Genomic DNA, 72,089 nt, shown 5'->3' with positions numbered 1-72,089 from the left:
AAATAGTGATGAAAATATCTTGCCGCATATCCTAAGGTTGGCCCAAGGGGTGTTTAAACTCTGGCCATGAACCAGGCCTACTGAAATCTAAGGGCCCAAAATTTTCTTAACATTTATATTAGCCTAGGTTTATTTTTTACCCTGAATAGTATTAGGTTATGTATCAGCGAAGGCAAGAAAAGACACAAGCAAGAATCATGAGCGTGAATTTGAACGTTTTTGGGGGGGAAATGTTGCTTAGGTTCCTTCAATATCGACATATCACATATAGTGATTACAATGTAGGCATGGGAACAAATTAATTATGCCAGCGAAATAGCAAATCATCATCAATCTCCTTGGTAACGGTCTTATTCTTTCATTATTTGCTTAAAAGCAGTAAAATTATTCATATGAAACCCTTCGAACTTCGAAAAACATTACAAAGATTTCAAATGCATCGAGTTCTTATTTATTTCTTCTTGTTTCTTCATAAATCTTCAATAATTTTCATAAATCTTCGAAATTAGATTGAAATCAAAAGTCTTCAATCGTCGATAAAAGGTGTTGAAAATCAGAATTCGTGTATTAAGGAGTATTGACGAAAATCTAAAGGTGTTATACACTTTTTTAATCTATATTAGACATATATTTTATTGTTTAGATGTTGTATGGTAATAATTTATGTTTCTTTTATTCTTGAATTTAAATTTTTTGTAAAAAGAAATCATGATTTGAAAACCTAAAGGTATTACCGTAAGTCTCACCTCAAAATTTGTAGTAAATTTTGTTTTTCCCTTTCATTCATTCATTATGATTCCTATTTTTCTTGATATTAAAAGAAAAATCTATCAATCCAGCTTCTAGGTTTCAAAGTTTCTGATTCTTGAATTGTTTGGAGTTTCAAAAATTAGAAGCAAACGAGACTTTCTCCTAGTGATAATGTAATATAAGATTCTGGTTTCTAATTTTTTTTCTCTTTATGATTTGCATATGATTTTTTATTGGGTTTTAGTGGACACATGTATTATAACTTTACTATTTGAGTTTCAGAATCGAAGAATCTTTTGAATAAAGATATTTATAAAGATGAAATTGAAAAGATTATTTCAACAAATATTATAAAGATGACTATGTTAGTACCTATATTTTTACTAAATTGGACGAGCCTCCGAAATCTCTCGGTCGCCGGTGGCCAATGCATTATATGATCATCATTGATACTCAACTTATTGTATTGTAGGATCAACAAAATAATCAGTTTTAACCGAGTTTGGTTGTTTCCCATTGTGATAACATATAAATTGTTAAGAATTAGTTTTATAGATGTTATTTCTGCAATGTATTAATGGTTTAATTTGTTCAATAATTAATTCTAATACGTATTATTTTTCAAAAAAGTAAAAAATAGATAAGAAAAATACATGAGTTGTTTTTTCTTTAAAAAAAATTAAGAATTAAAATTAAAATAAAGGGAGCTGATTTGTACACAACAATTTTTTTTCCATACACAACAATTGGTGCTTTAAAATGTTCTATTGTACAACTCAATAATACATAAATTTTTATATACGTCAAAAAACTATTGTATACAGATCACTTTCCTTAAAATAAAAAGGAAATAAAAAAAGTTGAGTTAGAGGTGAGTTCTCGTTCTTATAAAAAGTTAAAACAATTAAAATAACTAAAACCTATAAAAAAAAAAGTTAGGAAATATTGTTTTATAATACAGGTCTCTGTTTAGCAGATAAAAAAATTAAATAAAGTTAAGAAAAAATAATTATCTTAAACCAAACAAATAAATCTTTAAATTTCTATCGATCATATATTGCTGTGACAAAAAAAATAAAAAGATTTTGAAGGAAGAAATACTAATCATTTTCTTTCAATTAATTTTTTTTCAAAAAAAAAATAAATAAAAAGTCAAACTGCTCCGACGATGGAAGTTGTTGCGATCAATACAATGGTTGGAAATGAGGACATAACAATGGCGGATTCCACTATGAAGAAGAAGAAAGAAGAAGAATTCAATAATTTCTAATCTTGTCATCTTACTCTTAGTTTATCTTCCTCTACGCCGTTTAACTCCCTCCAGAAACCACCACATCTCTAATTATCCGACTGTTTATCTATTTCTCCGACTTCAATTCCATCTCCACCATGGCTTCACAATCTGATTCAATGCTACAAAACCACCAGGTAACCATTGTTATTTCTTCACTATTACTCTTCCAACTTAATATTCTTATCAAGAATCGATTCATTTAGTGCATATCTTAGTTAACCAAGTGTTTATGAACAGGAAAAATACATTCGGGGACGTGAGAACCCAGTTTTTGATGGATTAAGAGGGAATACATCTATGAATCACAGGACATCTATATTCGACTTTTTAGGAAGCAATGGTAAGCAGAAAATGTCACGTTCCAACTCTGTTATCGGACATGCGGGATGTAAAGGTGGAATTCAAGAACATGCATCATCATACAGTTCATCAAAAGGTTCACAATTCGACATTAGAGAAGAGCCTTTTGGGTTGTCTTTTTCTCGAAGTCTTGATTTAGGTTCATCTCAGATATCAGGTTTTGAGTCAAAATCTAGTGTTGACATGAGTGTTGCAAAAGATTTTGAAGCAAATAGTGTTCATGGTGATCGAGAAGAAGCCTTGATTGAAAAATCATTTAGTGTTAGTAAGATGAAACAAGTTGTCCATGGAGTTTCACTTCCTCCATCTGCAGCATCATTCTATTATCGTGGTTTACCAAGTATGGATGTTGTGGAGTCTTGTGAAGGTATTCAAAGGCTTAATTTGTATCTGAAAGCATGCAAAGATGCTGTAAATGCTGGTGTTCCAGGACAGTTTTTGCGTGCGGTACTTGGACACGTCTCAGGTACGCACTGACAGAACATGTTGTACTGATATATTTATTGGACTGAGACTGATGACAATATGACAGATACTGCAACTTTTTTTCTACAAGAACGTGTGAATTTCTTATAATCATAAAAAATAACCCTACAAAGTTTGTTAAGTATTTTGCATAAAATGTTGTTTTACGTAATTTGTTTTGCGTTTTAAGCATATTTGTTCTTAAATAAATATTAAAAATGGCAGTTTCAACTTAATTTGTGAAAATGGGGCTATTTGGTATATGTTTTTATTGTTAAGGGGTGAAATATGTAAAAAAAAATTAATGGGTCGCTCTATTTAGATCTCCACTCGAAGAATGTTGTAACAGTAATGTTAAAAATGTCAATGCATAATTATTGGAGAATTTTATGGAGCACCCAATGCACTTTTTAAATGGTTAAATTGTGGCTCAAACTATAGGTCAAGTTGAAGTAATCCCCTCAACTTTCAGTTAGTACTAAACAACCCCTTATGTGTTAACTAAATAACAAATTAGTCTCTTAGATGTTCAGAAAATGAAAACCCAGTCTCTCAACATTTAGAGGGTTACAATCAACCCTATGTTTTTTAAAATTACTAATAATCCCCTGAACTTACAAGAAATGACAAGTTGGTCCCTTTGTTTTCCAAACAAAAATTAAGAAAAGATGGTAGTAGATAAGAAGGGAAGATAAATGAGATACGTTTCATAGTACTTCTTTCTCTTTCTTTTTATAGATTCTCATTTAAACAATCACACAAATCATGTAAAAAAATTGTTGCCATAATATGCAGATGCTGGATCTTTTATTTCAACAATCATGTATTCATTCTACTTGAATGAAAAAGACAAGAACTCTCAGTTTTGCACTGTGCCTATTATTAACATTAAAAGGGCAGACCTTAAAGCTCATGCTGAGCTGGAATGGTTACTTACTTCATGTAATATTGATCAACCATCAATTATATTCATTAATGAGGTAAAGTTTATAACCTTTGTATATTTATAAAGGGCAAAACTCTAAAATGACCAAAAATGGTAGAGTCCATTTAACAAATCGATCACCTCTAAACCATATAAGAAAGGGCTTTTGACATAAAAGTCCTGAAGTTTGTTAGGTTTTATTGGTTTTGTCCCTGTGATAATTTTTTGTTTGTTAATGTCCAAAATTTGTCAAGTTTTTTTCATTTTTGCCTTTGTTACCTATAATAATAGGTGTTCAAGGACAAAACCGACAAAATTTAACAAACTTAAAGACTTTAAAGTCAAATTTTGAAAAACATAGTTAGGATAAAAACATATAAAATTTGTAAACTAAAGGGTTTCTTTGCAAATTTGAAAAACATACTTGGGGTAAAAGCATAAAAAGTTTGTAAAAAGGACACACACACAAAAAAAAAAAAAAAAAAAAAAAAAAAAAAAAAAAAAACAAAAAAAGAAACTTAGATTTTGGATATTAACAAATAAAAAATCATCACAGAGACATAACCAATAAAATCTGACAAACTTAAGGACTTTTATGTAAAAAGCCCTATAAAAAACAACCACTTATTTTGCAATATGGATTTTGTGAACAGTGAAGTTGCTTTAGAAATGATCCCCCAACAAGAAACCTTAAAAAAATTGCGAAATCGCATTGCAAAATATGATATCTTTTCCAAAAGAAAAATATATTTAAATTCTTTTAAGAATTTATGAGGTGGGACCATTTTTAAAGTGATTTTGTGTTTTCACAAAATCCATATTGTGAAATGGGTGGTCATTGTTGGTATAATGGTGAATAGGTGGTAAATTTGTTAATTGGGACCTACCATTTTGTTCAGTTTTGTGATTATCCCATTTTTAGTATCTTTAGGGTTCACACTTTCACAGTATCTTATTTTATAATAAACTAATAATATATTTTATTTTACATTTTGCTTTCTAAATGAAGGTTTAATTATTTCCCTTCAGTTCTTGATTATCAAGTTTTGTGTTTATTATATGAGCAGATTGACCTTTCATATTATAACTTATTTGGAAGTCTTAAAGTTGTTTTACTGAATGCTGATAAGCTCCCAGAGAAACAAGAGGTAAAATATATTTCAATTTCTATTATTAGTTATGAAACAGTAAATTTTTAGGAATACCTACTTTGGCCTTCTTTGAACAGGCATTAAAGGAATCTTTAGTTGAAATATTCAAGGGCAGAAAGGTCAGACTCTTTTTTTATTACACAGTCTTGTATGCTTTTTAAACATCTTTCATGAATTTTGATTTGTTTTACAGGGTGGTTTTGCTGATCTTTCAGATGACACTATTGAAGAACAGGTGACCATAATTTTGGAACTACATAAATTTTTAAGATTTTTTTACATTTACTATCATAATGTAATGTGTAGCATGCACATATGTTTTGAAGGGATTGAAAGATCCATTTTTATTGCTTATTTGGCATGCAATCAATGCTGATTTGGAAATAAAAATACGAAATTTCATTTTTTTTTAATGTAAGTATGTTCATCTTCATAGGTGCAAATTAAAAAGGGAATTGAAATGTATGAAAAAGCAAATATGTTGCTATTTTTTTTTACAAATTTTCCTTTCTAAGCTAGAAAATTGTAAATACGTTGCTATTATGGGTAATATTAAAGGTACATTGCCCTTATTGGTTAAAAAAAAGTACATTACTATTTCTTATTATTTTCACTTTCTAAAAGTATGGGATATATAATATGATCTTTTTTGCACCACAGGAGTGTTCATGTTGTGCCCTAATTGCTGAAAAGTTTGCATCAAAATCACCTGAGATATTGGTAGGGAAAGGTTTTTCTCGCCTTCTGGTATGTATTTTTTCTACAATCTATAAATTCTAGAGTAAATTACACGAATGGTCCCTATGGTTTGGAGTAATTTGAACATTTGGTTCCTAAATTATTTTTTTAACTCGGAAGGTCCCTACAGTTTGTTTTTGTTGCGCGTTTGGTCCCTGTCTTACCGAAAAAGACTATTTTGTCATTGATTTTTTAATTTATTTAAATAAAGTAGGGTAGGTAAGGTGAGGTGGAAGTGGGGTTGAGGTGTTTTTATTTAAATAAATTAAAAAATCAATGGTAAAATAGTCTTTTTCGGTAAGACAGTGACCAAGTGCCTAACAAAAACAAACTGGAGGGACCTTCCAAGTTAAAAAAATAAGTTAAGGACCAAACATGCAAATTACCCCGAACTGTATATCTGTTTCTTGGAAATATAAAAAAGTGTACCTTTCTACTTGTTGCAGCTTTCAGGTATCCTTTTGGATACTGAAAATTTGACAAGTCCCAGGTGTACTTCAGTCGATAAGTACATGTCAACATTATTACTTAATGGAGCTGGTCGATTTGGATGCAATGGTCTTTACAAAATATGTAAGCTTAAAATATTCTTATATTTATAAGGGGGTGTTTGGGATTGCGTTTGAAAAGTGTTTATTTGCTTATTGACTTTTTGAAAAGCTAATAAGCCAAAAAAAAGTGTTTGGCAAACTCAAAAGCACTTTTCAAAATAGCTTTTTCATAAGGATTGTGATTAGTGAAAGTCAAGTTTTTCTGATGTTATTGCTTATTGTTGTTAGTGAGTGACAAAATGCACAATGTATCATACCTTAGTGTTGGACAAATCTTGCAGAAAGACTTCAGAAAGTGGACAAAACCAGGTTTGGAATATATTCTTATCTTTTTAGTAAATAATATTTATTTTTTTCATTGGTTAAATGCAAGAATCAGCTATTTAATTTCATCTATTTGTGTAGCATCTTATTTTTGTTTTAGTCTACTGCAAGTCTACAACATTATACTTGCAAATATTTTTTCTTGTGAAGGCATTTACTTTGGAAAATCAACCCAATTGTAGTAGTGAAATTTGTTATGTATTTGGATAAATTGCTATAATTGGGAAGATTTTTTCAAAGTACAATTCTATTTAAGGTATTTCTTTCTCATCATGTGGTTTTTGGTGATGTCAACTTATTAAAGTAGGTAAAGCTGAGAGTGTAGGGATGAGTGCAGTTGGGATGTCTATTTCTCAGCTTCTTTCACATGATGAGACTTCAATTCAAGAAATTATCCTCTTTCAGCGTGAGTATTATTTCATAATGTGTTATTAGCATTAACTTTTTGTAACTTTTTATTTAGTTTTTGATATTCCGCATGAAAACTTAAAAATTGCTTTATTTGTTTCTTGCATTCTTGTCTATACTTCATGATATCTCTTGTTTGTGCTTTACTACTTTACCTCCATTAGATATAGCAAATTGGAGCAAATCCATATTGTAATTTGCTTTGTTTGTAACGAAATATTTTGTTTCTTTTTTTTTTTTTTTTTGTGTGCAGAAATGAATAAACTAAGCTTGCTCATAATTGTCTCGGGTTATCACAATCTTCATAAGAGCTTCAAGGTTAGGGGAGAAATCCTTCTTTCTCTGATTTTGTCTATTAAGTTGTTCTTTATGCATTGAGTCAAAAAGAAACAATCATATATGGTGTTGTTCTTTTAGCTTTTAAAAAATAATTGAATTAAAGAAAAAACTTTCTTGAGCAGTATGAGCTTAAAACTTTTAATTTAAACAAAAAACTCTTAATATGAAAGCTAAGCTACCTCAAGTAGCTTATAAAAGATTTTAGGAGCTTTTAGCTAGTTTTTATGTTTTATATCATTTTGACACCTTTCAAAAAAGCTTACAACTATTTTTTAGGAGCTTTTAGCTAGTTTTTATGTTTTATATCATTTTGACACCTTTCAAAAAAGCTTACAACTATTTTTTAGGAGCTTTTAGCTAGTTTTTATGTTTTATATCATTTTGACACCTTTCAAAAAAGCTTACAACTATTTTTTAGGAGCTTTTAGCTAGTTTTTATGTTTTATATCATTTTGACACCTTTCAAAAAAGCTTACAACTATTTTTTAGGAGTTTTTAGCTGATTTTTATGTTTTATATCATTTTGACACCTTTCAAAAAAGCTTACAACTACTTTTTAGGAGTTTTTAGCAAGTTTTTATGTTTTATATCATTTTGACACCTTTCAAAAAAGCTTACAACTATTTTTTAGGAGCTTTTAGCTAGTTTTTATGTTTTATATCATTTTGACACCTTTCAAAAAAGCTTACAACTACACAAATAAAATCTATTATTTCAACATCCAGCTAACAACTAGTTTTGCCAAATATACCCATATAGCCTAAGGATTAAATATTTCCCCTATCAAATGGGACTGAACTATATGAGCTATATTTTATGAGTATAATAATATTTGTTTTCCACTTTTATAATAAATGTAAGGAAATGTTTATATCTGCGGAATCTAAGGAACTCATGGAAGACCTGCTTCATTTCCTTAACAATCATCCTTCACGTCTATTGCTTCATGTATTGTATCAATCAGGTCCGATTACTTCTTATTTTTATTTAATTGTCATGTTATGTTTTCTGCTTTAAAAATAGAGCAATGAGGAAAAAAAAAAAGGAGAATAAAATCATATTCAGATGAATGAAATTGACCATTCTTGAAGACATTTTATTCCTTTTAGCTAGGGATGTTTTTTTTTTTTTTCATTTAATGATGGAATAGAATGGAAAACTTCAATAAATCCATTTGTATTTATGTAATATCTCATGAGTCGTGACATATCTTTTTTTTAATTTCATAGTAGTTTCAAATACTTTTAATTAAATTTTAAAAAAAAATCTATAAATAACTAGAAATATTTTTTCATTAAGTTAGTTGTGGGTATGATTGAATCAGGAAATGAATGGAATCGATCATTCAATCAGAATGAAAAAAAATTCTGATTGTTTTGTTCGATGAATAAAACAGATCATTCTTAAGAAATGTAATTTCTTCGGTTTTGTTACTTTTCATACCTAAGCTTAATGTGTTTTCTTCTTCCATCATGAAAATTTTCAATATAACCCAATTTTAAGCATGTGACTTTTAATAACATGTCATTTTTTTTGAATGCCGTAGTTCAAACAAAATTGTAATTTTGTTTCATATAAATAACTAGAATTAATTTGTGATGCAGGTCTATGTGATGAGATGAGAGCATTTTCGATGGATAGTATAACATCATTGACAATCATGGAGCAGTTGCTAGAAGATTTTTGTAGAGAAGGGAAGTTTTTTAATTATCAACCTATTAAAAGTTTTGCTGTTACAAGATAAACAAAATTCTGAAATTATGGTATTGGCTAAGATTGTATGTATATTTTGTGACATGGGGGGCATGATTGAAAAGTGTTGCCTTTTTTTTCTTCATTTTTCATAGTTGGAATATATAAAAATTGTGAGAATTCTTTATAAATGTAAAAAGAAGATTGTGATTGTTCACCATATTATTGATGTTTAATTGATTTAATTTAGAAATGACCAGGTTTGGAAAGCAGTCTTCTTGCATGCTAGCTGATTCAAGATATCAAGAGTATGCTATAAAAACCTAAGGTTGAGTTGATTTGCAGAATGGAATTTAAAAGAAATGGAATTTGAAATAATTGCAATTACCTTGTCTTTGGTCTGCATTTGAGGGAATTGGAATGGAATATAATGATAAAATAGTATTTAGGTCATTTTGCGTGTTGCGCCAAAGAACTTGTTTGTAATTAATAAAAACAAAAACTATAAGAAATAAATTACATAAGGGACCAAAAACTTAATTAACTTTAATGCGCTGGTAACTCCTTTGCAATTCCTATATAGAATATGATTTATATCTATATATGACATGGTGACGATTATATCATATCACACATATTATAAATGTAATAAAATAAAGTTTGATCCAAACAACGTAAAAGTATATAACGTTTAAACAAAAAACAATATTAATAAGAACGAAAATTATAAAAAATTATATTAGGGACTAAAAACATAACTTAAAATAAGGTAAGAGAAAAAACCATAATTTGTAAAATACCGATAATTTAACGTTAAAATTATAAAAAGAAAATTGTTAGATCAAAAATTTTGAAGGAAAAAAATATTTCTAGAGAGACTTTTATTTTTATATTTTGTATTGTATGTTTGAAAATATGTAAGTTGATCTGATTTTAGTGGTCTTTAGTTTGGAAATAGAAATGGCAAATGAACAATAGATTACGTGAGTGGCATCGACTTTCCAAGATAATATGTACATAATATTGAAAAATTTTAACATTTTTCTTATAGTTGAAAGTTTGGTTTTACTTATTTCATTGTACATATCAATGAAGAATGTATTTTGGTCATTTAATAAAGATAAAATAATAAATAAATATAAAAAAAATTTGGAATTGGATATTTCCATATAGGAAAATACATCCAACATGGAATTTAGGAATTTGACACTAATTATGTCTATTTAACAACTTAACAAGTCATGTAATCTAATTCCACACAATCTGATTGAATTTCGTTGTACCAATAAAACAATATGTCTTAATTAATAGAAGTGTGATATTATAAGAGGGTGTTTGGCAAAAAGTTTATTGCTTATTAAATTATATGCTAATAAGTTAGAATAAAATAACTTATAAAAAATGTCTTATTAACGGTTTTCACCGCTATAAGTTGTTTTTATATAAACATTGTTTTAGTTATAGCGGCGTGAAACTGCTAATAAGCTAATAAGTTCCTTTGCCAAACACTCTAAATAATACATTTCCTTCTAGCATAGATGTATAATATCATTAAGTTATTATCATACTTTATAAATTTTCATTTAATTATCTAAATCTTTGTGTATATATTTGGCCACTAAACTTTGAATATGTGTTTGATTTAATTATCCAAATCTTTATATATATATATATATATATATATATATATATATATATATATATATATATATATATATATATATATATATATATATTTTGCCACTAAACTTTGAATATGTGTTTGACTTTTGTAAAATTTTGATAATCTTTTGGAAGCATTAAAACAAAACGATGATAAAAGTAAACTACAAAATTCATCACCATGGTCATGTTCAAACTTGTGGGTTCATTACAAATTTTCATATATATTTTGTAAGAATTGATTATGTCTAGTGTTAATTTTGACGTTATCCGAGGAGCTCAGTAAGATCCACAATACTTTTCATGTCTCCCATCTAAGGAAGTGCATTGCTAATGCGACTTTAGTTGTATCATTTGACGATATTCATATAGACGAGCGCCTGAATTATGTGGAAAGGAGAATCATAATTTTGAATAAGAAGATGAAGACCTTGTGTACCAAGGTGGTTGGATTAGTAAACGTGCATTGGTAGCACCATAATGGTTCAAAGTGGACGTCGGAGCTAGAAGATGAAATGTGAGGTCATTACCCTGGGATTTTTGTATTTGCAGATTTCACATGTTCAAAAAAAGGTAATATTGTCTATAACCACCGGTAATATTACCTTTTTTTGAACTGGTAAAACAAATTCAATGATCAAATATGTACAAAAAACATAGTTGCCTAAATTTGAATATGAATCAAAGCTATGTTACCCTTTTAAGTCATTAATCATATAAAAATCATAAAATAAGTGAATTATTATTGTAGTTGAAAGTATATTATTTGTTAATTGCTGCTACGAAGTAAAAGAAAAAATCTAATATAATTAAATATTTAGTAATAGTTATTAATAAAGATGAAAAAAACATGTTTAAAATCAATAAGTCAACTTATTTAAAATAAAAATAAAAAATTAGACTATGTTATAATCATATTTTTCATTTTCTCCATTAGAATTAAACTGAGATCATAAAATGAGTGCAAATTGAATGAGCCAAGTTACAAATTCAACCAAATTTGGATTTTAAGTGAACTGTTTTTTAGGAAGTAAAGTGTTTGGGTCATGTTAGGTGATTTGCTGATATTTTTTAGACATTTGTTGATAAAGAGAAAGAAAGATGTGAAAATGATATATGTATTAGATAAAGAGAAAATATATACTATGATTATTATATCCCTAAAACATGCCATGGATAAGAGAGACTATGACCGACTAACATTAAGATTATGTTTTGCGTACTAGCTAAAAAAGTAGTTGTTAGCTAAAAAACTAGCTGCTAAATAAAAACTAGCTGACAATTGAAAAACTAGTTGATAAAAAATGATATTTGGTAAAACTAACTGAAAAATATAAAATTACATAAAAAAACATTTAATAAAATGTGTTTCTATAATCAATTAAGGATATATTTGTAAAAAAAAATTTTAAAAAAAACTAATCTAAATAGTTTTTTAAAAAAGTAGCTTATAAGTTAGCTTATAAGATATTTTTTTGACCTGCCAAAGATGACAACATAAAAAACTCAAAAAATAAACTAGTCATGCCACGACAAACAAAACCTAAGTTAATAACATAATTCTATCTTGTATATTATATATGAAAAAATAGAAAACTACAATGACTACTCTATACTAATCCAAATAAACACATGTTTATTTTTGGTATATAGTAAATCAAAGTACATATATATCAATAATGTTTAGTGTTAGTATCATTTTAAAGGTATTGATACATACTTTGTTATATATTTCTATTAAGTAAAGTAATATTACAATTTTAAATATAAGTGGTCTCATATTATGTTATTTTCTTTAATGCTTTACACCACAAAAAGAGAAACACCAACGATAACATAAAAAAATTAAATAGAAAAAGAAAAGGATTAATGATTAACATATTTTGTTCCATCTTCATATTTAGCTACCAATTCTTTTTTAGATATTCGACCATGAACTTGTTTCACATGTTAAAAAAAATGTATTATTACCTATAATGATCGACTATTTTATATATTTTTAACATGCAAAACAAGTTCAATAACCCTTTTTATATATCTAATCTTTGAAACCTATTATTTTCGAAAATGCTATTTGCAAAAAATAAAACAAACCATTTACAAGAATTTCACCAAAGCAACCACATTGGTTTTAATGATGTTGGATGGTCTATCAATTTTATAGATGTCGATCGCAATAATTTGACTAAAATATTAGTCATTTTCTAGAACATGATTTTATTGATATTCAAATATATTTGTTTTTTTTTTCCCTCTTATTATTATTATGATCATATATATTTAAATAGATTCATTGTAAAAGACAAGAAGGTTACAAACATATTTCCAAAAAAAAAAAAATCGGTTTTGACAAGAACATATTTGACTTCATTATCGTTGTTGCGTCTCATGTATGAAAGCATTAAATAACACATCCATTTACACCGCCCCCTTCGTGACCCAACTGGTCACGGAGCACGTTCTCCTCACATCCCTCTTACCTTCCATTCCAACGCAAACGTTAACAGACACGCTCAATTCACAATACCCATCAGGTAAAAGTTCAAACCTTTGGATCCTTCATCGCGATTTCTGCTCCATTTCGTTGACATCAATTTGATTATACTTCGTCAAAATCCTAATTAACTTTCGCCTATATCCGTGATTGCAACTCTAAACTCTTCGAGTTTGAAGGATTCAAGTTTTGTTCATTTTCAACTACAAAGTAGTTCGATCGAGTTGGATTTGGAGAAAAAAGGCGCGACTTTGAGAATCCGTTGTGGATTGATTAAATCTGATATTGCTTTTGAAGTTTTTTTGGATTTCGGTGTGGTGTAGAGCTGCATAGTTAGAGAATTGAAAGTTCTGTTTGGTGATTGACTGATTGTGGTCTGTAGGCAAAAGGATGAGTCACCATTCGTCTGCACTTGGGAAAACACCTTCTGGTATGATTCGTATACTCGATTGAGCTTTTTGATTTTATACGCCCTGTTATCAATTGAATTGCCCAAAAATTGTAGTATAAAATGATTAACTAAGGAATTCCAATTCCCCCAAAAATTGGAAGAAAACCATAAACCATTTCTAGATTTCGCTCCTTTTGTAGATTGCTCTTTTAGTACGGAATTCTCTGTTAATGTCCTTACTTGCTATGTGCTATTATATATAAGATGCAATAAAGTTTATATCGACTACTAACTTTTGGGGAAAACTGGAATCCTACACCAAAAAAGTGCAATTGTTATACCTAGAAGGTGTTATGAATGTAAAATAAAAGGGTATTCAAGTAAATACTTTGCAACTTTTGTCCCATTGACTTAAGAGTTTGAATCCTATTCATGTATATTTAGCTTCTTGAATTGTTAACAGTTGTTTTAATGGCTGATTTATTAGATTATATAACTCTTTATGATAATGTAGGTAACAGAAGATTAAAAGATCTATTGCAGCAACGTGATAATCGAACATGTGCTGATTGTGGTGCACCTGATCCTAAGTGGGCGTGAGTTTTTTTTTTTTTTTTTTTTTTTTTTTTTTTTTTTTTTTAATTTGAATTAAAAGAACTTTAATTTTCAAATATTTACTCAAGAACACTAAAAACTGTCTGCTTTTCTTCTCTTTCTTTCCAACTCTAGAACATGAATAAAATAATTAGTTTCCTCTCTTTTCCTTTTTTCCTTTATTTCTTTTCTTCCAAAAGAAAATTAGAGAGCACAATGTTATTATTACTTTGTTAATGATTACATGTCATCTACTTTATGCACATAAAATTATATATCACTCTTTCTCATCTAATATCTGTTCATCTATTTTAATGTCCCTAAAATACTCAAATTTGATTCTATATGTAGCATGTTTATATGCTTGACATATTTTCTAACTTTAAAAGTACTGCTATATACATATGATTGTGTTTTATTTATTATATAATGCCAAATAACTCTAATACATTTTCTCATTTCTTGCACAAAACTCAAGGACCTCATTATATTTTCAAATTCACAAACACTTGAACAATATTGGAAATGGTTGGATTATAATTTATGAAGAAAAAAAAAATTTGTTTCATGGAATTGTATCAAATAAATGAAGATATTTTGTCTAAATTTTCAGTTCAGCTAATATTGGAGTGTTCATATGCTTAAAATGTTGTGGTGTTCACAGAAGTCTTGGTGTTCATATTTCCAAGGTTACCCCTCTCCAAATAAATAAATAAATACATTCTTGAACTAAATTTTAATGATATTAATAATCTGAATGAATTTGACAGGTTTTATCAGTGACATTAGATTCATGGAGTGATGCTGAAATTGATGCCATGATTGAAGTTGGAGGAAATGCATCTGCAAATTCAATCTATGAAGCGTATATTCCTCAAGGAATTTCTAAACCTAGACCTGATGCTTCTCAAGAACATCGTTCAAATTTTATCAGGTGGACGATTTTGCCCTTGGCATCTAATTCATGCTCTTTTGTTCATCTCTTCACAATTTATTTTTTTAAAAGACCTTGTATTTTTTCATTTTTCCGAGAAAAGCCTTCAACTTTGTATTTTTTTTCCGGAAAAGACCCTCAACCTTCTAAATGTTTCAGAATAAATCCCTAGCTTTTTTAGTTTTTCTTGAAAAAAGACTCACATTTTACAAGTTTTTTTGGAAAAAAATGACTAAAAGGGTCAGATCGGAAAAAATGAAAAAATACAAGGTTTTTTTCAGGCAAAATATAAATTTTTGGTTTAATTCAGAAAAAACACAAAATATAAGGTCTTTTATGAGATTAACCCTTTTTGTTATTATAGGAATTGTACTTTGAATCTTTTTTCTTAAACCCTTTTTATAATTGTCTTCATTAAGATCTTAAATCTCCACCAAACATATAAAGAAATGAAATTAGGATGCTATAAAAAATTCACGATTTAAATTAAATTTCAATACTTCTTCTTCTTTTTTTTTTTTTTTTTTCTAAAAAGGATTTTATGCAGAAAAGTCCTATTATTTTGGGAAAATTTTTGATAAAATCCTAAATTTCTTTTAACAGAAAAGTCCAGAGCATTTAGCATTTTGCCTAAATTAACGAAAAAGTCTTTTTTTTTTTTTTTTGTTAAAAAAAAAACAGGAAATGATAGATTATGTGATTTTCACAAAATAATGGGACTTTTCGAAAAAAACGATTTAGGACTTTATCGAAGACTTTCCCAAAATAATGAGACATTTCTGCATAAAACCCTTCTAAAAATACCTAGAAACTATATCTTTTGTTATAATCTTATGGTGAAATCTACAGAAAAGTCCCAAACTTTTGGTAAAAAAGATTCAATAAAATCCTAAAAAAAATTTTGAACAGAAAGTCCCGATTATTTAACATTTTGCCAAAATTAACGAAAAAGTCTTTTTTTTATATTTGAACAGGAAATGACAGATTATATGATTTTCTCAAAATAACGGGACTTTTCTGTTCAAAAAAAAATTGAGAACTTTTTTGAAACTTTTCATTAAAGTTTGGGACTTTTTTGTACATTTCCCTAATCTTATGTGGGTTATAAACTTTTAACGGGTTTCTATTATGGGTGTTTTGTCTATATTGGTCAACTCAATCTTTGACCATTTTCCATGAAGGTCAAAGTATGAGCTTCAAGATTTCTTGAAACCAAGTTTAAGGATCTCATCAAGTAATTCTAGCTCTCTAAAATCAAGTTTATCAAGAAAGATTATGGACAATGTTCCAAGTAATGTAAGTTTATTAAAAATTATACATGTCATAATTTATTTATGAAAATTTTCCATTGAATTATTATTTTATCTATATTTATGATTATTAAAATATAATGACAGAAAGGCATGGTGGAATTCATTGGAGTCTTGAAAATCACAGTGATAAGAGGAAAAAATCTTGCTGTTCGTGACATGCTTTCTAGTGATCCATATGTTGTCCTTACTTTAGGACAACAGGTTAGTTTCCATTTATACCCCTACCATAAATTAAAAATTAAAAATATAGATTAAAACATTATTCAAAGTACTATTAAAATTTAAAAGATAGGGTTGATCTCATAAATGACCTAATATTTTATGTGTGTGTGTGTGTTTTCTGGATTAAACCATAACTTTATTTTTTTGCCTGAAAATGACCTTGTAGTTTTTCATTTTTTGCAAAAAAGCCCTCAACTTTTTATTTTTTTCTGAAAAAAACCCTCAACCTTCTAACTGCTTCCAAATAAACCCTCAACTTTTTTAGTTTTTCCCAAAGAAAATCTCACATTTTACATTTTTTTTGGAAAAAAATAACTAAAAGGGCTAGATCGGAAAAAATGAAAAAATACGTCTTTTTCAGGTAAAAAATAAATTTGAGGTTTAATCCGGAAAAAAATACAAAATATAAGGTCTTTTATGAGATTAACCCTTATTTGAACATTTTTTAAAACCAGGAAAAATGTTTTTTGAGTGGTCAAAAAATGTATAATGAATTAATCACTACAAAAATTTGTTAAGTGGTCAACTCAATAGAATGCTGAAAAGTGTATATATATATATATATATATATATATATATATATATATATATATATATATATATATATATATATATATATATATATATATATATATATATATATATAAGTTAATCTCATAAAAGACCTTATATTTTGTATTTTTTTCCACATTAAACCTCGACTTTATTTATTTTTTCCTAAAAAAGACCTTACATTTTTTCATTTTCTCGATCTGGCCCTTTTAGTCATTTTTATCCAAAAAAAATTGCCAAATGTGAGGGTTTTTTCAGAAAAAACTAGAGTAAATTACACGTTTGGTCTCTAACTTTTTTTTTTAACTCGGAAGGTCCTACTGTTGTTTTCGTTGCATGTTTGGTCCCTGTCTTACATAAAAATCAAGGGCAAAATAGTCTTTTTAGGTAAGACAGGGACCAAGCATGCAATAAAAACAAACAGTAGGGACCTTCAGAATTAAAAAAATAAGTTAGGCAAACATGCAAATTACACTGAACCATAGGGACCATTCGTGTAATTTACTAAAAAAACTAAAAAAGTTGAGGGTTTTTTTCGAAAAAATGCAAAGTTGAGGGTCTTTTGGAAAAAAATGAAAAACATGTTCTTTTTCAGAAAAAAAAAAATTAAAGTTGAGGTTTAATCTTGAAAAAAACATAAAATATAAGGTTTTTTATGTGATTAACCAATAACAGTTCAGTGGCTAAATCCATAAATTATGAAAGTACCTTGCAAAAATATATTTTTAAAAAAAAAGTAAACAAAACTATAATGTTTCAATCACTACATAAATAGTAGTTAAGTGGCTAAATAGAATATAATTTTTCTTTTCTATTTGATACTTTTCACATAAAGTGGTTTCTTATGTTTCCTTAAACCAAGAGTAAAAATTACACGAGTGGTCCCTATGGTTTAGGGTAATTTGCACGTTTGGTCCCTAACTTATTTTTTAACTCGGAAAGTCCCTACTGTTTGTTTTTGCTACGCACTTGATCCCTGTTGTTTGTTTTTATTACACGCTTGGTCCTTGTCTAACCTAAAAAGATTATTATTTAAATAGGAAAAAATGGTGGGGAAGGTAAGATAATATGAGGCCGGTGGGGTTGGGGGTGTGTTTATTTAAATAAATTATAAAATCAAGGGCAAAATAGTCTTTTTAGGTAAGTTAGGGACCAAGCGCGTAACAAAAACAAACACTAGGGACCTTCCGAGTTACAAAAATAAGTTAGGGACCAAACACGCAAATTACCATAAACCATAGGGACCATTTGTGAAATTTACTCTTAAACCAATAATCATAATGTAATTTAATTTAATTAATTTATTTATTTTGGCTTGGATTAATGGAAATAGAAGGCACAAACAACTGTAAGAAATAGCAACTTGAATCCAGTTTGGAATGAGGAGCTTATGCTTTCTGTTCCTCAGAATTATGGCCCTGTTAAACTGGTAACTAATATAATTTAAATTCTATTTTATTTTTTTATATATATTTTTTTGCTGACGTGGCAAATGATTAAAATGTTTCCTCAATGAATGTAGCAAGTGTTTGATCACGATACATTTTCAGCGGATGATATAATGGGGGAAGCGGAAATTTATATTATGCCATTAATAACATCCGCAATGGCATTTGGGGATGCGGGAATATTAGAAAATATGCAAATTGGAAAATGGCTAAAATCACATGATAATGCACTTTTGGAAGATAGCATTGTCAATATTATCGATGGGAAAGTCATACAAGAGGTTAAATTAAAACTCCAAAATGTTGAATCCGGTGAAATGGATCTTCGAATTGAGTGGACCCCACTTGACCAATAATAATAAATAATTGTCTAAAATATTCAAACGTTTTTATATTTTATATGTTTCTTGCATTTCTAATACTTATCTTGTTGTATTTATCGGTTTTTATATGTTAATTTCACGAGAAGGACTTTTACATTATTATGAAAGTTACGTTTGATTTCTCCCTTTATTTTAAAGGGTTAGATGTGGATAATGATGATTTATTCTAATTATTTTCAAATAGTTTATGGTCCATGTGTATGATGATGATGATTTTTTTTTATCCAAATAAGTTGAAGTGTTTTATAATTAAGTTTATCTATTATAACACATAATATAGTAAAAAAAGATTTTCTATTATACTTAGTTAAAGTTTAGTTTGATTTTTTATATAAATTTTATTATGTAATATGTAGTATAAATTTGAATATATCATTGAGATTGTTTTATTTTATCTATATAACTATATGTATTTGTTTCAATCCAAGATTTATAAATCCAGTTTATCTTATGTTGATAAAATTTCTTTTGGGTAAGTGAAAACAATTTCAAGATTTATAATTAAGTAAACAGGGATGTTGCCAAAAATTTCTTTTGCATTCGATCTAATGATCTGATTTTCAAATGTTGCAAAAAAGCAATTTCAAATTCTTGGTTGTAAGTGAAAGAAAAGATGGAAAATAAAGGGCGTGTAGTGTGAAGATGCCAAAATGTGTGTTCAGAATGTCTCATTCGATTTCTTGTACAATGTCAGTATTTTAATGTATGCAGTTAGATTTTGAAATACCTTTATGTCAAATCTCAACACTCACTAACTCCGGGACAACTCTAACCAATTCGAAATTGCCATTCAGCAGAATGTTGTCATTTTTCAAAAAAACAGAAAATGAGGTTAATTTTTTTTATCAAGTCGTTTATAAATGCTAGTTTAATTAATATCTCTAAAAACTATAGTGGCAAATAAGATATGCCACTAAAACTGTAATATTGTGACACAAAAAATGTCATTAAAAGTGTTGTCACTAAATATCATTATGTTCGTAGTGATGGAAACCCTAAAACTCTAAATAAGATCCACTAAAATCTAAACATATTAATAAATCAAATTAAACAAGTGATATATTAAGAAGAAGTAAACAAGAGGAGGCGTACGAGAGTAGTTATATGAAGAAGTCATGATAAGGAAACACAAAGAATATGACATACACACAGAGTAGTTATATGAAGAAGTCATGATAAGGAAACACAAAGAATATGATATACACAGGTATGGGAAGGGAATCTTTTTTAAAAAAAAAAAACAAGATACAAGCATATTCATTGTGCTCCACCATTTTAGGTCGTTGGATTAAAATTTTAGTAATTAGTAACACTAACATGGCCAAAAGTAAAATTGTTCTTTTTTTATTCATGCCAAACGATATATGAAAAGTCACTATTTAATTTGTTTTTGTCTCACCTTGTTCTATCCAATGCTACGTAACAATTCATGCCATATATGCTATCACACATGGACGTTTTTCTTATTACCGACTTCTGGTGCAGTTAATGATGTTACAAGATTAACAGTCTAAGCATCTGCGAAGTGCTTCTGAACTCACAATCAGATCTGACTCAGTCAACAACTATCAAACAGATCATGAGGTGCCGTGTTGAGGAACTGCTCTTGATAACTAAGGTGAGGAAGTGTTTAGGCAAGGTCTATGGTAAGCTCTACAAACCCTTTGCCTTAGCAAACCTTCTACATCTAACTTTCATCGGCCAAGTCAAAAATGTTTCTTTGAATAACTTTTACATGAATAAAAGGCTAAGTTTAACCAATAACCATTTCTAAAAAATACTATTAAAAAATATATCTTGATCTCCTACTCATAAAACGAGCTAATCAAGAACTTAGTATATGTCATTTACTTCGACACTAGATACTTCCAATTAATTAGTTTTTCTAACATCCGATGGTCCAGAGATTGAGTGTGCAATCATCAGCGAACAATGATTTATATGATTATCTATTATCGTATATTTTATGAGATAGTTTTCTAAGCATTTGGAGCTTTGTGACAAGTTAACGAACATACATATACATAATAGAATAAAATAAAGACAAAAAAAACTGACTTTTTCTATTTTTCATATAATAAGGATTTAAGGTTGTCTAAAATATGTTAGCCCAACTTTGTAGACTCCTCAATGTTGGAAATTACTTACGTAATTGACCAATAAAGCCTTTATATATATATATATATATATATATATATATATATATATATATATATATATATATATATATATATATATATATATATATATATATATATATATGGCCTATAGTAATTCTTAAACATTTCTACTTGAAGAACAAAGACCTATCTGCCATGGCAACTTCCTTAAAGGTGGCTGTAATCGGTGCTGGTGTCTCTGGACTAACGGCTGCTCGTGAGCTTCAAAGAGAATCCCACCAAGTTGTGGTGTTTGAAAAGTCCCAACAACTTGGTGGAAATTGGGTCTATGATCCACGAGTGGAATCGGATCTTTTAGGACTTGATCCAAATAGAGATATTGTTCATGGATCTCTTTACAACTCTTTGTGCACGAATCTTCCTCGTGAGCTCATGAGTTTCACCGATTTCAAATTTAGTGAGAAAATATACCAAGATGCGAGAATGTTTCCATGCCACAACGAAGTTCTAATGTTCTTGGAAGATTTTGCAAATAATTTTGACCTTATCAAGTTGATTCGGTTCAATACGTTGGTAACCCTAGTTGAGGTACTAGACTCAGGGATCACCAAGTTTTTGGTTGAGTCGAAAACAAATGGGGTGAATAAGGTCGAGGAGTTCGATGCAGTTGTTGTCTGTAATGGTCACAACTTTGAACCTCGATTGGCTACAGATATTCCAGGTATATATAAGATATAATAATACTTAGAGCATCTCCAATTAGAATTCGATGTAGAGGTCTAGATATTTAAAATCCACATCAAAACTAGGTTTATAGTATTGGAAACTATGCATATTTTTGTCAAATAATTCAAACATTCAATATAAATTAAATTCTTTTGATATTTAATTCAAAAAACTAACCAATGTATTTTATTCCTAAGTTTATAGTTAAACTTTAAATCTTTTTTTTATTTATTACATTAAATAATATTTCATTTTAATGTTCGATGTTAAATATTAAATTTTTAATTATAATATACGAATATTTTTAGTATTTCTTAAAGTAAGAAACAATTTATTATATTTCGTACCGGAGAAAGTTATGTTTTTAGTTTTGGGTTTTTGTGATACCGTGATTTTTTTAAATACTCATTTAATTTAATTGTTAGTTTCTTTACCGTTATATATTATTTTAATTAAATGTTTTTTTTCGTGTAACATTTCATTACAGAAAAATTAAGTGATGCTTGTGTAAAATATGGAATTTAGATGAGGGAGTGGAGTTTTATAATATAACTTTTCAAAATGTTCAATGATAGTATAAAATTGAAGTTAATTGGTTTTTGTTTGATAAAAAAAATTTATGTATAATACGTAAAACTACGAATGCTTTTATTAATAAGTTCACGACTTTTATTTACTACTACATATAAGATGCAATCGTTTAGTTTACCGACATGCTTGCATATGTTTCATAACTTTATTTAGAAATTTGTTTTATTAAGTGTAGCATTTTGGAACAAGGTTGTTAAGATGGAGATCTTATATATGATTATTTTCTATTTTTGTAACATAGTGATCAAAAGATCAAATTAGATCATAAGATCGCACAAAAAACATTTTGAAATATAAAAAAAGTACATATTCATCCATCAATTAACTATCCAGTTAACAATAAATACTTTAAAACATAAAAAACACATTTTTAATACATTATTTAATGATAAAGAATTTAAAAATGGTATTCTAAGTAGTTAGTCCAAAAAAAGTATTTAATTTTAAAAGGATATGTATATTAACGATCCTACGATCTTACTCCTATGATTTTACGATCTGATCCTACAATACTATCGGGATCCTACCGAAAAATGATCCAAGTAAGATCGAGATCGATTTACGTAGGTGAGATCATTAGATCATACATACGATCATGATGACGATTTTAACAACCATGATTTGGAATAAAGAGAATTTGCCCTTTCATCTATTTTCTACATTTGGCTTACATTGGGTTTTTAGTTTTATTTAATGTAATGTTTAAATTTGTTTGTAACTTTATTACGGAAATAATAGTAATATGATAGAAGCTTAGTGGTTGAAGATTGAAATTCTACACAATATGTGTAGGGTTCAAATCTTTGGTATACCAAAACATTATTTGTGTTCCGCGATTGACCTTCTGTGTCGATCTCTAAGATAGGTTGATATAAATCGTTTAGATAATACAATTTATCAATTTCTTTATTATTTGCAACACCGGTTAGTTAAATAACATGTAAAAAAATTAAAATTTAACTTGTAAAAACGGATTATGAAAAAATATACAAATGAAATAAATTGAAAGTAGTAAAAAAAAAAACATGTAAGGACGGACCTTAAATGTTTAAAAAAAATGTGAAGTGGTTTTAAATAGCCAAAAAGAAAGTAAGAGTAGCTAAAAAAAATTCAACGATCTTAGAATCTCCAGTAGAAGACTTTTTCATTAAAAATCTTAAAATGAAAAAAGTATTTGTATCTTTGACAATACTAGAGATTTTCCCATTTGATTTTATATTATATTTTTTTACTTATTTATTTATTTAATTATTTTTTTGTCGTTGTTGTTTATTTGTTATTGATTAAAAAATCATATGACCCATCAGATTATTTAAAAAGCTCGAAAAGAAAACTTTTTAAGGGGATGTTTGGCTTAGCTTTTCAAAGCCAAAAGTTTTTTTTAAAAAAGAAAAAAAAAAAACAAAAGATGTTTGGTAAACCAGTTTTAAAAAGTTATTTTTGGAGTTTTTATACAAGGAAAATCAACTTGTTGGAAAAGTTAGGTAATTCTGACTTTTTGTAACTTTTTCAAAAATAACTTTTGGACTTTAAGAAGCTAAGCCAAACACCCCCTAATTAATAAGTTTTGAAAAAAAAATTCACTTAATTAGAGAAAAGAAAATAAATTGGTGGAAATTAGAAGAAAGTAAAAAAGAAATTAATGCTCCCAAATTTCATTAAATAAAGGAAATTGAAAGAAATGAAAATACGGTTTCGAAGATTTAGAGAGATCAAAATTTTTAACTTTATTTTTACTTCTCTCCAACTGAAAAAACATAAAAGACAATTTTTGTTTTCTTTCTTTTCTCTTTCTTTTCTCTGTTATTCTTTTTTTTGGAAAAACTCAAGAACTAAGCCTTCGGAAAGCTATTGAAAAGCTCAATGGTATTAGATAATTAAAAAGACGTTGGAAACCTAATTTCTCATGTTAAAAGGGCCAAATTAAATTTAAAAAGCAAGTTGAACGACATTTTAAATATTAAACAAAATTGATGACTAAAAAAAGCATAAATACAATATAATTACAATCGAGCTCAATGCCTAATTTCATTTGTAAAATATGATTATGATTCACCACAATTCGTTTATGATTTGTTAAATTAACATGTATCATTGAGTTCAAATAATTTAGTTTTATTTATTTTAATAAAACACTGTAGATTTTTTATTAAAACGAATGCACGTTGTTTGTTGAAAACAATAATAGTTTGTGAACTATTTTTTACTTCAACAACGAATGTATTTTTTTGTTGGTTAAATGTAGCATTTGTTTGTGTAAAATTGGTGCAGTCTACTTAAAAAAATCTATTATTTGAATTTTAATTTTTTATAGTATTAATGAATCAGTCGTATGTCATAGCCGAAACATATTACTACATTATTGTTAGACAAAACTCTACAAATGGTCTATTTGGTTAGCTGAAAATTATCACTTTGGTACAAAAATGTTTGGATTATCACCAGAGGTCCAAACATTTCATTTTGTTGTGAGTTTGGTCGAGTTTTTCTATAAATTTTTTCATAATGACTATTTTGCCCTTATTATTTTTTTCTTTTTCAATTTTTTTTATTATTCAAATACTTTTTTTGAATACAAGAAAAAAAATTGCATTTTCTATTTTATTTTAATAATTTTTATAACAAAATAAAAAAATAAAAATGAAATCTCTCTCTTTCTCTCCCTCTCTCTCTCTCTATCTCTCTCTCTCTCTAACGTCACAAATCCCTCTTTTCTTCTCATTCATATCCTACCATTCAAATGAGGTGGTTATCCCTAGGGATAAGCATAGGCGGGTACCCGCCTCATTTGGCGAGAACCGGAACCGGAACCGGAACCGACGGTTCCAAGACCGGTTCTAAACATTTAAGAACTGCCTAGAACGGTTCTGGTGAACCAGAACCGTTCTAGGCAGTTCTTAAATGTTTAGAACCGGTCTTGGAACCGACGGTTCCGGTTCCGGGAGCGGATAACCCGGTTGCATTAATTTTGTTAACTTTTTTCGACAAAACCGCAATTTAGTTCGATCCAAATCAAATCAATTTGGACCAAAGACGGACAATATCGGACCAATATATTTTAAACCGGTTTAAGTAACACACATTTATATGAAATTATATATATATATATATATATATATATATATATATATATATATATATATATATATATATATATATATATATAAACCGGTTCTGACGGGTACCCAACGGGTAGCGGTTCCGAAAAAACGAGAACCGGAACCGGAACCGCTTAAGGTGGTTCCATAACTTTAGGAACCGGAACCGGAACCGCTTATGGCGGTTGCAGTTCTGAGGCGGTTCCGATTCCAAAAGCGGGTACCCGGTTCCGATGCTCATCCCTAGTTATCCCTCGTCCTTCTTCTTCATTTTCGAGCAAGAGAACTCCACCGGAGGTGGAGCTGTTTTCCGGCCACCAAGAAACACCCACCATCACCGGTGTTAACTCCCTCTCCCTTCCTCCGCTATTTTTTCTCGTCCGAGAACAACCCACCACTTCACCACCCACCACCACTGTAGCCACCGAAAACCACCACTCCAACCACCCACTTCCTTCTGTTTTGTCAAACAAACACCAACTAAAAGCCCTCGCTACTGCTGCAGTCGGAGTTCTTCCTCAGCCACCGCAAGACACTACCATCTCTAATCTCTCTTTTTTTTCTGTTGAATTGGAGCGAGCTCAAGCTCCAATCATTGCCTCGTTGCCCTCCCTCTCGTCGTGCTCGTCAGAACAACAATAAAAGAAGTAGTAGAAGCCACCGGAGCAACCCCGACCCCACTGACGCCGTCGTTGTGGAACCACCATCGCTGATTGTTGCTGTGGAACGAAGCAGCAAAAGCCGTCAGAGCAACCCCATGTTGTTGGATTTTGAGCATTTTAAAACTCTTGTGGTGTACATGCAACCCTATAAACCTTGGATCTATGTTTTCTCTATTATACATGCAAATATTAAATATTCCAAGGTTTCATCCTAACTAGCATATTATGAAGTACCTATATTACAAAGTTCTAGTTAGATGACACACCTTTTGATGTAGCTTGATGTCTTCAAGCTTTAAGAACTTAGCCCCAATAGTGTGGAAGCCTCAAGTGGAATCACAAATCACCAAAACACCTTGGAAGAACTTGTAACCTAAATGGACCATTCCGGGTCGAGTCAAGTACATACCAAATATAGTTATGGACTTAGACATTAATCCAACAGTCTCCCACTTGGATAAGTCTAAAACTATTATTGAGTATGACTTCAAAACCAATTGGCAATCGTAGCTCTTAAAGCCGTTGTCGAACTCTGACCTTGTCAACGAATTCTGACCTTTGTCAATGACATGTCCATTAGATAAGGGATCATATATTCCTCCATTCTAGATATCATATGGACTGAGACATGGATTATCAATCATTCTCTCTGTCCATTTGTTGTTTCCCGATTTCTGATTTATGACAACTGACTGATTGAACAAATCAAATCAGTCCTGGCTTGGCCAAGCACTCACATGTGTCATCATTAAATCATCGAGGGGCCCACAGATATCACTTTTATCTCGAAGGTAAAAGGAATGGATAAACTTCGACTCATATACCATGTTCTACTACTTGTTGAATCATACACAAATGTATGTTTTATAACATCGAGTTACCGAATGCGTTTTCGTGCAATAATGTACAACCAACTCATAGTAACAGCTCATATCTCTAGGTTTGAAGAATATAAGATATTATCGTCTCATGATCACTCGTGATAAAATCCATGAAGTGATTCAAATGAGCGCGGGTTGAATCCAATACTCAGAACTTATAAGCACTCATGAGTGTTGTAGCACAACATTATCCACCAACTTGGACCTCTACAAGCCAACCCATGATAGTCTTGATTCATATCTATTTCCAACATATGACTGACTGTGGATGGTTTGAATAACTTAGTCATTCCGGAAGAATAACCTAGTTATTATGGAAGTCAAAACATGCAAAGTGAAACATAAGAATAAATGAATCAAATATGGTATCAAACCCTATGAATATAAATAGACCACTTATATTTATCACCATAATGATTACTCATTATTCATTGTTTCGGTTTTATCAACTATATATCTGAATTAAAAACACTAGTTGTCCCATGCTCCAAGCATGTACACTATGTTTTTCTAAACAATAGCTTTGCCATACACCAAGTATGCACTCTATGTTTTTTTAAACTTATATGCATCATTCCTCTTATAATGATTATGCACAAAGCCATAAAGACTTGGAAAGATTCATTACAGAGTATTCCAATGGAGAGCAATTCCATGGAAATGATGTCTCAAATTCAAAGCGCATTGCTTTGAACATGCTTTTTGCATTAAGTTTCTTTAACCTTACACATATTGCTTACACCTATGAAGACAGCTCTATATTCCCATTTTGACTACCACTTCTGAACAAGAGTTGCCTCTTTTCAGACTATGTCAATATGGTCCTTCCAATATTAACAATATACTTCCAACTGTCCTTGAGCAACCAATCTTTGGTAAACCTTAGATTGTCCTCGACAATTGCTTAATCACGTTAGTCATATCCAATTCTAGACATTTTTCCCCTTAATTCCCCCAAGGCATTTGGAAAATTCAGAAAGGATAAATATTATAGCACATGTAATCGATCTTGTGCCCAAAGTAAATGGGACACGATTCATGATGTTTCACATAAAGACATGGTTCTAAACTAGTCTTTTGCCATAATAATTTTTGTTTTCCATATTCTCAAAATTTGACTATGAAAAGGGATGCCGTAATCATAATCAAATTTTGAGAACGCAATATATAGAATTTTCTTATGTTGAACCAATCCAACAAGAAATTCATATATATATATATATATATATATATATATATATATATATATATTCTTGACTAAAGGTGATTAAAATCTCAATCTAAGCTTAAAATCTCACTCTAAGCCTTTTAGAATTGACATGAAGTATAATTTCCTCTCCCTTAATTATAGCAAAACAACTTTTCCAACCCCTGCAACCTCACGAATTGAAACTTTTGTTTTCTATAATTAACATTGCTGACTTGCAATACTTATCATAATTATCATGCTCCCACTAACATGACGATTATTAGCATAACACTTATGCTCCCACTAGCTTTGGCATGTATTCAGAAATTACTGGACTTTTAGAAATCAATACTTTATTGAATTTCTTACCAAAGTTCAGATTTCTGATACTAGATTGCTTTGATAAGACTTTATCAAAATCATACACCTCCCCTTAGATAGCTCACAGGTGTGTCTAAACAATTTCAGAACTATGAAAATGTATGTCTTAATCATAGTCTCAATTGTTTAGACCTTTGCTATTTCTCTTAAGTCCATGTTAGTGTGCCGGTTAACTACGCAGACTTCACTAATGACTTTGAGAATGCAAAGACTGCTATCTACTTAAAATCTACTTAGTGGAAGTGTTTCCTCACCATCATTTTCATGAATCGGAGAGAAACCTTATGACCCTTAGATTTGATGGTGTATGTGTTCTTATCCACGTGAATTTGTCAAAACCATAATCACAAGACTAAGTTAGTGACAAATCCAAACTCATATGGATTGAACTTGTGCAATCTAAACTTCTTGCCACCTGGCAGCACAAGGGCTTGCCATTCCTTCCAAGTAGTTATGCAAACAATTGAGAGCATGTAGAAGTCAAATGTATAACCACCTTTACTGGAATGAGAAAAGAAATGTCATCACAATAGGTTATAAACCTCTAGTTATGTGTTAGTGATGAAATACATGTTTTATTCTTGATTAGTTCTTGAAACTATATCAGGATCTTTTAGACCCCCACTGTCTTCTTGACCTATAAGACTTTCTTGCCAAATATTCAAGAAGTAGTGTGGATTCTTAATCAAGACAAACACTTCACACAATTGGCCTTAGTTGGTCTTTATTTTATCCAAAACATCACAACTTACCAATTCCAAACGTACAAGAGTAGAAAACTTTTACTCTTACGTTTGAGAAGTGTTTTTACACCTTCTTTAAGATATGTCACTCAAGTTACAATCTTGGAGTATGACTCTAAGATTTGTTTTGGAACGAAGTATGACTCATCTTCTTAATTCAACCACTTCAACAATTCATAACTCTTCTTCTTAGCTATCAGAATGCACTTAGAGGATGAATTGTGATAAGGTCTCTTATTCATTAAAATGATTAGAAACATGATACTAAAGTACTCTCCCATCTTTTCAGATTTGATAAACTCTTATCCTTCTGCCTAATTTGATTATTCTTATTCGTTCTGCCATACATTGGAACTTTTCCTATGTCTCAGACTTATACTTAAGCTTGTAAGTATAATCATATTTAGTAAACTTTAGTAAATCATGACGAATAGTCTTATTAGTCTTTTGTGGTGGACTTTAACTAGTACACAAGAATGTGTACTCGATCCCTTAGTCCTTTCACTTGAATCACATATACATTTGAACAAGGAACTAGTCTTAATTTTCCAAATATGAAAATTCTCATTCATCATACTATACAACTTGCATGATTCCAAGTTTCGGTCCAATTGAAACTTGGGTGATGAGAATCTTTTCTTGTTTGGTAAATTTAGATACTACCACAAATGAGAGAATCAAATTCATATTTCCAATATTGCTAGAAACATACAAACATCAATTTTTCATAAATGTCATTGCAAGGAGATATAAAATAAAGTAAAACTTTTATTATAAAAATGCAGAAAAACTTACAATGCAAATTGAAATGAAAACTACGATATTATATATATTTCTTAGCAATCTATCATACCTCCTAAGAAGTAGCTCAAGAATCCGATCTTTAACCAAGCAATAGAAATCCATCTTCGCGATCAGATTCAACATGTTCTTTCTTTAAGTTTTCTTCCCTTTGCTTGATCCTGCTTAATATCAAAATGCAACCGAGTCACATTTTGTATTAAAAATGATCAACTGGGAACTTAACGGAGTTAGATAGTGGACTTACATGAAAAAGAGTCAATATTTTTTATTCTTCTTTCTTTCAGGTAGCTTGGGCAGCTTCGCTTCCAATGAAAACATATGGACTCTTTGGGAATGGTACAAAAGGCTTTTCCAAACTTAAACTTTCTCTTTACCTTCCGGTTAACCGGGTTGACCAAGGCTAATCCCTTTCCATTGGGAAGAGAAAGTTTTTTCTGGACTTCCGATGTTACCATTGTCCATGTCCACGAAAGTTTGAGAAATAGACCTTCCATCCATATTTGCTTGACTATTGCACCAAATCATTTCTGATTCAGCAACAATAAGCAAATAAGAAAGATTCATTAGGGTCATGTCGTGATCTTTCATATAACAGTCTTTCTATATGACTCAGGAAGTGACTGAAAGACCCAGTCAATAGCCAACTTCGTTGGGACAACGACACCCAACATTCTCAACCTGTCACTGTGTGACTTCAGTTCTAAGACATGAGTGCACACAAGACTTCCAATTTTATGTTTTATTGTGAGTAGGGATTGAGTGATCTTGAACTTTTCAAGTCTTTAAACTTGTGGGTCAGGGAGAATAATTGGAGGAGGTAGAGGAAGAGAAGTATGACTTCCATGAGCCAAACTCGGGAAGTCATATTCATTAAGAAAGCTTGATTCGGGAAGATCATTGTTGTCTAAACCAGAAATCAACAATAGGAGAAATTCAAGTAAAGTTGATTTAAGTCCTTAATATAACACCCAATATGAAATATTAAGGCTAGGACCCAACAAACTATTTTATAACTTGGAAGAGGGATGCCGTAATCCAAGTTATAAAATATTTGAAGGTAGTTGATGACTATTCACCAATTTCCACCAAGATAAACGAAATGTATTATTAGGTTTTAATTGGTTTTGAAACTCCTAGATTCTTTTGAGATTCATTGAACTTTTCAATGACATGTTTCAATCTCGAGTGTGCCCTTCAGTTTTTGTGACTGGGATGCCGAGGATCACAAAACAAGGTGTGAAGTAACCATGCAAATATACTTGGTACCCTTAATATTTACCCCTCAATCGATGTGCCGGTTAACCACACACACTCCATTGATACTATGATAAATATTAAGTTACCCTTTGCCTACTTTGTTAAATCCAGGTTAGTATGCCGGTTAACCACACATGCTCTACTAACTACTTAAACAAAGTGCAAAGTATAATTTCATGGATTAGCACCTTATTCAAATTTTCCTAAGTAACTAGGATTGAGAATTTATAAGTGTTTAGTTACTTAGTATTTATCATTAATACTTTTAATGAAGGGAGAATTATAGTCCTTGTCCTACCCATTCGGCTACTGACCCTCCACCCGTCAAGGAAGCGGTGGGTGAGAGTGGACACCCATTAAACTGCCATGTTAGTAACCTTATACTCCCCTTATAGATTGGTTTCGTGAATGAACCGTACTAATGGTAAGACAACTTGCTCTTATACATATAATATATTAAACTTTTAATATTACAATAGTATAAGGGTGTATTTTAGACATTTAAAATGCATCTATTAATTAAACTATACTCTTAATTTAATTAAACTTAAACCATGTCATTATGGTATTATTAATTCTCTTTTAATTAAACACTTTAATTATCTATTAATAAAGTCCATAAGAGTTAATTGAATTATTTAATAAAAACATCATAATTCCAATTATTAAATTCAAAATTAAAACCATTTAATTAATTGTTTAAGTTATGAACTCAAGAGTTTTAGAATTCAATTCTTTTTTTTTTCATAAAAAAACTTTTGCCAAATTCCAAAACTTGAGGGCAAGTTTTGGAACTCTTGAAAACTTTTGGATTCCATAACTTATGGAGTTAAATACTTGTTTTATGATGAAACTTTTCATGTTAGATAACTTAAGAACAAGTTATGGAATTCCTTAAAACATTAACACCAAATTTTGTAACTCCATAAAAACTTTGAATTATTTTTTTTTTTAAAAAAAAAACTTTCATATCCATAACTTATGGAAGTTTCAAAACTCTTAAGGTCACAAATTTAAAAAAAAACTTTTGAGCTCCAAAATTTTATGACAAAATTTGTAACTCCTTAAAACATTTAGATCAAACTTTTAAAACTAATAAGATAATCATATCATTTTATCTTTTACTAAACTTGACCTAATTCAACTCATATATCAAATGATTCAAAATTTACAAATAATTAGTTTTTCACAAAACAAGTAATTATCTTAAAATTTGACAAACTTCATGTTTTTTTTTTCTTTTTTTTCCAACTTTGAAAATCAAACATTTGCATGAATATAACAGAAAACAACCTGGCTCTGATACCACTGTTGGATTTTGAGCATTCTAACACTCCTATGGTGTACATGCAACCCTATAAACCTTGGATCTATGTTTTCTCTATTATACATGCAAATATTAAATATTCCAAGGTTTCATCCTAACTAGCATATTATGAAACACCTATACTACAAAGTTCTAGTTAGATGACATACCTTTTGATGTAGCTTGATGTCTTCAAGCTTTAAGAACTTAGCCCCAATAGTGTAGAAGCCTCAAGTGGAATCACAAATCACCAAAACACCTTGGAAGAACTTGAGAGAATATGTATGCACACTAAAATTGACCCACTCTTATGTCCTCACACATAAGTACCAATTTTGTGAACCAAGGACCCTTTTATATACTATGGAGGATTATGGTTACATCCATGTAAACCCTAATACCCATGACCTTTTATTTACATAGGATCCATGGGTTAAAAGCTCCATGGACTATCCATGAAAGCTTAGCCCAACCTAAATGAACTTGGCCCATTCCATATATATATATATATATATATATATATATATATATATATATATATATATATATATATAAGAGTCCATATTTAATTAGTTCATTTTGATCACTTAATTAATTCTAAATTAATTTTTGATCAATACTAATTAAATAATGTGATTCCATATTAATATATTAGAGCTTATAATATATTAATATTAATCATAAATATACTATTCTCAAAAGATTATCCATATAAATTGTATTGGTGAAGTGCAACCCAAATGGACCATGTCGGGTCGGGTCAAGTACATACCAAATATAGTTATGGACTTAGACATTAATGCAACACATGTGTCTCCCCCTCGATTTCTAGTCATTAAACGCCCCATTAGAAAACCCTAGCCGCCAAGAAACCATAACTTTCAGATCTCGATCTCCTTTCTCTCGTGGAGGTTCAGATGAAGGGCAATAACGATTGAAGCGGGTGTTTGGGGTGGTGCTACCTGACCGGTGGGAGGCGGAGGGGCAACCTAGGCCGGCGACAACCGCCGATTTATTCTTCTTTGGCCGGTAGTAAGCAAGAAACGAGAGAGAGAGAGAGAGAGAGAGAGAGAGAGAGAGAGAGAGAGAGAGAGAGAGAGAAAATTTCAGTTTTGTAATTTCGAACAATCAACATTGTGTGGGTTTGTAAATTCTAATTGGTTGTTTTCAGTTCTGTGACAATAACTCATCTAAAAAACCTGTTGTTTTCAGTTTTAGCAGAGATAAAACAATTTTTTTTGTTCGTGTCCCTTGTTCTACTGTTAGTCCTTAATCGACAACTTCAAGTGCTAAAGAAATCATCCACTTAACTTCATAGTTAACTTAAAAAAACAGAAAGTAACTCAGGAATTTAGAATTGAGGTTTGTAAATTCTAATTCCTAAATCCTAATTCTAATTTCCAAGAGGTGATGAATCCGAACAGGAGAACAATAGCTAAACAGGAGAAGAAACAAGAAAGAACAGGAGAAGAAATCAATAACGAAAAGGATTAATCCATACCTGATTTCTGGTTATCCGGTGATAGCTATTGCGGACTGCGGTGGTGACGATGGGTAAGATACGACGATGGGTAAGATGCGAATGAAGAATGGATTTTGATTTGTCTCCTTGGAGAAAGTAGAGAAATCAGATATTTGGAGTCACTTCTGAAGTCGGGAGGGGCCACAGCCCAATTTTGACACTAAAAGGCCTATAATTAAAAATTATGAAGTTCTATTTCCTATTTCTAGCCCAAATATTGGGGGGGGGGGGGGGGGCACAACCCCTCCTGGCCCTACACATCCTCCGCCCCTGAAAACTAGGGGTGTGCAAAAAACCGCATAAACCGCACAAACCGCCCACACTGCACCAAACCGCACCGCATAATGCAGTTTAGAATTTCGCGGTGCGGCTTGTGGTTCGTAATTTTGTCAAACCGCACTATGCGGTGCGGTTTGCGGTTTATAGTTACCAAACTGCGGTTCAAACCGCACCGCATTGTATATATATATATATATATATATATATATATATATATATATATATATATATATATATATATATATATCAAAGTTTTCAATCATCAAATACTTCATACTGTCCAATAACTTTATTCTATATCACGATGGTTAAATATGATAATTAAAGACTTAAAAGACTATGATATCAAATTTCATAAGTCATAACAACTTAGCAAAAAATTATGTGATTTTTTTGTTTGCAATATCTATGCTTTTTAAATGGTATGCAATATAATTAATAAATTTTGAAAGTGTTTAAATGTAATTATTAACAACCAAAGTTATAAATTGAAACAACTTATCAAACCGCATAAACTGTCCAAACTACCCGCATGAAACTGCAAAACATAATGCGGTTTAGAGCTTTTGTGATGCGGTTTGTGGTTTTCAAAAAACTCAAACCGCATGTGCTGTGCGGTTTGCGGTTTCAACTCTAAACCGCACCAAACCGCACCGCGAACACCTCTACTGAAAACAACGTTTACCTATTATTTAGTTTTTATGTAAAAACATATACTCATTGGTGATACTAAATCATTTCTATATAATTATCGACACATTAATATATTGTCATTAAACCATATTACTCTATTGTTACCAGATGGTGTTAGTACATCATTGTTTTAAAATTTGAAATGTTAAATAAAAAACATTTTTAATAAAAAAAATATCTCCGTAAATACCAATATTTTAGCCATGTTTATGGAAAAGTGTCAAAATAAATTTTATTTACAGAAAAATATACAATAAAGGCTAAAGCTTCGGGAAAACCTTTTTCTGGCAGGTTTTTAGATTTAACCGGTATCCTGTATTTTTCGTAAATTTGGTCAAAATATTAAGACTTTTATGAAAATTACATATTTTAATAAAAAACCAAAATATTAGGACATTTCTAAAAGAAAATACAGTTATGGGTGGACTAAATATCTGCTTATTGCTTGTTGATCACTTCAAGCCATCTACTTTCCTCCCATGCATCGTTTAGATGTCATGGTGAGATGCACTCTATCGTATTCCTCTGATGTTGGTGTTCCTTTAATGTTCTTTAACCTAATTAGGACTCAACCTTCATACCTTACTTAATAATAACCATTGACTAATACATATTCATTGAGAATGAAAAAATGAACAACGAATAAAAATTTAAATTGAAACGAGGTAAGAGTAGTTATGTATTTAAACTATTATTCTATGTTTAATTTCCACTCTCGATTGATGTGTGTTAGTCAATGGTTGTTACCATGTAAAATATATAGGTTGGGTGATAGGTAGATTAAAGAACATAAAATGAACACCCACATAGTTTGAAACAAGAATGCACAAGAGGAAGATAGAAAATTTGAAGTGACAAGCAAACAATAAGGAGTAAGTAGTCCACTTTTACATTTCTAAAAATTAACAACAAATGTATTTTATAATAAAAAGTATATTATATTTATAAATAATTTGTTAATAATAATATACATTAATTGAAGGGTAATTATTAGAAAAGTCATAATATTTTGGTTATTTGTTGAAAATAAATTAATTTTCAGAAAAATCTCAATATTTTGACAAAATTAACAAAAAAATAAAATAAAAAAAAGGATACCGGCTAACTCTACGAAACCGGTCAAAAAGAGTTTATATGTAGTTTTAATTGTTTTTTTTTTGTGTTTTTTTCTATAAATAAAATTTAGTTAGAGATATTTTTATAAATTAGGCTAGAATATTAAGATTTACTAGAGATTTCCTATAAGACAACTACCAAAATTAACTATATTATTTAATTTAGATATAAAAGTGAACAAGAACTGTATCGTTGTTAAATAAAAAATTGCAATATATTAAACAAACAAAAATCACACAACAATGTTAGAAACCTTAATAAAAATAATTTGCAGCGATTTCGTATCCAATTAACTTGAAATATTGTAAACATTGGATCAGGTATTGAGACATGGTCTAAAAAACAAATGCATAGCCACAACTACCGTGTTCCTGAACCATTTCTAAACCAGGTTAGTAGCACAAAACTCCATGTAAATTATCAAAAGCTCTACATATTCATTTTTATTCCTTAATTTTGTGCGATCGCAATGCATTAAACTTTAAACGTTTTTAACAGTGTTTGCCAGCTTATGTTAACTAAATGGGCCTTTTTTTATTATTTTTTTAATTTCAGATGTATCAACTTCATGTTATGTGTATGATATACATTTTCACATCAACAGTCATTTTTTATTTATTATGCATATTTTGTGTCACATATGTTACAATATAAATATATAATATGTGGTCTATAAAAGATTGTAGTTGTAATTGGAAGTGGACCAAGCGCATCTGACATATCAAAAGAAATAGCAATGGTTGCAAAAGAAGTTCATATGTCGTCAAGATCTCCACTTGTTAACATGTCAAAACTGGAGAAGTTCGACAATCTATGGCAACACTCCAAGGTAATATAATTTATATACTTTAGTTTATAAACGTAGTTTTCTTAGTTTGAATTCTAATATATGTTTTCCCTATAAAATATCTGGTCCTAAGGTATAGTTAAAATTTCACTACTAGAAAACAGTGGTATTAGCAACAAAATTTTAGCCATGGAAAATATCCGTTGAAAATAATGACCGACGGATTTATCACAGATTAAAAAAGCCGAATTATCAGGATTTTAGAGATGCTAGAATGTCCGTGGGTAATCCATTACAATACTACCTATGGTTTACCAGTAAATTTATAATCGTTGGAAAATTACGCTATTAAGAAAAACCGTACGTAGTAATCAGTGGCGAATCCAGAACAAAATTTCAAGGATAGCACAACATTTTTAGTGTGCAATATACAATATGATTTTTTCTTTTGGGTTTGAGTTAAACCCTGTTCGGTTTTTTGAGTTCGGGTTAAACGAGTTAAAAATTTCGAGACTTTTGTGTTACTGTCAAAGTACATATTAATGTCAATGGAAACCTAATTTCAAGATATAGGCAATGGAAACCTAATTTCAAGTCTTAAACATGAAGTTTGGAATTTTGATTTTCTTAAAATCAATGCAATGGAAACCTAAGTACATGTTAATTTAAGTGGAAAACTAATAAAACAGTCAAGTACATAAGTGCTTTCTAACTTCAAAGAAAAAAAAATGTAAACTTAATTGTTTCAAGATTTAGATTTTGGAGGTTGGGATCTCTAAACATCCAATGATTTTTTCCATGTGTCATTTGTTCTTCCATCACACGCTTATAGTGATCTTCTAGGGTAGGCAGCAGCGATTTTATATTTGTTTGTTCCTTGATTTGTGTCATGATATATCACTTCTTCCTTCATTTGAGTTTATAAATTAATAATCCCATGTGCCTATAGATTGAATGATTCAACAAAAGGCTTTGCATAGAACTTCAGATTAACTTAGATAAAAAGTACTCATGACTAATTATACCTTATGATGCTAAAAAAGAAAACATCATATTTTTCTTTCCCTTATATATATATATATATATATATATATATATATATATATATATATATATATATATATATATATATATATATATATATATAATGGCTTCATATTTCTTCCGTGGCTATTTATAAATGCAAGAGATAGACTTTTATATATGTTAGCATATAAAATGTGAGACCCGTTTCATACATGAGTTTTTTTTAATAAAAAATTAATATATTCTGTTAAGCATTACATGTTTAATAATTTACAAAATCGAATTTAGAAAGAATATCAATATTAGCTATGAATGAACTAATTTTTGGTTTCTACAAATTATCGTGAATTCAAAAAGGATTGACAGAAAATTATGTTTTTCCAATTATGAAGATTTATTTGAATTTAAATTGAATTTAATACATTAATTGACAAATTACGTGAGAATTTATGGAAACATTTAGGTTTCCTTATTTTATTTATTATATTTGTAGATTAGATTTTTTTTTTTATAATTTAATAACAAAGTCAAAAACACAGAATTTTTCAAATGGATTTAAATAAAACTGAAAACATTAAAAAATGACATGTGTCATATTAAATTAGGTGATGAGATGTGACAAAAAAAACCTTCATTTATTAGATAGGATGTCTTGGTAATTTCGTATTATTTTGGGCTACTTTTGTTTATATTCCTAATTAATGGTAGTTTTCACAATTTCCCTAATTCGCTAGGTATTATTATTGTCATGGTACCATTGTAATCTTATGCTTCTTCCTTACAATCAAAGATTCAATCCAACAACTCGAAAAGTTCCATGAGTATACTAGCGACATTTTTTCATCTTTAGGTAATACATGGGTCTTTGATTTTAGTTGTTGTAATCATATAACATTAAATGGACACTATTCATTACTAAACAGTCACAATTCTTTTCCCTAACTCTGCACCATTGATAGCCTGCACAATTGATGGCACATAATTACCGATAAGAATTAGTGAATATACATCCACTCCTCATTTGTCATTACTAATATTACCAATGTTCATAATCCAACTTTTAGCATTTCATTTATTAGTGAAGTACCTAACTATGGTCTCTAGTTTCCTTTCATCCCTTTTGAGTGTCTTTTGCATGATCGAATGACTAAGAAGACTCTTGAAAAAACTTTTTAGAATTGGCAGGATGTTTTAAGTGTTGGATAATTATGGGACCACTTCATAAATATGTACGATATATCATTAAATCCAATTATTATGGTAATAATATAAATTGTTGATGGACCAATTTATACAATATTTACTTACCATGTGGGTTGAGTTTCCGGTTTGACTCAAGATCCTCAAGATCCCTTCCATCTCTCACATTAGAGTTTATATCCATCTATAAATACATGTGATGAGGAGCAAATCAAGACACACGAAAATACACTAAGAAATTCGTATGGTTCACTGCTGGGGGATTTTAGAGAGAGCTCTTGAGATCAACTGGAAAGCTCTTCCTAGTCTCTAGATCCGAAAATCTCAATGGAACAAGGTATCTAATCATTCTTTCATGTTTAAGTTTTCTTTTAATCAGATTCGAGATTAAAGATTCAAGATTATGCTTCCGCGTTTTATGTTTTAGTTATGAAAATAACCAACAATTGGTATCAGAGCTTACTTGAATCTGTTACAAGAAAATGTTTGTTTAAGATTTCAGGAACATAAACATACATGTTTCCACTCTCTACGTCAAGATTGCATTTTTCTTTGTTTCAATATATGCTATAGTTTATTGACCGACGTAGAGAGAAAGTAAGCAAAATAAATATGTTTTTTGTTCCGTTCTTGAGGTCTGGATTAATTTACACGGTTTTTTTTTACACAAATATAGATGTTTATCCGGTGATAAGGTTGTTAATTGATCTTACCCTTTGGTTGCTTCATTTGTATATATATATATATATATATATATATATATATATATATATATATATATATATATATATATATATATATATATTTAATTCTCCAATTAGTACCAAAGGGTACATGTTTAGGTCGAAGCATTTGTCCACACTGCCTATTAAACTTTTGCATGCGTAGGTTTTGTTGGATAAAAAGAATGTAACTGCTTCTATTCTATTACCCACAAGATTCTGGCATTTTATTAACCTCTATAGAGATGTAATTCTCTTGTCTTATTTATTATTATTATTTTTTAAGACGTGCCACATAACCTTTCATCTGGTATTTTTTTTAAACCATATTATGTAGATAAAGTTGAAGATTCAATTGTTTATGCAATTTCAGCGAAAAAAAATTCATTTAAGTTTTAATAAGGTTAATAAAATTTTCTGGTTGATGAAAGGTGTATCTTTGTGTTTATTATAACCTTATTATATATATGGCGATAATTTTGGGTTTCAAATTGTGGGGATTAAATAATTTTGGTTTGACAATGAAATTGAATTTCATTTTGAGTATAAAATATGATGAACTTCGATTTTTTTTTTATTTTCTTTTATAGTTTAATTTAAGTCTCGCAAACGTTGTATGGAACCGTTTTATTAAATTGGTTATTTTAATATGGTAAACTTGTTTGATAATGTTTTTCATTATATTATCAAATTTTGGTTTCATGAAAACATGCGATAATGTTTATGGAAATTTTTAAACGTATTTTGGGTTATTGATAAATTTTATTTATGACATATTATTTATTTTAAGGGTAAATTAATTGGCACAATATATCGCCAAAGCGGTCTCTTTTGTGAAAATTAATTTACAAAGAACTTAAATTTTATGGTTTTTGTTTATTAATGCGGATATTAATCGACCCAAAAGTAGGTTAATATTTGGTCGGATAAACACATGTTTGATGATAAATATGTGACAATTTTTTTGGTTACATGTCATTAATAAGTCAATCCAAAGAGGGACTTATTAGTTGACATGATATATTGTCAATTCTTATTATCAAAATTTTATAGTTTATGTGTTTATTAATGCGGGTATTAGTCGACCCAAAGGTAGACTAATATTTGGTCGAATAAACACATATGTGGTGATAAACATGTGACGATTTTTTGGTTCCATGTGATTAATAAGTCAATCCAAAGAGGGGCTTGTTAATTGACATGATTTATTGTTAATGTTTATCTCTAAAATAAGGATATCTCTTGCAAGTTAGTATTACTGTCCAAAGACTTGATATTAATGTTGTGTTGATACCTTGTAAAGATGTCATAAATTGAAATTATTGATTACGGTTTATGGATTAATGAGCATAAAAGTAGATTTGCCTATATTCTCAAAACAGAAATTTGAATTATGGTATTATACCTGTTAACATTGATCACATTTATGATTCTTACTCAATGATATTAACTTTAAGGAATGCAATGAGGACATTATGTTAGTTCTCAATTGAATGGATATTGACCATTCATTTTGGATAGAGCAATATTAATTGAGGATGTTGAGTTTGGGGGAGAAACAAGGTTAAAACATTGTCCTTAAGAAGGAATCAATCTTGATTCCTATTATTACTTTCGATAGTATGCAGATTATAAATCAGTGATCGACAATGTTATTATGTCTCCTATTCAGAATACACAAACTCAACAACCTCAAATTTGGATATCCTATGTGTGGTACCACGTTTTCATCAATTTATTATCTCTTTTGGTTTTGAGATAAATACAGTAGATGATTTTGTGTGTCACAGATTAAGTGGGAGTAAATTTATCTTTCTGGTTTTGGGCAGATATCTACGCAACTCAAGTTTGGATCATAAGAAATCAACCAAATGGATTTGAGATATCTATATATAACAAAAGTCTATATGCTCAACTATAGGAAATTCAGATGTTTTGGAGATCATTTTTATTAAGAATCTGATTTTATTAGATGCCAAAATGGTTACTTATCCATATCAGGATACTTTTACATTTTAGCATGATGAGTCACTTCATGGAGTAGACTTCGGTAGCATCTTCCGTAATGGCATCATAATTTATAGCATGGAATATGGTTGCGAAATTTGTCACGAGGCTACACATTATTGGTATTGAAAGACCATTAAAGTTGTGATAATAAATCAGCAATTAATGTTATATTCCAATAACAGAAGTTCTATTAAGTCAAAGCATATTGACATCAAGTTTCCTTCTGTTAACACAATAGTGCAAAATGGAAATATATATAACACATATGAACAAACTCCATGAAAGCGGATCCGCTCATAAAGGGATTACCTCCCTAGGTCTTTCATGAGCATACTACACACGTTGGTGTGATATTTGGTTTTAGTGGGAGTTTTATGGTGCGTTATGTCTTGTTTAAGAATATGTTTTTCTGTACAGAATTAAGAATTCGGTTAACTCCATTATTAGTTGCACTTATTTGAAGTTTGATCTCACTTCAAGTTAAAAAGGAACTCGTTGGAAATCTATTTAGATTTTAAAACCACACTTCATGTTTAATCTATGTCGTTAGTTATATATGTATATGTGAACATTGATAGGTTTAGTTACGTAAATTGTAACGAAGACCGCTTTGATTCTATACTATTATGATTAGCGGACGAGATTGTTTAAGGGTACCAATGTTATAATAACATTAATTAAAGCGCTTATACAGTTATACGTACATTTATATATTCGTGGTCTAGTGGGAGATTGTTGGATAATTATGGGACCACTTCATAAATATGTACGATATATCATTAAATCCAATTATTATGGTAATAATATAAATTGTTGATGGACCGATTTATACAATATTTACTTACCATGTGGGTTGAGTTCCCGGTTTGACTCAAGATCCCTTCCATCTCTCACATTAGGGTTTATATCCATCTATAAATACATGTGATGAGGAGCAAATCAAGACACACGAAAATACACTAAGAAATTCGTATGGTTCATTGCTGGGGGATTTTAGAGAGAGCTCTTGAGATCAACTGGAAAGCTCTTCCTAGTCTCTAGATCTGAAAATCTCAATGGAACAAGGTATCTAATCATTCTTTCATGTTTAAGTTTTCTTTTAATCATATTTGAGATTAAAGATCCAAGATTATGCTTCCGCGTTTTATGTTTTGGTTATGAAAATAACCAACATTAAGTGGTCTATATTTGTCTTATAGAATCTTTAGATTTAGCAACCTTTACATAAATTCCATGTGACACTTAGTTATCATAAGTGAAGATAAATAAACCATATTGGTAACATACAAATTTCATTCATGATAATAAAATTCAACCAAACATAAGAAACAAATTCAATTCATATGGAACAACAATTCAATTCATATGTAACAACTGTAATTTGTACCTCAAATTTTATTTCAATCGATTATATAATATACAACTAGATAATAAACATCTAGATTTAAATATGTTCAAATTAGACAAAAAAAACTTATATTTTTTAATTAATTAAAATGATGTTTTCCCGACAGAATGATTTCATCCTAATTCTACTGAAATACAATTCGATTGAAATAACAACAATATATCACATCCGTATTTGACCAAAAGTGAATAAGATATCCACTCTTAAACTAGGGTATTTATAATAGGAAAATGAAAGGATGAAAAAAGGGGGATCAAGTTGTCAAACATAGGTGGGACTGGGATGACAAACTTTTAGTGGGTATATATGGAAAGTAGTTTCTAACCATCTATTTGAAAAACGTGGAAGTTATAGTGAGAATACAACACATGTATATGTAGCGTATACACACTTTGTGTTTTTAAGATACTCTCAAGATCCCTTAATTTTCTATAAACAAAGTGACCTCTAGGATGCAAGTTGACTACATGATTGATTAATTTCCAAGTTTGTGCTTCCATGTTTGTGTGTCATGGTTAGCTTGGTGATGCTATGTAGCAACTTAGGATGCCTTTAGGACTATCTAGGAAATCAACTATAATAAATAAAGATTCATTTTTCCACATGTCAATTTCTCATTAATTTTGACATTTTTCATTTTATGATATTTTTAAAATAAATAATATCCACATGTCAATTTTTGAGTTTTTTTGATTTTTAAAATTAAAAAGTCACATAATATTTATATCCTTATATATGTAAACTATTAAATATAATAAATATGATAGTAATTGCAATTAATATATTTCTTCATTCCTTATTTTAAAATTTTATTTTAAAAAATACTTATTGTTTATACTTTGATATTTAATATTTTTTTTTAATCAACACGTGTATTACACGGGTTTTACACCTAGTATTATAATATAATGTTAGATTATTTGACAATGTGAGTTTTGTAACATAGGACTTCCTTGGCAACTGGATTAGCCTAATGTTAAGTTTGAAATTTTCGTTATGATCCCAATCTTAGGGTTTGATAACTTTCATTGCCAATTAATGGGTTAATAAGGAGTTATTTTCCAAGTAATTTTTGTTGTTTTAGTTTTAACTCCATACCATATATATATATATATATATATATATATATATATATATATATATATATATATATATATATATATATATATATATATATATATATATATATGATACATTTCTTACACCCTATACTAGAAAAAAAATGAGAAACCACACAACAAATAGAGACTTGACTTTTCATTTCACTTTGGGTGATTTTCAAGACAATGTTGGATAAAATGTCAATAAATACTACTTTAGTTGTTGTAATTGCTAAACAAATACAACAAGACAAATTTAATTGGATAAAGTCTTATGAAAGAATTACATACATGCTTTTTTAGTTACAAGAAACTTACTTTGTGAATTAAATTTGTGTATCAATACAAAGTAATGTTATGTTATAAATAGATTATATGAATAACAATGATTCATGTTTTTATTTTCATATATGCACACTTGACAGATAAGTTATGTAAGCACAAATGGTACATTGACATTTCAAGATGGTTTATCTATTGTTGCGGATGTTATACTTCATTGTACAGGGTAAGTACAACTTTACCTTACTTAAAATGAGAATCTTCATGAATTTCATTGTTTACATGATGATGGAATTCATATGTGAATGATTAAAATATCATCGAATACGAACGACCATTGATCATTTAGCTGCAAATTCCATTCATATGTTAATGGTGAATGACTCTCAATGTTTATTTGGATGTAATCTCCCTCCCTCCCTCCTCCCCCCCCCCCTCTCTCTCTCTCTATATATATATATATATATATATATATATATATATATATATATATATATATATATATATATAGTTAAAAACGTCAAATCATGATTCTAATTGATGATTAATTTCTTAATTAGAAATATATTCCGAATGAATTATAATGTACCAATAAATGAATTTTAACATAAAACTGTAAAAAAACTCCATTTGAAATCTCAAAATTCTATAAAAGCATATGATATTTATTTTTAACTTGATTGAATGTTTTAACACCATGATTTGAACTTTGTGTGAACCAAGTGCTAAACTTAATGTATCACATAAATCATCATTCTTACCATTTGTAATTAAGTTTGTTTCTCAAATTCAAATCTTATCAAAGACAACTAAAAGAAGTGAAGTTTCTGTGTGTTGATGTGCATATATATGTAGATATGAAAATGTGTATATATGTTACAAAAAAAAAATTCACATTTATTTTCCAGCAAATGAAGTGCTTAGTGAGCCACTTAATGTCTAATGTTGTTAAAAAAACATAGATGTATCAAAGTATTTAAAAAAAACAATAAAAAGTTTAGTTTTAACGAATCTTTGAATTCTCAAATGATCCTATATATATATATATATATATATATATATATATATATATATATATATATATATATATATATATATATATTCAGGTAAAAACAACAAAACATGCTTCTGATTGATGATTAATATCTAAATCAGTAATATAAACCTAATTATAATGTACCTGTAAATCAACTTTAACATAAAAATGTTAAAAGCTACATCTGAAAGCTCAAAACTCCATAAAAGCTTATGATATTTATTTTTGACTTGATTAACTGCTTTAACACCATGATCTAAACTTTGTGTGAATGAATGTTAAACTTAATATATTATATCATGTTATTTCGTATAGTTTGTAATCAAGTTTGTCTCTCAAATTCAAATTTTATCTAAAGCTAAACTATTTCACATAATCTTGTTCTTCAATTCAACTCATTCAATTCATTTCAATTAATTTGTCAATACTATAATTTAACCTTTTACACATAATGGTTACTTTGATTTTGTAAGTTCGTCATATACTCTTAAAGAATATTCTTTCTTTTCAGACCCATGGTTGGAAGCTCTTTTCTTATATTTAGCTCAAAAATAAAAGTATTGTCTTTATAATAGTTGTATATCAAGATGAATGTACTCCTCACTTTGAATCTTACATAAATCAACTCCCTCAAATCTTATCTTAGATATAGTTCATCGGCAACTCCGAACACAAATTTGAAAGGTTCCTCACATTAGTTTAAATCAATTATTAGTTGCAACTAACTTCAATAAAGGATGAAATATTCCAAAATTTTAGGAAACATCATTTATTAGGTATACCTTAATAATTAAAGTTCTGTAATCTCTTAAGTATCACAAATATCTAATCTAAAATAAGTGAATGTAGTTCCAAAATACACTACTACATTATGGTCAAAATATAGTTTCTAACTTAATTAAAGGATCCAACAATATGGACAATAAATTCATAGGTATAATGACATATACAAACACTCCTAATCTAATATTCACATTTATACTTTGAATCCCATCAGGAAATAGTCAAATATTAATTCCATTCATAGATTTCTCCACTTACTTCCTTATTATCAGGACCTTAATATTTGACCAAATTATGTTTTCTCTAAGAAATTTTATTTTCTCCCAAGTCAACATAGGTTCTAATCGATCTCCTATAATAGTAATCCACTTTGTTAAATGTAATTCAAATTTATTAAATTTCCATCCTTGCAAGTTAATTGATCCTAATAACTCCATAACTTCTTTAATGATTTCCTTTAATCACTATATCTTATCTTCTTTCTATAAATTCCATTTTAGTTATTACAAAAATATAAGTTATTTAGATGTTAACCATATAATTTAGTATATATCAAAAATCTTTATATCCTTGGTCAAAATAATAGTGTAAAAATATCCATATTTTAGATGTTTAATTTAACAAATAAGGTTACCTTGCCCTTATTCTTGTATGCACATCTTGTAATTACATATGGATTTTAACTTCTCATTTTAAAATATTTGATTATTTATAGTGACCATCTTTAAAGTTACCTTTCATCTATTCCTAAGGACTAGTAATAGTTTTGTGACATAATTCCTTCAACAAAATTTAGTTACTTCATTTATTCACAAAGTTCTTGTATACAGTAAGAGTTAATTTAGATATCATCTACAACTTTAACACCTAGAGCCTAAAATATAAAAGTAAGAAATGATAGGTCTAAGATCTTAAATCCATGATAATCAAATATTAATTTGATCACTAGGTTCATAAAATACTAAGGCTAAGTCTTTCTAACCATAAAAGATGTAGGTAGGAAATGTTAGGATTAAATCCTATGCTCATGATAACTATCTATTCAAATTCAATGCTTGAGCTTTGTGGTTTAAGTTTATACACTACTTTAACTACCTAGTGCACTTAAACCAAAACTCTGATACTTATGAAACACCCCTTACATGAGATATTTTACACAGTCTTTTAATATAAAGAGTTCAAAATGTTTTTTAAAAGAATACATTTATAGAAAACATTTTGTGGATAAAGGTCCCCAACCGATCAAGTCCTTTAATAGTTGTAAATATTTACTATGTCACATCATATTGGGTTACAAAAGTGGCTAGGAGATAAATGTAAAGCAAACGACCTTACATATATCTTAAATCTTAATTACAAAATTTTATATGTAACACCCTATCTTTTATCATCCTGAAGTAGCATAAGTAAATGACATTATTTTCAATGATGTTGTGTCTAATGGAAAAATGGTCCACAAAGTATGATATACATACATGTCTAATATAGGGGTTACAGAAACATCAAAATCCATAAAGAGGCACTATATTACAAAATTTTAACAAATATCAAAGTAGTTTAACTAATGTTTTCCCTTGCCAAACCTTGAGTCCTTTATATTCGTCAAAAGAATCGTATAAAAGGATTAATTTCACCTACTTCAACTCGGCACCTACAACAAATTTCCATATAATAGAATATATAAGAGAATAATAGTTTAAAAGGAATTATATTACAAAATGTTAACTAAGAACTAATGTTTTAACCATTACTTCTCAACTATTTCTATTTCAAGCATTTTCTTTTAAACTATTATGCAAAATCAATAAATATACCATTCATTAAGTATTTGGTACATCAATATAATTTGTATCAATACAAATATATATTTAATGCCAATGTAATGTATGAGTCCAAGTGAATGAAATTTAAGGAACTAATTAACATTTCTTCTCTCTTAACAATCATCCCATAATCTAGTACTTTGCTCCAAATCCCAATATTGGCTCTGCAACGTCCTAAAATGCTAGATAATTTTTTTTAAATCAACCAAAATATTTGTTAATTACTTTCAAAAATAGAGATAGTTTCAAAAGTATTTCTAAAAACATCAGAGTGGTAACAAAAATCATAAGTATGAAATATCTTGTGGATGCAATGCGACCATGTCCGACTCTTCCCCTTGGAACTAGAAGTAACTAAAATATTTAAACCATAAAATTGTAAGAACAAAGTTTAGAGAGTTCCCTAAAATACCACATACCATACATAATGGGTCTATTTTAACCCTAAGAAGGTGTTATGGGACAACTCATAGTCTTACCCCTGCTATGGGTCAAATCATGGTCTTTACTTGTAAAAGTGTCAGGGGCCAAATCTTGGTCTTCCATACAAGTGCCAGAGGCGAAACACTTGTCTTTCGTGAAAACTCCAGGGCCCAAACCTTGGTCTTCCATACGAATTCCAGGGGCCAAACCCTGGTCTTCCATGCAAGTATCACAATGACAACTAGCATCCTACATAGTATAGTGAGAAAACTCAACTCACAACGAAGTCATTAGCTAAAAAGCTCACACAACTGGAAAGCGGGTGCTTCACGCCTCCTACAGAATCATACAAGCTAAACCCTTAGTTTACCTTCCAAAACTATCAATTTGACTAAAAATTAAACTTGGTCAATTATAACCGACTATGAACTTTTAGAATAATAACTTTATTCATGGATTAAACATGTTAATATAGAACACAACATGTATTAATGTGATGACTATATCCCAATATATCATAACATTATCTAATAGTTTTTGTTATAATGTTCCAATATCCAAATAGTAAATCCAAATCAAAAACCCATTTCAAGAATAATAAAGTCTTATAGCTGAAGTGTGACCATTCATACATAGCTCAAAAGAATGACTTTATCAATGGATTTGATTTAATTTGTGTGAATTTTGTGAATACTATCATCTCTATACTTAAATCTACTCTAAGTATAGTTAAATATCTTGTAGAATATGACTGGTGTTCTTTCGTGACATGGAGTCTCTTACCTTGATTAAGTATACTCTCGAAGTCACAAAGATTTATATGTGATCCTCGAATGATAGAAACCAACATAGTTTTTCAATGATCCCATTCATCCAATCATATTTGAATTTAACTTCTAAAGTAGTGTATTCTTATTGTGTAGTAGATTGTATCATTATGTTTTGCTTGGACCTCATTCAAACAAAACTTACCCTTCATTCTATAATGAAGTCAAAATCTAATTATAATTCATAATTTTTTATATATATTTAGAAATTAACATTTTGTGTAGCTCTTTCCATAAAGATCATTTCTAAACTGATTGTCTCATATACATTCTCTTAGTTCTTTTGAAGTACTCTTAGAATGCTCTCTTAGTCATCCAGTGAGTTAACCATGTATTCAATTAGTATCATATGACATGCTTATAGCATGATCAAATACCATGTCTTATGCATAATATGGCGTAAATGCTGAATTCATTTGCCAAGCAAATAGAATATAAATCATTTCATCTAGTTCAAGCCTACGAGCTATGTACTTTTGAGGCTAGCTCAAAATGGTGCCGTATGACAATGCTAAGAATTCACTAAAAGAATCTTGTGTCTTGATCCTTTTTAAGATATTGCCAATATACGTATAAGGACATGAAACTTTTAACGTTCATTTTATCTATCCCTTATAGATTTTACATTCCAAGAATGTATCCTCTTCTTCCTAAGTCTTTCATTTTAGAAACACTTTTTGATTCAATGTGAGAAAGGCCTTGGTTAGTCAGAATGTGATTTCAAATGATTAAATATGTCTCATTCATACAAGATTAGGAATTTCACTATGCTCCTACTAGTTCTTAGTAAACACACATGTTTTATTGATTTTGATATAAAAACACACATTGTGGTTTTACATAAAATGATGATTATAACATTGAGATATTTGATTTATATCCACAAGTGGATCTCAAGCTCTACACATTTTGTTTAGGATAACATGGATTAAGAAAACCTCTAGGCTAATCTATATAGATATCTTCTATTAGACGTCTATTAAGAAAATCGGTCTTTCTTGAAATCTATTTACTATATCTCATATTAAGAATATGAATTTATAGTAAATAATATCCTTGTTGATCTAATCATAGCTACTTGTGAAAAAGGTTTGATCACAGTCAATGTCACAAGTATGATGAGGACCATAGTCAATGACACGAGTTTGAGAAAATCCTTATACTACAAGTCTTGCTTTAAATATGTATGGTTACACATGTAATTTATTCTTTCTAGAAGAATCATTTTCTCCTTCTAGCCTTGTTATAGGGATAAATTTTAATGAAGAGCATACTTGATTCTCATACATGGATTACATCTCATGTTCTTGACTCTAAGTCATTTATCAGATTTAGCGATCTGACATAGCATCTTGGTACTTGATGGATTTTCCAGAAACCATTAATAAAAGCTCATCAATGAGAGATTCCACATTTCTCAAGTCATAGATGATTTCTACCACTAATACGAACAATTTGTGTTTGAGAGTAGCTATTATTCAAGTTTAACAATCCTTGTTAAAACTAGTGCAAACTATTACTACATAAGGTTATGGTTCTTGAGCTGCTTCAAGTTCTATGTACCTGCCACCGACTTTTTCATTAGAAGCTTGATTTCTACTAACTTAGCTTTCACCAAGAATAAAAGAACCTATTCAAATCCATTATACAAATACATATTTAGTAGATTTTGGGTTTAGAAGCTTTAGTCCAACATCAGCTTCAAATCCTTAAAACATTAAGATGGGGATGGAACCTTTCCATACTAAATCTTATAAAGTTTTTAATCTACTCATTAGTTGGTATATGTATTCAAGATACAATTAATAGTGATTGAAGTATTATCCAAAAAAAAAGATTAAAGGAGGTTATTTCTACTGATTAGAAAGTAAATCATACCAAATAAGATTTAATTCATCCTTTATTATCATTAAGGCTCTATATGGTTCTTACCGGATTGTATCTCCACTTTTAAAACCATCAACAAAGATTTCATAATTATGCTTTACCACGTAAAATATAATTAAAACTACTATAGGTTTTAATAAAGTCGATTTGGTATCTTGTGCTTAAACTCAGACATTCATTAGAAAGGAAGTCATACACGAAAGCGTATATTTCCTTAATTATTTTCTCTGCACTTTAGTGAAAATATCATTAGGAATACTTTAAATATAAATAAGGTTCACATATGTCAAATAAACTACATTATTTTCCTTCAAAGATCCCTTTCTTGAAGTTGGAATATGTGAATGCTATTTATATAAAAAAAGTTTAAGTCAAAAGTGTTTGTATATAAAACTTGATTTTATTTATAAAATGTTGATATTTACTTTATAATTCTATTAAGAGATCTAGTCTCATAAATAGAAGTTAATCATTTCAGAATATGAATATTATCGTTATGAAAAACGATTCAGTAAAATATCAAACATTTGAATAGAATAAACGAGATATAAATTTAGACATGCTAAATTAAAATATACATTGTTCCAAAAGAAACATTGTTTTACATTACAAGTAATTTATGTTCTAGGCATAAATGATAATCTGAACTTTGAGAGTGTAGTTCCAACTTGGTTGTGCTTAGCTTGGTTACTCTTTAATAAATATATGCAAGCCATTTACAAATATTAGATTAACATTTAAGTACAATGTACCTAAGTGTTATATGAAAAGTATGAGTTCTATGTAGTAGATACTAGAAGTACTAGTCTTTTTCAGACTTTCTTTCGAAATAAGAGGAGCAAATCCTCTCCCAGTGTCCAGTTTCTCCACAAAAAAAGATCCATTTATGTGGGATTTAGTAGATTTCTTGGGCTTAAAGGTGCTCAGTCCATAAAACATAGGCCTCTTAGATCACACTAGGTGACTCTTTTAGCCTTGCATTATTTCAATGTTTAAACTAACTTTAAATAAAATTTCAATCTATTTATTGGAATATTGCATGACCTGTTATATCATGTTCAGGTTTATTGCTGAAAGCAAATTGTTTTAGACTAGGACCTTTAAGTGTATAAAATTTCATATCTCTCACGAGTTTGTCTCTTAAGGTATCTATTGAATGTTATTATTTCATTAAGCCATTAAAGAAAATAACAATTCATGATAATGATAATGGATTATTTAACTATAAAATTTTAACAAAATTCATTTAGTATTTTCAATATTTAATCTTCAACAATTAATACATTTTTAGTTTCCAAAAACATTAATTATCAAAGTCTAGGATCCAAGTTGAAAACAAATAAATGGTTAGGTATCTGTTATCCCATCCGTTTGAATCCAACCCGGTAGATATTGATTATCAATTATATCTTGCTATATAATTAGTAGATTTATGGGATCTCTAATAACGAATTTAATTAGACATGTTTGATCCCATCGATGCCTCAAATATCTTGCTTAGGTATCCTTTATCACAAAAGATTTCCGATCAAATCATCAAATTTGAAAAACTTGTGTAATCGGCCTATAACTTGGTTATAGGAATCACAAAGACACCCAAACCATCAAAAGATAACATTAAGCGGTTAGATATCGTTTATCTACTAGTGCATACAAGAGATGTGCGAGTGGTTTTCAAAAGGATTGCATAAATTTGAGGTTTGTAAAAAGGGTCTTTATATGTTTTATAATTCTAGTTTTAAAAACATATGATATCATAGTTATTACATGCATATAATAAAACATGGTATCAAATTTCAAAAGAAAATCACCTTTTAAAAGTTTTATATAAAAATCTAGTTTTTATATAATTTGACGCAATTCAGTTTTAATAACCAGTATTAATTTTTAGTGCATTTGAACCTTTTATATCTTTAATAAAACTTCATTTTATTAAATATATATTGGAGTTTGTATAAGTTACAAAAATCATCATTTAAAAACTTATAATGGTATTTAAAAATTTGTCGTTATTACCGATTTTATAAAACCGAGTTTTATTTTTCAAATCATAACTTGATACATCTTATGTCTAATTTTTGAAAAACCGAACTCCATGTGATGTTTATTTTGTCCAAAATTATTTTAACAAGTGAAAACCTAATTTATCAACCACACATAATAATTGCTTACAATAAACAATACAAACATGCATAAAAAGATATGTGTTTGTTGTGAGCCAACACAAAAAAAATGTCAAGTCAATTCTTAAAGGGACATTTAAGGAGACAAAAACTCTTCTTGTAATGTTGTTGTAGAAGCTCCTACTTGAGTAAACATCCATTGCTTGCAAAAGATTTGAAGGGCTTCTTTAAGGAAAAATCTGCTGCATTCATGACACTTTTTAGAAAGTGTCATCTTTCCGTTCAGCACTTGATCAACACATGTATAGCATTCATGACACGTTTCAGAAAGTGTCATTTTTCTGCCCAGCACATGATGAACTCGAAAATTGTCTTTTGTCTTCAAAAAAATGGCTCAAACTTCATTTCTTTTTACATCTTTGTGCAAATAAATTATTTCTAAAAACTAATCTATTACTTTACCATAATAAACAAGAAAAAGTAATTTATTTAATTATTACATACAATATGAATAAATAAATTATTACAATCATTTTTATAATGGAAACAACAAACAACAACACAACAATCATAATGGTCATTGGTTAGTTTATGCACATAATATACATCAACATACACATAAAACAATATTTGTTTTTCTAAAACAACTTTAAACGACAAAAGATGCATGAAACTTTTGTCACATAATATAATAAATATAAAGTTGTCATAGAAAATATGTATGAACTTAGTTTTATACAAAAACAAGTTATCAATATTCTCCAAAAACTAAGATTTCCAAAAATCAAAAAATCTAACCAAACTTGCAAGGTGGCTCTTGATATCAACTGTTGGGTTTTAGTTCAAAAATAGTTTTGTAAACTAGAAAATTATGGCAAACAGAAGACTTTAATTTTGAAATAACATAAACATTTTATACCCACCAAGGATCTTCTTGCAAGTTATAGAAAGATAAAATACCAACCATAGAAATGATGAAGAAATGACAACCTTTATTGTTCTTTGGATCCTCTTGGGAGGTTTGGAAGTTGATGAAGAAGATGGAATATTTGAGACAACAACAATGAATCAACTTGATGTAGATGCTAGTCCATAAACTCTTAAACCCTCAAGCTTTATGTCCTTATCAAAATAAGAACATAAAGAGAGCAAAATATGCAAGTATTCTCTTCATGCAACAACAAAACTAGAGAGAGTGAGAGAGAGTAGATGTTTCGGTAATCAAGCATTAAGAGGAAAAGATGAGTGCAAGCCTCCTCTCTTATATGCATAAAGTGAATTCATGGACAATTAGCCTTAACACTTTAAGCTAACATGTCCCCAAAAGAATACTTGTCTCCCATGCACCTTAATACATGCCATAATTTACTTTGAAATACAGAAAAGCATGTTATAGTTTTAGTATATAAAAGAAATCAAACTTTTATAAAAAAAGTGACAAGCCTTTTATAAGTTATAAAGTTGCCTTTTTGGCTAAAAGACAAAAGTCTTTCTAGTCCAAAATAATCTACATGACTTATAAATCATACCATATTACATATTATGTTACTTGCTAATGAAAATTATTATTTCCATGAAACAAATAATTTCCAATTTAATTATAAGAGTTTTATTGGATATTTATTAAAATCAATTTCTAATACATAATCAATTATATCAAGTTGTTGTTAGTGTGACCCATTAGTATCATATGTTAGTTAGCGCTATCACTTTAATATGATTTTTGAGCATACTAGACCTTTCAATAGTATCAACAAACTAACCAGGGTCACGTAGAGCATAATATAGTGAAACCACATGAACAAATTGTAGATTTGAGGAAGGAGAATTCATCAAGCTTGAAATACATAGAGAAATAGTAGCCTTCTTAATAAAATTATATGTATAGTTTCCCAAGTTTAGGGTTAATCAAAACAGACACATAATATGGAATTGAGGATGGAAGTTATGGGTTTAATTTGGTTGAATTTAGAAAAGAAGTGTTTTTGTGTCAGTTTAACATTTTATAGAATGAAAAGAATTTATTTACTTTGATATACCATAGGAATGTTGAATTAGCCACATGAGGTATTTTTATGGAATATATGGAATTCAATTCCATATAATTGTACAACCATACATGAGAATTTATTATAAGATTTCAATTCCTATCAAATCCCTTGAATTCCTAGATTTGTGTTCGAATTATTGAATTAAACCTCAAATTAAATTTATCCAAAGTGTTAACCATAATATTTAGATACCATTTCTTCCAAAAGATTATATTAAGAAAGAGAATTATCGGATTCCACATGTCATGATTTTATATGAGTAAAAATATAAGTAGGAACAAAAGTTAGAAGGATATTTAATTTTTCATTTAGATTTAAAGATAATCCTAACTTGTTGAAACTTAAATGACAATAAATGGTTGAGTTTTATTACTGTAGGAGTTTCTATTCGAAGATTAAGCTTAAAAACATTAGTAATTTAGCCTCTAATTTCATATTCAAATTTCAAGATTGAATTGTTCACTCTAGCTTCCAATGTTCTACAATGAGTAAATTGAAGGAATTAACTTATCAGCCAACTAATTAATTTACTTTTAATTCAATCTTAAAAATCTTTTAATCTTAATTAAAGTATTTTTATTTAATTCAACTTAAAAATAATTTTTTATTTTCTAAATAATTTTAATTAGATCATAAGTATCTTGCCTCAATTTACGGGTGTTACAACTATCTGTCCCTTGAAATTATTCGGTCCCCAAAATCACAACAAAAGAAGACTACAGATGGTAAATTCTGTAAAACTTAATACAATTTTAAATTCTATAAGTACTAGACTTTAAGATGTCATCTAAACGATCATTGCTTACGAATAGTAAGAAAGTTTATGTCTCAAACCCAAAGATTATCTTAAGGTCTACTATTTCACAAAATCTTTTCCTTATGTTTATATCCTTCAAATCCAAATCTTTACATTTTCATTTTTCACCATAGATAGATTCTTATGATACATATACATAGGTATAATCATATTTTCATTTGAATTTATTCGTCAATCCTATAAGTTCACATTTGATAGATAATGGAACTATAATTTTCTAAGTTCCTCGTCCACACGTAAACAATATTCTTTCTTGTTTGAACATGGTTACACTATCTCTTTTCTTATGGTTACTTTAATAAAAAAAGTAAAGCCAAAATAATATTTATACATCAAGCAGAGGCATTCCTTGACTTTAACCTAAATTAAATCTCTCTTACTTTCTTCATATGTCAGTATTTAATGAGGTTTAACTGACTATATCATATGGTATACATTGATCTTATCTTAGACCTGATTGGCTGATTCATCTTCAAAGTCGGAACTCAAATTATAAAGGGTCCTCACATTATTTTAAATAATTAATAGATTTGTTTACACATTCTAAAAAAATTCATTTGTGTAAAATATGAAGGATATGACCATTCTGTTTAACTTGTTCTAAGTTTTTGTGATTTTGTCTTACAACAATGTTTATGAAAACATGATAATTACTAATACATAGATTTAGGAAGGAACTACATTTTCATTAACTTATGATTTAACATATGTGGTCTTCTAAGAGTGTAATATTAAAAGAATTGCATATTGTAAGTATTTATTAACTAAATAAGAAGAGTCTAAATCAAATATTTTTTGTATGTATTTCCCACTCAAAGCTAGGCTAAACAACTTGTCATACTCCCTTCGTCCCCTATTAATAGTCCATGTTTCCTTTTTGGTTTGTCCCAAAATAATAGTCCACTTCTAAAAATAAATATCCATTTTACCAAAATACCCCTCATTATTAGTTAAACTACCATGCAATTAAATGCAACTACAATGGAATTAAATACAACAAATGAGTAAGACTGTCATTTCATTTAATAAAGTTAGTAGTGATTAATGTTTTCTTAATATGTGTGTTTTTTTGTTTATTGACAATAATTTTGGGACGGATGGAGTATTAGATATTCGAGAGTTAACCATAAACATGTTATGTTTTAGGTACAATTATCATGTTCCATTTCTTAAAGTAAATGGTATTTTAACTATCCAAGAAAAGTGTATTGGGCCTCTATACAAACATGTTTTCCCCCCAAGACTCGCACCAAGACTCTCTTTTGTCGGAATACCTAATAAGGTAACATTTACCTCTATTCAAATTTATTTTATTTGGTTGCATTTATGTAACTAATTATATTTTCAAATTGTAGACTCTTGTATTTCCAATAGCAGAGAGTCAATCAAGGTGGATAGCACACACATTGTCAAGGAAAGTTTTGTTGCCATCAGAAGATGAAATGTTGAACAATGTTGAAGAATATTACCATGAATTGGAAGAAAAAGGGATCCCAAAGCATCATGTTCATACTCTTGGATTTGAGGTATTTTTATGCTATTTTTCTATAGTTGTTGATATATTTTTTGACATAATCATAATTTTTTTATTCAATTGGTAGACGCAATATATAGATTGGATGCTTGCTCAATCTGGAATGGTCATGGAGAAGCAAGTAAAAGAAATGACCAAATATTTAATCCATTGTTTAATGATGGCTGGTCTAAATGGGTATATTGAAGCATTCTTGCAAAAATATGGGATATGATTTGGTGATTGTCCGCAAAACATTTGCATTATAAATGACAGAAACTTTGTGTAACAAAAACAAATTTTCATCACTTTGGGATTTTTAATAGCTAAATCGAGTTAACTAGCAATGAGCTAGATAAAAAGATTACAAATAAGAAAGTGGAACTTGGGGTTTGGAATCAAACACCCAAGTTGATTATAAGTTTTTAGTTTGTATTGAACAACAATAATATGAATGAGAAACAATGAAATCAAATGCCCTTGTGATGGTTTTTGTGCTAAATAACGTGTAAAGTATGAATGCCCATGGTGCCCAAATTGTTGCTGAAACAACCGCGTCTAAACACTTTCTTTGAATTTTTGGAAGAACTAATTTTTTTGCCTAAGATAGAAATTCTAAAATCATAAAAACAAATGAGTAACAGTATCTCATCATATACTAATAAGGAGCAAAATGGAAGTAGCCACTTCACAAATAATGAAGAGATAGTCATTCATCTCTATGTGTTTATCAGATATAAGGAACAAAGTACGAGTCCAAATTATTCCCTCTATAAGCCAAACTGAATTAGGTATGAACACGATCCCATAAAATACACCATCCAGACTGATAATATTAATTGGTGCCTTCACAGTACCTTTGTTAGGGTTAATAAGCATTCCAACAAAGGATCAAGATGATCAACTATGTCCATAGTGAACACGGGAGAGAGAGAAAGAGAGAGAGAAAGAGATTTATTTTTTATGTCGTAGAAGGATTCAATTGTATAGTGGGGTTTCAATAAATGAGACTATTTATAGAGAGGTTGACCTGAAAAGTTATGGGCTGAAACGTCATGGGATTTTTTCGATACTTGCATATCTGGCCTCACTGACTGATATAGTCAAACTTGCTTTCCAAAATATTCTAAGTCAACTCTTGTGCTGCTACTCGAGCACTATGGACCGCTTAAGCACTACTAAGTACTCCTGCTCTAAGAATAAGCAATTGTCGATTGCTCCTGCTCCAAGCATAAGCAGCTGTCGGCTACTCTACAGACTACTCGTATTGCAAGCATAAACAACTATTCCAAGTATAAGAAACTCCTCGAAGAATAAGCAACTGCTCCAAGCATAAGCAGATACTCTAAGCATAAGAAACTTGGACTCAACACTTAACAATCTCATACTCGAAGGCTGAGAACAATCAGTTTTCGTCCAAACTGAAACACTATAACCCCCGTCTCTCTCTAGTATGTGCCTTTGCTTCAAGTATATGGAAGGTCAGTAAACTGCATGTACTACTTCAACTTCTATGTAGTCACCACCTTGGTAAACATGTCTGTTGGATTCTTCGTAGAATATATTTTTTTCCTATTCAATATTCTATCACCTATCCATTCACGAATAAAGTGATACCTCCTCTAAATGTGTTTCTTCTTACTATAAAACACTGGATTCTTAGTTAAGTGAACTGCATTTTGGTTTTCACAATGCATTACACACTCTTCCTACTATATCCCAAGTTTTGATAGGAAGTTCTTCGATTATATAAGCTCCTTGAGTGCTTCTACAATCACCATGTATTCTACTTCTATGGTTGAAAGAGAAATACTCTCCTATAATATGGAATTGTAACTAATTTTGGTACCCTTAATTGTGAAAACATACAACAATGTGCTTTTTCTCGAATCCATAAAACCCCCCAAATCTACATCACAAAAGCCTTCCAAAACTTCCCCTTTTCTTCTAAAACATAAGGCGGCCTCAAAAGTACCCTTTAAGTAATGTAACAACCATTTGACTCTTTCCCAATGCTCTCTCCCTGGATTAGACATAAATTGGTTCACAAATCCTACTGCATGAGTAATATTTAATCTGGTGCACACCATTTCATACATCAAGCTACCAACTATTGATACATCAGGAACTTTAGCTATCTCTTCTTTGTCTTCTTTTTTATTTGGGGACTTTTCCTTTGAGAGTCTCAAGTGACTCCCCAAAGGTGTACGTCTAGGTTTTTCTTCTGCCATGTTGAACTTCTCCAAAACTTTATTGAAGTACTTTGCTCAGAAGAGTTTTAAAGTATTCTTAGCTTTGTCTCTAGTTATGCTTATGCCTAATATCTACTTAGAAACCCCTATGTCCTTTATCTTGAACTCTCTGGATAATTGCTTTTTCAACTTGTTGATCTTCTGCATGTCCGCTCCAACAATTAACATGTTATAAATATACAATAAATTAATAATATATGAGGAGTTGAACTTGTTCACGTAACAATGGTCCATCTTACATCTCTTATACCTATTCTGTTGCATGAAGTTATCAAACTTCAAGTGCAACTATCTTTGAAGCTTTCTTCAATCCATTCAAACTGTTCTTAAACTTGCACACTATATGTTTATTTATGAAGACGTGAAAACCTTATGGTTTTGACATGTAGATGTCTTCTTCTAGGTCATCATGAAGGAATGTTGTTTTCACATGTAGTTTCTCTAGATGGAGATATTCTATTTCGATAATAAATAAGACCGATATAATAATGGTCATCTTCACAACTTGAGAGAATATATCGTTATACTCGACCTCTCTTTTTCTATTGGAACCCTTTAACCATTAGTCTAACATTGTATCTCTTGCTTCCTCGATCTCATATTTTACCCGAAACACCCATTTGTTCTATAATTCTTTCTTCTTTATAGGTAGCTTGACCAACGACCAAGTATGGTTCTTGTCAAGTGCGCTCAACTCTTCTTCCATGATCTTTTTCCGATGTAAGGAGTCTTTTATCCTCAAAGCCTCCATATAACATTCATGTTTAATATTTTCTTTCGTAAAAGGTAGTTTGCTGACGGAGAATATCATATTAGAGGTCTGTTAACTCGATTGGATTTGTGGAGTCCTATAGTTATTGTCAAGGCTGCTGACTAAATAGCTGCAGATTCATTATCTGCATCCTCTTCATCAGCGTCGCTTTCATTGAATCTAAATTATTTATCCTATTATGAGCCCTGATAGATACCATTTATGCATCTTTTAGGGGAGTTTTTATTAAAATTTTACGTCATATTTTATTCTTTTTCATGAGTATTAGATTAAATAATTTTCAACTCATGTTTATCATCAGAATTCCCCTACTACTCATGTTTTTATGTAATTTTCAGATATTTTGAGGGAGCAGTATTATGGGAGCTTTTGGGAGCAGCTTGGATGCATATTTGGAGCTTATTGTAGCGAAAATACATGAGGAAGCTGGAGCTTAGTTTGGATTTGCTGGAACTGAAGAGTTCATGGCTGAAACATGCGTTTTGTGAAAACTGCGATTATGCTTCTCACCAAAATACGATTGCATTTGTGCTTCCAATATTTGCTAGACCAAAAAACTAGTTTGAAGAATTTTTCCAAAAAATGTGATCATGGATTCCCTAAAAATGTGATCGCATTTCTCCTTGGATGTCTTTCAAAGTTTGAAAATAGCAACATACATCATTAAATGGAATTTCTAGGAGTTTTGACAAAAAATGCAAACACATTTTTTCCTAAAATGCGATCGCGTTTTCCATATTTTTTGCTCTGGATATTGCCGCCTTGCATATAAATACAACCTCTCTGATCAGTTTAAAATCCTAGACATTTCCAGACCATAAAATAACTTCTAAATGCGAGTTTTCTGCACTTTTTCATCACCTTATGAAGATATGAAGGTTATGGATCATCTCAATCATTTAGTTTAGTAAGAATTAATGGCTTAACGTCTTTTTTCAATAGTTTTGATCAGATTTAATCCATCACTGGCTAAACCCTCGATTTCAGTTTTGCATAGATTACTACTTTTCATGTTATCAATCATTAGACTTGGTTTTTGATTTGTGATTCTAACTAGATTTTTCACCTTTTCACTTAATGAATGTTTGATTTTTGTTCTTTTTAGCTTGATAATGTAATTTAGGATTAAATCATTCTAGTTAATCAGTTAACGGAATCCATAATTGTTCTAAGCAACTAGTAATAAGTAACAAGTATCAGATTGGTTTCATGTTGGGATTTAATTATGATATAAACTGAAATTTCATATTTTTAAACTTTTAAGCTTGTGAAATTTTACATAGATCATAATATTGCTTTTGTAGTTTGACTAAGAGACTGTTTAATTAAATTAGTAAAAAGTTAGGATTAACTGAAGAGTTTGTTTTGGTTAATTACATAGGTAAAAAATAATATACTAGAGCTTGTTAGTTACTCTTAGTACCAGCTTAGATAGCGCACATTTTGAATAACAAGATCTATTGGTTGCATGATCACGAAAGTCGCAGCAAAACTAAATTTGCTTTTTATTATTGAATTTTCTTTAATTATTTTCACTGCTATTTTAGTTTTAATTAGTATTCAAAATCCCCCTTTTACATTTTATGTTTTATGACTAGTATATGACTTATGCAAAGAGGCATTGATCTTTAGGCTGTGTCCCTATGGATTCGAACCTTCTTCCCTGTGCTATCCTTTATGAATTCTAGCAGTGATATTTTATTTGCTTAAGATGCTCACTACAACATTTTAACAAGCTCCTACTTCTTCCTAAACTTTCACATGTCTCAGGGGTGGTGATAGGTTTATAAAATTGCCTTCTTCGATTTCATCAAACCTAATTTGATTCAATTCTTCTTGTTGTTTTCTTTGTTGCGGATAGCGCTAATCATGTCCTTATATAAGCACTTTCATTGAACACCACATCACGACTTCTAATAATAATTTTCCTCTAGTAATCCTAGAAACAGTAGCCCATTTCATCCAATTTGTAGTCTATAAAATCTTTGCCTTATCTTAGAGTTATCTTTTGTTGGGCCCTTGATTTTGATGTAAGAGACACAACCGAACATTTTTAAGTGTATGGAAAAAATATCACAAGCCTTCCATTCCTCCTCAAATGGCGACTGGGGTGCTTTACTTATTAGTTATGTTGTTGTACTTATTTAAATGTAATCCCATTCTCTTTTCCCTCTCGCTTGTTGTACAATTCTTCCTCTCAACCACACCATTCTGCTAAGGCATTTAAATAATATTTTTCAACATTTTGATTCCATTTTGAACATAACAATCAATTAATTCTTTTCTTATGTATTCACCCCCATTATTTGACTTTAAACATTTAATCTTCAAACTTGTTTCATTGTCAACATCAACTCTCCATTTCTTGAATGTACGAAATAGCTCAGATTTGTGCTTCATGAAATAAACCTAAAGTTTTCTTGTGTAGTCGTCAATAAATGTGACATAATATCTAAAATTTTCCACGAAAGAAAATAAAGTGGGATGGTATACATCCTAATGCACTAGCTCTAACTTTCTGACCCTGGGTAGTTGACCCATCTTTGAAAAAGTAACTTTTTTTTTTTCTGTTTACCAAGAACACATGGCTCACAAAAGTCAAATGTCACATTCTTCAAGTCATGAATCTTCCCTTTTGGAGGCTATCATCTTCATTAACTTTTTTACTTATATGTCTAAGTCGTTGATGCCATAGAGTGGATGCCCTTACTTCTTTTAATGTGCTTGCTTCATTCTAAGAAATCTCCACTATATTAAGATAACCCGATTTCTGACTTTTAGTAACAACCATGTTCCCATTTGTCACCTCCCAATGATGATAAAAAAAAGTAACATGATATCGCTCATCACAAAGATGTCCTACCGATACCAACATTCTATTTAGATACAAAATGTACTTGACATTCTTCAAACTCCAATTTGTACCCGAAGTTGTCTTAAGGACAACATCCCCCAAACCTATTATATCTAATATCTTTTATCTACCTATCGAAATTTTCCACTATAGTGCCTAAATTCGCATCACACTTATGGAATGACTAACGTAAAATGATGCACCAGAATACATTATCTAATATTCTATTGATTTTTCAACAATAAAAATGAGGGAATCATCACTAAAATATGTTGCTATGTTTACTTCCTTCTTTCCTTTGTCTTTCAAGGGTTTTGGGCACTAATTTCTGATGAGGCCATTTGCAATTCCAAAAGGTTATATCCTTACTGTTCTTCGTCTTTCTTTAATTCTTTGATTTTGATCTTCCTCTACCACTGTCTCTTGTGTTTGTTTTTCTTCCTCTGACTTTTGTACTCAAAACATGATTGGATGATAATAATAACAATACCATAACTTCATTCTCGAATCCAATATCAACCAAAATTAGTCTTGAGATGATTAAGTTGAATTCATTAACATGATCAATCATTATGCTACCCTCCCTCATCTATTGATTTACCAATTATTGAATTAAAACACCTAGTTTTCTATCGAGATTTTTTTTCATAAATATTGTATAATTCTCTAATCAAACCCTATGTGTACTATTCTAATTGACAATGTTGTATTCAACATTCTTTGCCAATGATTATTACACCACGCCAAGATCCTATTGATCCGAAAGATTCAATTCCTCTTATTTCATCGCTTTAGGTTTCTTTTCAACCAAAGGTTTGTGTAACGTATTTAGATAAAGGTAATATTCTATTTGTATTTTCCAGAACCTGAAATGACAACCTTTATATTACCTTTATATTCGTTGGTCTTAACCTTCGCATCTTCAGTCATTACTCTGGTATCAATTGTTAGGGGTAATACAAAAAATGATAAACAATCTCACATAGAGTAATAAATGCAAACTCCAAGAACAAGAAACAATCAATTTACGTGGTTCACATGATCAGGTTGATAGACTACCCCTACAATGAACATGAGAGAGAGAGAGAGGTTTATTATTTTCTACCATAAAGGCTTCAGTGATACAATAGATTAGGGTTACAATAAATGTGACTCTTTATAAAGAGGTTGGCCTAAAAAATTATGGGTTTGTTAGGTATAAATCTGAGATGACGAATGCGGAATATCAAGAACAATCAAGAATCAATCACCATCATATGCAAGTAATCTGATAAAAGTTTTTCATATATTGATTATGAGATAAACGTACAGAGAAAACCCTAATCTTGGTAAAAAGCTTATACAAAAAGTAAACCTAATGATTATTTATAGAGAACAATAAATATCTACCATAAATATAAAATAAATGCCAAATATAAAACCAATGCCTTAGAAGATCTCGATTAAGAAGTTATACTGTAAAGGCATCGTAGGGAATCATAAAATGATTAACCCTAAAAAGGCTTCCCTAAATAACCAAATATGCCAAATCAGTTTCAATATCTCAAATACTCAACAATTTCCCCTAGATGTTGAAACTGTTGAAGATCACGATTTCCGATCTTCTTGGCATTTCTCTCCCCTAAGTTGTGAGAATCATCAGTACATGGGGTCTTCAAAGCGAGATAAATAGAAATAATCTTCCAAATACGAACTCCCCCTTGAATAATCACCACTCCCCCTTGAATCTTCAACAAATACCATGGAGAGAATATGGAAAGTTAAGAAGAACCACCAACAATCTTCAAAACCCATTAGATGAGATGAAATAAATCCTTTTGGAATAAACCCAATCTTAAAAAAAATTAAAACCTGAAAAATAACAAAAAATACTTTTGTATTTTTTCGATTTTTAAATTTAGACAAAAGAATAGAAAAGAAGCAATTTATTTTAGAAGGGATTAAAAATGAATAAGACCAAAGAAAAGATTAGAAATGAAAATATTTTGGAAAGAAAGAGATAAAATGGTAAAAATCCAAAAAATTTGAAAAGAATTTCAGATATGGGGTTGAATCTGTGAAGGTCTGAAAGTTAGGGGGCTTATGATGAAAATATATCCCATTGCTTCATTTTTACCTGAAGGAAAAACAATGTTGAAAAAAAAATCCAAAAGCAATCCCTCCTGTTATAGTAAACTGATAGTTTGTACCCTTTAAGCAGAAAAAGTGTCAGAAAGTAGCTTTCTTTTTGCAGAAAAAGTCACTTTTCATCCCATTATATCAACTTTTTCATGTTTTGTCAATTCCAACATTTAAAAAATCAATAAAATTGATTTATTCAACACAATATCATATCTTTGACTCAAATCCACTAGATTTCACCAAGATTTCGTCCTTTTTTTTATATATATTTTTTATTTATTTTTATTTTTTTTATTTTTAATTTTTTTTATAAAGGACAAAACTTTTATGGGACTTTTGGTACCCATTTAAGATTCAACATTGAAGTTCTTTTCTTGCATACCCATTTATTTGAAGAATATCTATCATCCTCTGAAAATAATGCCCGCTTTTTAGTTGGAAAACAAAAATTTCCAAAAATTTCATTAAACCAACCAAATTCTCTTTTCTTTTCCTCCCAACTTCTAAGATTTTTAACTAAAGAAAAATGAAAATTAGAGATTCTTTGAGCATGCTTGACATCAACTTTCTCAACCTTTTCACAAGCATTGGGTACTTGTACCTTAGGCATCCAAACCTTATTTATTTTCCTATTGTTCTTCTTCCTCTTCTTCCTTTTCTGATTTCTATGCTTCATAAATGAATTGGGAATCTGAGCAACCTTTTCACTATTCTGAGTTTGAACATTAGAAGACCTTTGAACACAATCCTTAGGAGTTTGATAAATCTAAATTTATTGAATCATTGGCTTTCTGTAAGGAATCATTCCTTCAAAAACATCTTCAGAACATTAAGAATCATCTGTTTGAGTTCCAATAGAACATAATGTCTTCACTTTTACGATTTCAGATGAATTTCTTTGAGATTCATCTTCTGAAGTACCGGATTCGGAATGTAACTCTTTTGAAAAACATGAACCACTTGACTCCCCCTCAACAAGAACATTTGGAGTCACTTTTTCTTCAAAAACTTGAAGAACAACATGAACTTCTTCTTTTTATTTTTTAGCCCTTTTTATCTTCAACATCTGTTTATGTTCCTGATTAAAATGTTCATATATAATATGAAATTGCTCTACAATTCTCTCATCCTCTCTTAACTCATGCTGATTAACATATGAGTATCTAGATATTTTCTTATATACAAGAAGATTATACAACTCAAGAATATCATTCAACATAGATCGACAACTGATTTGAAACATGGTCACTTTGTTAAGACCATAGATTGGTTTAGTAACCTTTAATCCAAGTTCTAAAATGGAGTCAAACAATAAATTCGTTTTATCCATTAGATCTTCAACAAATGATAGAACTTGAAGAGAGAGAAAGTAGATCTGATAAGAGTTCTAGAGAGAGAAAACGGATATGAGAGGGTTTCTAGAGAGAGAAACAGATCTGAAACGATTTTTAGAGAGATAAAGTAGATCTGAACACGAAAATTCAAATAAACATGAAATTTTCTTCTAATTCTCTTCTAGAACACGATTCAAGAACAAATCAGATGATATAATGAGTTGAAGAAAACATATCTGAACAAGATTTTTCAATAAAAACGAGGTATAAGCTTTTTCTTTTTAGAAAACTTCCAAAACTTGAAGAACAAGGTGAGATTCATGATAAAATATCGCCATTTACAAGATCGATTCTTGCAAAAATCGTTGAGATCTACAAGAACCCGCTCTGATACCACTTGTTAGGTATAAATCCGAGATGATGAATGCGGAATATCAAGAACAATCAAGAACCAATCACATCATATGCAAGTTATCTGATAAAGGTTTTTCATATATTGATTATGAGATAAACGTACAGAGAAAACCCTAATCTTGGTAAAAAGCTTATACAAAAAGTAAACCTAATGATTATTTATAGGGAGCAATAAATATCTACCATAAATATAAAATAGATGCCTAATATAAAACCAATGCCTTAGATGAGCTCGATTAAGAACTTCTACTGTAAAGGCATCATAGGGAATCATAAAATGATTAACCCTAAAAAGGCTTCCCTAAATAACCAAATATGCCAAATCAGTTTCAATATCTCAAATACTCAATAGGGTTGAGACATCATAGGCCTATGTCAATGTTGACAGATCTGGCTCAACTGACCAACATAGTCAAACCTACTCTCCAACAAATCCGAAGTCAACTCTTACCCTACTACTCGAGCACTGATGACTGCTCATGCTCCAAGCATCTGAAGTAGAGGACTACTCTAACTCCAAGCATAAGCATCTTTACTATGCATAAGAAGTCGCTCAAAGCATAAGCAACTACTCCAACCATAAGCAACTACTCCAAGTATAAGCAATTCAGAATCCACACTTAACAACCATGAAGATTCATGTTAGAGCCAAGAATATGGAATTATTCACGAAGTTTCTAGTTCATTGCTCTTCAAACTATTGAAATATGGAACAAGTGAATTTTCTTAGACTCTAGCAAAAAAATTATTGTCAATACCAAGATAGTTGATGTACACTATTTGTTTTGTGACATCGAGTGTCATCCATTCTCTTATTCTATTGTTAAAAGGCTCTCATCTAAATTGTTCACTACAAGAAAACGTTGAAATACTAATAGAAGGTTGCCATGGAACGTATTTCCATTGTTGTTTTGCAATGGCTCGTACTATGGAATGTCGTTCCATAGCTAATTTCCTACCACATTTTCTACATAATTAATTTTCGGTAGTGAGCATGAGAATTTCTATGGAAAATGTTAGCGACTCGAAATCCGTTGGTATATTGCTACCAATATTTCTATGGAAAAATTGTTCATAGCAAATTTGCAACAAAACTTTTTACAAAAATACTTTCCGTTGTAATTCTACTAGGGAATTAAATTATTGTGGTTAATCTGCAGCAGAATTTTTCAACGAAATAAAATTCCATAGTTACTTTGCTATGGAAGTAGCATTCATAGTTATTTATCTACAGAATTGTGCTAGAAAATTTTATTTCCATTGTGTGTTTTGTTATGGAAAAAAACCTAGCTAATTTGTTACGACATTTGTTACAAAATTAAATTCCATAACAAACTTTCTAAGAGTTTCAAATGCATAGCTATTTAGCTATGGAAATTTGCAACCACAAAAAAACTTGTGGAACAAACATTTATTGTTATGTTTATGTTAATTTGAATAAGTTTATACATTCCACAATAAAGAAGTTGCATTATAACATATATTGAATGTTTAATTGGATATTTAAAGAAAATATTGTACATACCAAAATCTCAATAACACACATCCCATTTTAATAAATGCTTGATATGTACCAAAGAATGAAAAAAATTACATGTAATTTAATTCTCCGTAAGGGCACTAATACATAACATCACATTTACCAAATCTCATACAAAAACTAGAAATTAGACAATGTAACCATCCATAAAGAAACAGTAAGGTCTACTCAATATCTTCTTCCTCCACCTCTTCTTCTTCATTGCTCGAGCTACTATACTCATAACTACCCTCGTTATTAGGAATACCATTATTTTCGTCATCATGAAACTCACCTTCTTCATCAATGTTATTTTCATTATCTGAATCGCTGCTTGACATGTCATGATCATCATAGTCGTCTGTATTTGTAGTTGGTATAATGATCTCATTTGATTCAAATTCATCCTCTTGGAAAGCAACGCCTTTGTGATGATCATTTTAATGTACATCAGTCAAACCACGAGGTTTAACTTTAAATACAACCAACCAGTCCAAGTTGTTTTTTTTTTTCGAACATGGGTAAAGAATGTAACAAACCTAAGTGGCTAGCATGGGTAAAACAAACGAATCGAACTTGTTGTATTTTATTTGATGTGTTTATTTTGACGTAGTTATATTGTTTTTGATCCTTTACTCCTATGTTAGGTGTCGGGTTATACCAATGATATTTAAATAAATTTTTGCTTTTCTTTGGGAAACTAGGGTACCCGAATTCTAAAATTTCCTCTACCTTACCATAATAATCACCTCCTAGGCTACTAATACACAATCTTCTATTCATTGTTGATTTGTTCAGACCATGAGCTTATGTGTGAAACTTGTAACCATTGACAAAGTATACATTTTATAATTTGACATTCCTCAATGGCATTCTGGAAAGGTAAAATATATACTTGTTATGTATCTCGTTCTTACATGCCTATTTGACAAATGGTGAAGCATGCAAGAGTTATAACCATAACAAAAAATAGTAAAATAAAAAAATAAAAAAATAACACCCACATAGTTTTGAAACTATGCTAGAAAGTTCTTCTCCACTTCAGTTGCAAGCTCCTGTTGATCTATATCCCCAAGAAGATCTTTCAAGTGAACTTCAGACATGCTATATTACCATTAAAAATTACATTTTCAATGTTACTATGATGTAATAAACTAAAGCATGCATGTAAATTAATGTTATTTAGAGCCATTAAACAATAATGAGATATTATTGTTTATCTTACAAGTGAGGTATATATTACATGATGTAATGTTTGACCTCATCTTCGTTAAGGAGTATGTAAGTTGGGGAAGCATGAAATTCCTCATCAGACAATATTGTAGTCTTAAAGTTTCCATAGTGATGACTAGGATATGAAAATATATCTAAAGTTTCTTTGTCATCATCAGGATGCTCATCTCCTCCCCCATCATCATTTTGAGGCAACTTTTTCTTACATGTAGGGATACCGGTCTCGAAATAATGAGAGCAACATATTGATGTTTCATGAAGCAAGTACGCGTTAACAATGGACCCTTCGACTCGAGATTTCTGTTTCACATCTTTTTTAAACTCGAGATTTATGACTTACAAAAATAGCAACATACATTTTGATTTAAAAAAAAACCCTTAAAATGGGTACATCCAACGATATTGAATGGGATCGGTTGTCTTCTCTTCGTATGGAAAATGTTCCTTGGAGTTAAAAATACCAGGGACAAATATGGTCTCTAATTTACATAAAATTAATGGGATCTCAGCTTCAATCCTTTCCATTTATTCTATCTTGATTGATGTTGCAGTTAATATTTTGAAGAAAAGACTCAAATATTTTAATGGTCCACACACATGTTTTGGCAACATCTCACGAAATACAATTGGCATCAAACTTTGCATCAAAAAATAAAAATCGTGGCTTTTCATTCCGAAAAGTCTACACGCAGTCAAATCAACAAAAAATCCCCAAATTAGAAACATAACAATAGAGGAAACACAATTTCACCACCCATTCACATATGGCTTTCTTTTGATTCTTGTCTAGAGCATAGTACCCTATTTGATCATCTTCGACTTATTTTCTGTTCCTAAAACATAGTTTCAGATCTCTTATCGCTGTTGGATTGTCCTTTTGACTTTGGTTTGACATCCATTACAGTGTAAAAGAAGTTCTTAAATGAATTTTTCACAACATGCATAACATCAAAATTATGTCTCATGAGGTTTTTTTTTCCAATATGGTAAATCCCAAAATATGCTTTCCCTTTTCCAACCATGATTTCCACATGCTTTGTATACATCATCATCATTTAGTTCAGTCACTTTTACAAAACATAGTTGTTCTAATTCCGTTGAAGTTTGTTCACCATTCTTAGTTGATGGAGGACCATTTGTCACTACATGATTCCTCTTGAACTTATTCTTGACCTTTCTATATGGGTGATTTTCCTGGAGAAATCTTCTATGGAAGTCAAACCATGACATCTTATTACCATTCTTATCATGAATGCTTATGTATATTTCCCACAATGTAGACATGCTAGTTCACCTGCTATAGACCATCCTGACAACATTACATAAGCTGGAAATTCGCTAACTATCCCCATCAAAGCTACTCGTAATTAAAACTTTTGTTATAAAGACATATTATATGTTAATACGCCTTCTA

At 29.8% G+C, this 72,089-nt stretch overlaps 3 protein-coding genes across 6 annotated transcripts; all 3 read left to right on the top strand.

The window, feature by feature from the left end:
* Positions 1–1,831: 1,831 nt before the first annotated feature.
* Positions 1,832–9,252, top strand: LOC111893506 (uncharacterized). 2 transcript variants are annotated; one of them, XM_023889581.3, is made up of 13 exons: positions 1,832–2,178; positions 2,282–2,870; positions 3,665–3,849; positions 4,862–4,942; positions 5,023–5,064; positions 5,139–5,180; positions 5,606–5,692; positions 6,130–6,256; positions 6,463–6,543; positions 6,866–6,964; positions 7,220–7,284; positions 8,167–8,269; positions 8,910–9,252. In XM_023889581.3, the coding sequence occupies exons 1-13, from the start codon at positions 2,140–2,142 to the stop codon at positions 9,047–9,049; spliced, it is 1,680 nt and encodes a 559-aa protein (XP_023745349.1). In that variant the 5' UTR covers positions 1,832–2,139; the 3' UTR covers positions 9,050–9,252. The 2 variants fall into 2 exon arrangements, with proteins under 2 accessions (XP_023745349.1, XP_023745348.1); XM_023889580.3 differs by having other exon boundaries at positions 1,833–2,178; positions 6,863–6,964.
* A 3,805-nt stretch (positions 9,253–13,057) lies between these two features.
* Positions 13,058–19,120, top strand: LOC111893507 (ADP-ribosylation factor GTPase-activating protein AGD12). Of its 3 annotated transcripts, none has more exons than XM_023889583.3 (9): positions 13,058–13,193; positions 13,333–13,583; positions 14,059–14,140; positions 14,752–14,827; positions 14,909–15,072; positions 16,254–16,368; positions 16,470–16,586; positions 18,493–18,588; positions 18,682–19,120. In XM_023889583.3, exons 2-9 carry the CDS (start codon positions 13,544–13,546, stop codon positions 18,961–18,963), a joined length of 972 nt encoding a protein of 323 aa, XP_023745351.1. In that variant the 5' UTR covers positions 13,058–13,193; positions 13,333–13,543; the 3' UTR covers positions 18,964–19,120. The 3 variants fall into 3 exon arrangements, with proteins under 3 accessions (XP_023745351.1, XP_023745353.1, XP_023745350.1); XM_023889585.2 differs by having other exon boundaries at positions 13,061–13,193; positions 13,326–13,583; XM_023889582.3 differs by having other exon boundaries at positions 13,090–13,193; positions 13,536–13,583.
* A 2,156-nt stretch (positions 19,121–21,276) lies between these two features.
* LOC111893539 (flavin-containing monooxygenase FMO GS-OX5) lies at positions 21,277–58,665 on the top strand. The gene is made up of 7 exons (XM_023889618.3): positions 21,277–21,831; positions 36,679–36,749; positions 37,038–37,187; positions 45,037–45,119; positions 57,810–57,945; positions 58,019–58,189; positions 58,265–58,665. Exons 1-7 carry the CDS (start codon positions 21,306–21,308, stop codon positions 58,409–58,411), a joined length of 1,284 nt encoding a protein of 427 aa, XP_023745386.1. The 5' UTR covers positions 21,277–21,305; the 3' UTR covers positions 58,412–58,665.
* Positions 58,666–72,089: the final 13,424 nt, after the last annotated feature.

The sequence above is a fragment of the Lactuca sativa genome, chromosome 1 (genome assembly GCF_002870075.4).
Source record: "Lactuca sativa cultivar Salinas chromosome 1, Lsat_Salinas_v11, whole genome shotgun sequence".
NCBI classification, from domain to species: Eukaryota; Viridiplantae; Streptophyta; class Magnoliopsida; order Asterales; family Asteraceae; genus Lactuca; species Lactuca sativa.
The sequence above is the reverse complement of the archived record's forward strand: the minus strand, read 5'-3'. Positions and strand labels throughout refer to the sequence as shown.

Coding starts and splice junctions, on each gene's coding strand:
- LOC111893507 (XM_023889583.3), top strand. CDS start 13,544: ATGAGTCACCATTCGTCTGCACTTGGGAAAACACCTTCTG. Junction 15,073..16,253: donor CATCGTTCAAATTTTATCAG/GTGGACGATTTT, acceptor TTTTCCATGAAG/GTCAAAGTATGAGCTTCAAG. Junction 16,369..16,469: donor TGGACAATGTTCCAAGTAAT/GTAAGTTTATTA, acceptor ATATAATGACAG/AAAGGCATGGTGGAATTCAT.
- LOC111893506 (XM_023889580.3), top strand. CDS start 2,140: ATGGCTTCACAATCTGATTCAATGCTACAAAACCACCAG. Junction 5,181..5,605: donor ATGACACTATTGAAGAACAG/GTGACCATAATT, acceptor TTTGCACCACAG/GAGTGTTCATGTTGTGCCCT. Junction 6,965..7,219: donor AGAAATTATCCTCTTTCAGC/GTGAGTATTATT, acceptor TTTTGTGTGCAG/AAATGAATAAACTAAGCTTG.
- LOC111893539 (XM_023889618.3), top strand. CDS start 21,306: ATGGCAACTTCCTTAAAGGTGGCTGTAATCGGTGCTGGTGTCTCTGGA. Junction 36,750..37,037: donor CTGAACCATTTCTAAACCAG/GTTAGTAGCACA, acceptor GGTCTATAAAAG/ATTGTAGTTGTAATTGGAAG. Junction 58,190..58,264: donor TTCATACTCTTGGATTTGAG/GTATTTTTATGC, acceptor TTCAATTGGTAG/ACGCAATATATAGATTGGAT.